Source organism: Indicator indicator, chromosome 37 (genome assembly GCF_027791375.1).
Source record: "Indicator indicator isolate 239-I01 chromosome 37, UM_Iind_1.1, whole genome shotgun sequence".
In the NCBI taxonomy this organism is placed as follows: domain Eukaryota; kingdom Metazoa; phylum Chordata; class Aves; order Piciformes; family Indicatoridae; genus Indicator; species Indicator indicator.
The window spans coordinates 1,964,371-2,034,007 of NC_072046.1; the positions used below are offsets into that span (position 1 = coordinate 1,964,371).

The window sequence follows — 69,637 nt, forward strand, 5'->3', positions numbered from 1 at the left end:
AGGATGGGGCAATCAGTCCCAGCAGGTGTCTGAAGCCTACACTGTGGTTTTCCTCTGGCTTTGCTGGCTCTGAGCTCGTGGCAGGAGTGCTGCTAATTTTCCTTGCTGTGTCATTATGGCTGAGGGGACCTTGGTTACGGATCCCTAGGAGAGCACCAAGGGGCAGGTGAGTGAGGCTGCTGTTCAGAAAAGCCAGGTGGGATTGCTCCATGAGTCAAAGCAATGCAGAGAGGAAAAACAAGCCTTGATAACCAGTCCAGGCTGGTTTGGTTTGCAGCCTCTCCCTGCTCCTCTCAGTGTCTAAGCCCAGCTCAAGGGGTGGGCTGAGAACTGGACAAGCAGCTGGTGGTGGCAGTCCAGACCTTGGAGCTTTTCTGACATCCCCTGCTCTGCTAAAATCATGGAATGGTTTGGGTTGGAAAAGACCTTGAGATCATCCAGTCCAACCATTCTCTAACTGCACCATGGCCCTCAGCACCACATCTCTGCCTCTTTCTGACACCTCCAGGGATGGGCATTCAACCCATCAACATTCAACCCATTCAGCACCTCCCAGGGCAGCCTGTTCCAGCCTTTGAGAAGCCTTTCAGTGAGGAAGTTTCTTCTAGTGTCCAACCTAAACCTCCCCTGGGGCAAGCTGAGGCCATTTCCCATTCATGCCCCAAGAGCACTGCCTGCACCTCTCGCTGCAGTGCCCTGAACACCTTGGGTGCCAGCACAGGGCTGTGCCAGTGCAGGGCTGTGCCAGTGCAGGGCTGTGCCAGTGCAGGGCTGTGCTGGCAGGGGGGAGGTGCTGAGCTGAGAAACGCTGCTGCAGCCTCCTGCTACAACTTGAGGCCATTTCCTCTCAACCTGTCCCTTCTTACTAGGGAGAAGAGACCTATCACCTATAAATGACACCCACCTCAGTCCCAAGTCCTTTCAGGGAGTTGTAGAGAGCCAGAAGGCCTCCCCACAGCCTCTTTTTCTCCAGACTAAACAACCCTAGCTCCCTCAGCTGCTCCTCACCAGCCCTGTGCCAGTGTTTGAGAACCCTTTCAGTGAAGAAGTTTCTTCTGGGGCCCAGCCTAAACCTCCCCTGGTGTAACCTGATGTCTGGAACCAGGTAAGATCCCAGCAGATGCCAGAATTGTTGCTTCTGCTGCAGCTTCTCTCTGGCAGAGGTTATGTCATAATTTTTTTTTTGAAAGAGTTTTCAGAAGGTCGACTCCAAAGATGCTCAGCCCCCAGGGGTACTGCTAGAAGTTACACCTGACAAGGGAGCATTGATTCTTTTAATTGATTTTATGATGAACACCAAGCACAGGTCAGCCCTTGGGGTGCTGCCTGAAACCATCACTGCCAGGAGCACTGCTGGCTGCCAGCAAAAAAAGGGAGGAATCCAGCACTGCTCTAGTTAACAAGTCCCTGGGGGGTTTTGGGGCTCTGCTTGGACTCCTGCAGACCCCAGACAAGTGCCTGGGGCTCTCTGGATGATAGAAAGGTTTTCACAAGCCCTATCAAAGCCCTTGATGACAATTTCTTCAAGCTGATGCCTGGTTTCTAATGTCAGGCTGTCTGCCCACCTTCCAGCCACCTGACATCTTGCTGTGCCTCTTCTCTACTGCATCAAAAAGCTTCTCAGAGCCTGGGATTTCCACCTTGGCAGACACTCATCCACCGTATGCATGTCACCTCTTTATCTTCTGTGACAACCAAATTGTCTAAATCACAATGCCTGGAACCAAGGCACTTCTCCTCACAACAACATTTCCAGCCCCATGGCTCTTCTGTGGCCCCAGGAGCTCTCACAGGGACAGCTGAGTGACAGCAGCTCCATGATGTGCTGGGTTTCATCTGCAGCTTCTTCCACAGCCCTGGTCTGATGGTGTGCCCTGACCAGCTCCTCACTGGGGTCTGGGAGCTTGGCCAGGCCAGGCAGAGCTGGGAAGAGTTGGGGCAGGTGGGCTTGGGGTGGGGGGTTGGAGATATTCTGGGCAGTTTGTAAGAGACTTGTCTGCTAATAAAGTAAAAGGCAGGCAAAGCCCAGTGGTTTGTGAGCTCTGAGCATCCCTTGATGTTTTGAGAGGGTGACAGCAGGAGAGACTGTGACATGGGAGCTGGTGCCAGGCCATCATTAGAGAATCATAGAATAGAATCATAGAATCAGTCAGGGCTGGAAGGGACCACAAGGCTCAGCCAGTCCCAACCCCCCTGCCATGGCCAGGGACACCTCACACTACAGCAGGCTGGCCAGAGCCTCATCCAGCCTGGCTGCAAACACCTCCAGGGATGGAGCCTCAACCACCTCCCTGCACAACCCATTCCAGGCTCTCACCACTCTCATGGGGAAGAACTTCTTCCTAATATCCAATCTGAATCTCCCCACTTCTAGTTTTGCTCCATTCTCCCCCAGTTCTATCACTCCCTGACACCCTAAAAAGTCCCTCCCCAGCTTTCTTGTAGCCTCCTTCAGATCCTGGAAAGCCACAAGAAGGTCCCCTTGGAGCCTTCTCTTCTCCAGGCTGAACAATCCCAACCCTCTCAGTCTGTCTCCATAGGAGAGGTGCTCCAGCCCTCTGCTCATCCTCGTGGTGCAGCACAGGCAGACATCTCAAATCTGACTCTTTTCTTCTTTGTGGAGCTCTCAATTAAACCTCTGCAGCTCGTGAGCACCTGTCAGTGCCATTGCTGGGGGCTGACAGGTGCCAGGCTGGTTGTACTCAGGGTATTTTTAGCTTCTAGACACCCAGAAGATGGCAAAACTGCCAGCTGAGATGGCTTCCAGTGGAACAGGGAGGAAAATTTCCCCAGGGATGTTTTTCTTCCTGGAGAAAAGAGGCAGAAAAGAAAAAAAAATCTTAATAATCCCCTGCACTTCTTGGAGGATTTGTTTGCTAGAAAACCTGCAAAGTTTAAAGCTGAAAGTTTGCACTGAAAATAGCATCCCCAAGCTGCAGTCACTTCTGGTGGAGCAGCAGGGTCCTGGGTTCTCTGGTGGGCTCTTGGTCCATTAACCAACTTGTCTGCAATGCCAGGAGTCAGTGTAGGAAACAAAACCCTCTGAGATCCTCCTTCTCTCGTCTGGGGTGGGGGGAGAGGAGCTGTACAGCAACACCACCCCCTCCCTAAGGGCTGGTCCAAGTCAGTGGCCTGCTGTAGCCCAACAAAGCAGCTGTTGCTTGCCAAGGGTGTGTAACACCTCCCCCAGCACTGGGAGGTTGTGTCTGAAGCTGCTGGAAGAGCAGAGTTGCTGTGTGGGACCGTGAGGCATTGTGGTGTAGCTTTGCAAAGATCCACACTCACACCCATCAGCTCCAGTTGCTTCTCAAGCTGTGGCTCACAGCTCTTGCCTCCAGAGAACCCCAGAATCCCAGCATGGTGAGGGCTGGAAGAGACCTCTGGAGATCATCCAGTCCAACCCCCCCTGCTAAAGCAGGACACTCTCAGCAGCTTGCCCAGGATCACAATGTGAAGGTGGATTTGGAATCTCTCCAGAGAAGGAGACTCCACAACCTCTCTGGGCAGCCTGCTGCAGGGCTCAGCACCCTCACACCAAAGAATTTTCTCCTCCTGTTCAGGTGGAACCTCCTGGGTTCCAGTTTGTGACTCTTGCCCCTTGGCCTGTCCCTGGGCACCACTGAGCAGAGTCTGGCCCCAGCCTCCTGCCCCCTGCAGGTCCTTTAGCTCTTGCTGAGCATTGCTCAGATCCCCTCTGGGGCTGCTCTTCTCCAAGCTCAGCAGCCCCAGAGCTCTCAGCTTTTGCTCCTCACAGAGCTGCTCCAAGTCCCTCAGCATCCTTGTACCTTCAACTGGGCTCTCTTCCAGTAGATTTCTGTTTCTCTGGAACTGGGGAGCCCAGAACTGGACCCAGTACTGCAGATGTGGCCTCCAGAGAGCAGAGCAGAGGGGAAAGGCAGTGTCTCTTGACCTGCTGGCCACACTTTTCTGCATACACCCTGGAGCTGAAGGCTTTTAGAAACTGGAGCAAAAAACTTTTGGTAAATTTTGTGTTGATTTATTTCTTTTTTTACTGCAGAACCAAGAGAGGCAGAGACAGGCAGCCTCTGATACTGGGGAAAGCCTCACCTTACCTCAAGGCATTTTCAGCACATTTTGGTGATCTCTTCCTGTAAATAATTGAGTCATCCTGAGTTCTGGAGTGGGGGGAAAGGTTGTCCACAGGCAGCCTGCTCATAGTGCTAAAAACCTGACTGCAGCCTGGCTGGCATTAGCAGTGGTGGGGAGGAGGGATGTGTATTCCCACTCTGCTGTTGCATAAAGCCCTGACTCCAGGAGAACACCAATTTGGTACCAGTGGAACAGGAGCAAAGTCTGCCCTAAAAGCTCTTCTGGAGGTGGGTGAGAGATAACAACAATGGGAATTACAAGGATGGATGGTTGAAAACTGTGTCTGCTCATTGCAAGCCTCTGAGTCACCTCAGAGAGGGATGTGAGGCCTTTGGCTTTCCTGTTGGTGGCAACTTCTGCCTTCAGGTCCAAGCTGTGGCATGAGGAACGAGTTGGGGAAGCCCAGATTGAACTTCATCCAGGCCAACAGTGGCAGAAGATTATTTTCTCCTGCAAATGTCTTCTAACCTGCATGAAATGAATTTGTTGGAGCTCAGTCCCCTTTTAAATAAGCTCTTGGGCAGTATGCAGAGAGCCACTGAAGCATTTAGCCTGGCACAGCACAGGGGGATGGCCAGGGAGGGCTGGAGGTACTCTGTGCCCTGCTGCATGCATGCTCAGACTTGTTACACAGTGCGTGGAAATGGTTCAGCAAACCATCAGGGAGAGGAAAATGTACCTCCAAATATCAAAGGAGAGAAACTGAGGGCTGGAGGACACCACTGAGCATCATCACAAACACAGAGGATTTGTTCTTGTGCTTACACATGCATGGAGATTCCCTAGTGGTGGTGGGGTTTGTGTTCCTGAATCCCCCCTTGCATGGTGGAGCTGGTGCCTGGGGCAAAGTCACAGGGGTTGGAAGGGACCTCCAAATATCTTCCAGTCCAACCCCCCTGCCAGAGCAGGGCCATAGAATCCAGCACAGGTCACACAGCAACACATCCAGATGAAAGTCTCCAGAGAAGGAGACTCCACAACCTCTCTGGGCAGCCTGCTCCAGGGCTCTGTGACCCTCACAGTGCAGAAGTTCCTCCTCCTGTTGAGGTGGAACCTCCTGTGCTGCAGTTTCCATCCATTGCCCCTTGGCCTATCCCAGGGTGCAGCTGAGCAGAGCCTGTCCCTGTCCCCTCCCTCCTGACCCCCAGCCCTCAGATATTGATAGACATTTATTAAATCCCCTCTCAGTCTTCTCTCCAGCTTAAACATCTCCAGAGCTCTCAGCCTCTCCTCATAGGGCCTCATGTTGAGGTGGAACCTCCTGTGCTGCAGTTTATATCCATTTGAGATCAAGTCCAACTGCTCACCCAGAGCTCACAATCCCTCCACTGCTGCTAAGCCACTGCCACTAAACCCCCAGCACCACATCCATGCCTCTGCTAAATACTTTCAGGGCTGGGGACTCCACCACCTCCCTCAGCAGCCTGTTCCAATGCCTGAGAAGCCCTCAATCATCTAGCTAGCTCTCTGTTGGACTCTCTCCAACAGATCTGTCTCATTCATGTTTAACACCCTTCAGTGTATTGCATTCTCACAACATAAAACCCAACTTTTATATTTCAAATACATAACCCCTTACTTACATCAATTAAACTTTTTTATTATATTATTATAATTTAAATTCATTAATCAATATCCAACTTTACAAACCCACCACAACATCAACATCAAATATCCAAAAAACATCTCTATAATCATATATTCATCTATATATATAACTAAATATAATCTCTAATTATAACATAATAATTATATTATAAATTCACACCAATTAATAAAACAAAAACAATCAAATAAACATCACCCCCAAATAATTCTTAAAAATCAAATACCAACACCACCACAAAAAAAAAACCCCCCCAAAAAAAAAAATATAAAAAAATATACAAATTTAAAATTTTTTATTTATTTTAATTTATTTTTTTTTACCCCCCCCCCCCCCCCCCCCCCCCAATATTTTTTTTTTTTTTTTTTTTTTTTTTTTTTTTTTTTTTCTTTTTTACCCCCCCTTTTTTTTTCCCCCCCCCCCCAATCCCCCCCCCCCCCCCCCCCCCCCCCCCCCCCCCCCCCCCCCTTGTTCACCCCTGCCCCCACTTGGGTGTGTGGGGCGTGTTTTTTGTTGCCTTGAAGCTCTCTGTGTGGTTTTCCTCAAGGGAAAGCAATGAACTGAAATGTTCTCATTAGCTGCACACCCCCTTGCTGCACACAGCTGCAGGGACCTCTGCCACCAAGCAGAAAGAGGAGAGGTCCCTGGAGTGGCTTTGATTCCCTGACCTTGGCAGTGTCCTTGTGCTGAGGAAGGCAGAGGTCATCCTTCATCTGCATCACAGAACTCCCCTTGGCCCGTGACAAATTCTGCCTTCAGGACTTACAGGTCTTGCTGTTCCCTGCTATGGGGCAGGACAGAGCTGAGTCAGCTTTGCACCACTGCCACCACCTGGGAAATATTGATTTATTGCCTGGTGGCTTTCCAGGAGCTTGGGGAGGAAAGCACAGGCAGACACACACTGAAATGAAAGGTGAGTGCAGCAGTTCCTTGTTGAAACTGCTGCTGAAGCAGCTCCAGACTCTGCTGCCAAGGCAGGGAAATAAACCAGAGCCTTATGGCATCAAGAGCCCAGTCCCCATCACCCCTCTGCTGTGAGCAGCTCTGGATCAGGGGAGGGTGTTCACATCCAGTGACTGCTGGAGGGAGAGTCAAGATTTTGCACCCATATGATTTCTGTGAACCTTTGCAGGTTTTTCTCTTGCTAAGTCAGAGGGAAAAAGTTCATTTTGAGTAGCCTCAGCAGCAGGGCTGCAGATACACTGGAGCAGAGGCAGTTCAGAGCTGTGGGTGCCAGTTTTGTTGGGGGGCAGGTGATGGAGGCACCCAGAATAGCTTCCCACCAATGGAAGCTTTTATTTTGAACCCCTGTTAATCCACTTGGCTTGTTAGAGAATTGTCACCAGTGCATGCTCTTGAAGTGAGGTCATCTCCACCAGCTCCTGATCCTGCAGCTCCTCTGCAGATGTGCATGGGAGCAGACAGAGAGCAGAAAGCATCTGGGAGGTGGTGCTGCAGCCCATCAGCAAAGTGCAGGCAGAGCTGGAGGGAGAAGCTGTAGTGTGAAACTAATGTGAGAGAAGCCCTGGAGAGCATGGAGGTTGTGCATGGCCCAAGATTGATAGAGCCAGAGTGGGAGAGGAGGCTGGAGAGGGACTTCTCTGTGCTGGCTGCTTTGGTCAACCTGCTGGTTTTCTGCCTTGGTTCCTGGTGTCACCCTGGGGCAGCTCCTGAAGTCAGCCACGCTGAGTGGCTGTGCAGAACTCAGGGATGTGGATGGTGCTGCCAAGCTCTCCTTGTCTGGAGCCTGCCCAGAGCATCTCAGGATTAAATCAAGTAGATCTTCTCACTTCATCCACAGCATCTCCTCACTCCCTTGGGGTTCCCTCTTAGCTCAAGCACAGCAGTCTGTCAGTCAAGAAGAGATCAGGCAGTCAAGAAGAGATGCTCTTTGCTGCCCATTAGCATGGTGTCTACCACCAGACATCTCACCCTAAACTCAGGTTTAGGCTGGCAGAGCAATACTGGGCATGATGCATGGACTGCCTGGGTCACCAATAGCCCAACCTCATGCACAGCTCCAGGGCTGGCTGGGGAGTGGCTTTCAGGCTGCTGCTTTCAGCCTCACAGCCAAACATCTCCTTTTCACACCTGGCTTCTGATTCAGGAGCCCCTCCCTGCTGCTTTGTTACCAAACCAAACCATTTCCATGTAAATTTGATCGATGTCAAAGGCAGGCTCCAGATCTTGCCATTTGTGGTCCTCACCATTTCCAGCAGGAGAAGAAAGATTGATCCTGTCTGTTTGAATTATGGCCCTGATGCCTGAAGGCCTATTAACACTGAGAGGGGAATGCTGCTGCCCTCTGTGAGTCTCTGCACTGCCATCAGAGATGCTCCTGCATCACCTTCCTCCAGCAAGCACAGCCTATGGCATCCCCTGCAGCCACAGGGCAGCTTGAGCTTCACCCTGGGATTGAACAGATGGAGCTCAGGTCCCCAAGTCACAGTCCTGCTCCTGCCCAGGGTAAGATGGGTCACAGCAGAGGTCCTTCTCACCACGTAACACATCCTCTGTGGCCAACAGCAAGCAGTAGGGACAGCCCAGAAGAACAGAGAGCTGTGCTCCTAGCCCCCAGCTATGTGTGAGCTAGGGACTTTGGGAGACAGAGATGGATTCTCTGTGTAAAAACTCTCTGAATGTCCCTTCCACAGGGTTACCTGCCCCCTTTACACTCCTGCAGATGTAGCTGAATCTCCATGCCATAAGATTCTGGGGACATCAGGCACCTTCCTGACCTCCCTGGCTTTCTGCTCCAGCTCCTGTGCATCACCCCTCTCTGAGGGGTTTTGGTGCTCTGTCACACTCACCCATACCTTTATGCAGGCCAAGAATTTCTAGAACACCAATTCCCAAAGGGATCTGGGGGTGGTACTCGAAGGAGGCCTCCAAGGAAGCTGGGGAGGGACTTTGGACAAGGGCTCATAGTGATAGGATGAGTGGCAATGGATTTGAGCTGCAAGAGGGGAGATTGGGACTGGAGATGAGGAAGAAATTCTTTAGAGTGAGGGTGGTGAGACCTTGGAACAGGTTGCCCAAGGAGACTGTGGAGATGTTCAAGGCCAGGTTGGATGTGGCCTTGAGCAACCTGGGCTGGTGGGAGGTGTCCCTGATCTTTAAGATCCCTTCTAACCCAAACCATCCCATGATTTCTGGATTCAAGGGCTGGCTTGAGTTGGAGATCTCAGAAATCTATCAGATGTAACCAGCTGTCACAGGCTCTGCAGAGTGTCCTGCCTGAAGGAAGGGCAGAAGCCAGCAAGTCCCAGCCTGATGCTAAAACACAATGCTGTTCCTGTGCAAACACCACAACCACCCACTGCAGCAGCAATTTTTCTCAGCTGCCAGCAAAGTCATCACAGATTCTGCTGCCAAACCCTTTACTGCCAGAGCAGCAAGGTAATTCCTCTCCCCCCTTCTCCCTAGAATCAAGGAACTGTCAAAGCTGGAAGAGACAGGATCACAGGATCACAGATCACAGGATCACAGATCACAGATCACAGGATCACAGATCACAGATCACAGGCTCACAGGATGTTAGGGGTTGGAAGGGACCTCCAAATATCATTGAGTCCAACCCCCCTGCCAGAGCAGGACCATAGAACCCAGCACAGGTCACACAGGAACACATCCAGATGGGACTTCAAAGCCTCCAGAGAAGGAGACTCCACAACCTCTCTGGGCAGCCTCTTCCAGGGTTTTGTCACCATCACAGTGACAAAGTTTCTCCTTCTGTTCCCATGGAACCACCTCTGCTCCAGCTTGCCCCCAGTTCCCTTGTGCTGTCCTTGGACATCCCTGAGCAGAGCCTGGCTCCAGCCCTGCACATCTTTATCCCCAGCAATGAGGGCAGCCCTCAGGCTCCTTGCTCCAAGCAGCCCCAGCTCCCTCAGCCTGGCCTCACAGGAGATGTTCCACTGCCTGCAGCAGCTTTGTGGCTCTGTGCTGGACTCTCTCAAGCAGTTCCCTGAGGTCCTTCTTGAACTGAAGGGCCCAAAACTGGACACAATATTCCAGATGTGGCCTCAGCAGGGCAGATCAGACGGGGAGGAGAACCTCTCTCACTTGTTGTAGGTGGAGATGCTCAGAAATAACCTTGACACCTTTGCTGGTGACAAGCATGTGGTGTGGCTCCAGCTGTGCTTCCCTGTTCCCCTTGGGACCACTCTGGGTTTCCTCAGAGGGCCACCAGTAGGGGCAAACCAGGCTGCTGCCTGAATGGGTGCTGCTGTGGGTGTGGAGGCTCTTAACACTGCCTTAGGCTGGAGGCATCCTCATTGCCCTCCCCAGCACTTGGGATGCTGAATTAATGTGATGCCTTTAATTTCGCAGGTGTCCCAGCACCATTCCCCCAGGAGCCTGCTGCAGAGCAGGAGTGACTTCATGGAGATTGTCTTTGCATATTAATGAACCTGGAGGAGCTGATTATTCTGCACACAGTTAATAGGTTACCCGTGGAGGCAGCAGGAGCTGGGTAAAAATCCTGGCTGGTAGGGAGCCCAGGGGGAATTTCCATCTGATGCCACCTCCAGCTCTCCACAACTCTCAGCTCCTTTTCCTGTGCTGCTTCTGTCATCCAGAACTGCCTCTTGGTTTCACTGCTGCCCCTTGTAAGCTGAGATCCCATCTCCAAGTCTCTCTCCTCAGCTGTTTACTCCTCTGACCAGCCAGGTGTTCCTGAGTGCTGTGCTGGGAGGCAAGATGCTCCTCACAGGAAATCTGCTGCGTGTTCACCTCCAGCTGGTTACTGCTTGTCCTGTCTCTGTGATGAAATTACAGTGCAGGGAAAACCTCCAGGGCCAGGGCTCTGCTTTACCTCTGCTCTTCTCTCCCCAGCACACAGAGACAGGAACTGCTGGAGCTGCCTGAGCTCACTGAGATGTGTCCCTCCCTCCAGTGCTTTGAAAAATGAGCAGGTCTCCCTCTCCTTTGGCAGGAGCCCAGCTGCTTGTGTTTAGCTGCTGTGGGTCAGCAGCCTGCCCAGCCTCTCATTTTTCACTTTGAGCCAGCCACCAGTTTTGTGGCTTTCAAAGGCAGCTGGTCCCCAGGTGTGAGGGTCCCAGCAGGCATCAGAGGCTCTGCCCAGGGGGTGAAAGTGTCATGGTGCTGCTGTTTTTCTGTCTCTCCATCTTCCTGGAGCTGTCACAACCAGGAGAGGCTGGCAGCATGGGCACTTCGACCCAGGTTGTGCAGCTTGCACCAGGAAGGTGTTTTCTCCTGTTTATGGGGTGGGCAGCAGGTGGAGGGAGGGGATTCTGCCCCTCTGCTCTGTTGAGCTCCCCCCTGCAGTGCTGGGGCCAGCTCTGGAGCCCTCAGCACAGCACAGACAGGGACCTGGTGGAGCAGGGCCAGAGGAGGGCACAGCAATGCTGGCAGGGCTGGAAGCCCTCTGCTGGGAGGCCAGGCTGAGAGAGTTGGGGTTGTGCAGCCTGGAGAAGAGAAGGCTCCAGGGAGACCTTCTGGTGACCTTGCAGTGCTTCAGGGACCCAGCAGAAAGCTGGGGACAGAGTTTTGAATGGGACCTTTTGTGACATGACAAGGGGGGATGGTTTGAAACTGAAAGAGGGAGATTGAGAGTGGAAAGAAGGGAGAAATATTTGACACTGAGGGTGGTGAGATTCTGCCCCAGGATGCCCAGAGAGGTGGGAGATGGAACCATTGCAGGTCAGGTTGGTTGGGGCTCTGAGCAACCTGCTCTAGTTGCAGATGTCCCTGATGAGTGCAGTGGGGTTGAACCTGATGAGCTTTGAAGGTCCCTTCCAACCCAAACCAGTCTGTGATTCTAGGGTTCTAGGATCCAGGGGTGAGGATGCTTAAATCTAATTCAAAGGGAAAGCTCCAGGGGTTAAACCCACTCTTGGGCAGTGAATGAGGTGAAGAGAGAAAGAGGATCCAGAGAGAGTCCAAGACTTCAAAGCATCCTCAGGAGCCATGAGGGGAGGCAGGTCCAGCTCAGCTGAAGGCAGAAGGCACTGGAGTCTCTGGATTTCTCCTTTCCCATTTCATTTTGCTTGGATTCTTTTTCACTGCTGCTGTGGAAAGCTGCCAAGTCAGAAAGCTTCCTCTGCTTGCTCATTGCTGCTAACCCAAAGGGGTGCCTGGCCAATATGTCCCATCCTGGGATCCCTGCTTGGGCTTGGGGAAGGTGAAACCATCTCAGAGCTTTCAATTAACCCTGAAGTTGACTGTGCTGGAGGAACTGGGATGGGGAGGGACTTGCTGGGGCATCCTCAGCTCTCATCCTGCCATAGCCATGAGCACACAACCTGCAGACAGGGGTGATGAATGTGTAACCCCCTCCCAGACTGCATCTGTTCCAGGGCTTGTTAAAAATATATCTTAACTGAGAACTATAAAACTGAGAAGAGTTCTGAGGGTTTAAAATTGTCCTTGGAAAGACTTTCATAATTTTGGTTCCAGGCCAAAACATCTTAGGGTTTCAGCAACTGAAAGCTGAAAGCTTTGCCAACAAAATAACGCTTGGGGTTTTGATCTTCCAGTGGGAAAGGAAAACAAGAAAGAAATTGATACTTTATTAAAGAAGAAAACAGTAATCAGTCCCCAAATGCTTCTCAAGAGAGAGAGAAAAAAATCTTTTTCACTGAGAGCATTTGATCAGCCCTAAGTAATTTTTTTTCCCTGTACTGCAGGAAAGAGAACACGGAGAGAGAGAGAAAAAATAAATAAAATCAAGAAAGAAACTCCATCAACTTGGCCAGGGCATCAAAGGAGAATATTTTCCACTCATATTGTACATGAATATTATTGAACTGCTGGAAAAAAAAAATCCTCCTCCTCTGGGTGAAGTGAGTGGTGTAGACGTGTTTTAAAGTGCATCTCTCTGGAAGGAGGAATGGCTGCTGAGCAGAGCGGGGAGAGCTCCACGCAGCAGCAGGTACTAGGGACAGATGCAGACAGCATCAGCCCAGGAGTCCAAAGCCCACGTTAATAAAAAGCTGATCCATAAATACAGATGACAGCTATTGATTTTCCTTTGCAAGCAGCCATGCCTTCCCCTGCCTAATGAAAAGCAGCTCCTTCTCTGGAGCGAGGTCGGCACCGCCGGCAGAGCCACAAAGCTTGAGCCGGGTGGGAAAATGAAGAATGTTCCACTGAGGGGAGGAGGAAAGGCTGCCCAGCTCTGTGCCCAGTGGAAAATGTCTGCTTGAGGCTGGAAATGGGAGTTCAGACAGGGGCTGGCACACAGCAGGCTGTTGTAGGGCTTCTGGTGGAATTTCTCAGGCTCCCCTAAAAATCCACCATGACTTTTTTTTCTCCTTCAAGCTCAAAGTGTTTCCCTCCCAGGATGGGTGGAAATTTGCTTCCAAAGTAAAATTGGTTTTGACAGCTGCTCTCATCCACTGAGGAATATCTAACCTCAGAAGAAAGGCAGTGCTGGGGAAAGGGGGAAAGAAATGCTTTGCTTGAATTTCCTCCCCTCTTCTAAATCCCAGCTCTGTTCTTCATTTGTGCAAGTGTGCAGCTCCAGAGCGTGGTGTGGGTGGCCAAGGTCAGCACGGAGCAGCACTGGCCTGCCCTCCTACAGCAAAACCTGGGAACCCAGCCTCTTCCTTGCTCATTTTAAGGACCTCAGGACACAAAGCACAGCAATGAACAACAAAAAAATTTGCTGACCCTCTGCACCTTTCAAAGAATCACAGAATGGTTTGGGTTGGGAAGGCCCTTAAGTTCATTCAGTCTAACCATTCTCTACCTCTACCAAGGCTGGTGCCAAGCCATATCCCTCAGTCCCACATCTCTCTGTCTTTTCAGGGACCTTGGTTACTGATCCCTAGGAGAGCACCAAGGGGCAGGTGAGTGAGGCTGCTGTTCAGAAAAGCCAGGTGGGATTGCTCCATGAGTCAAATCATTGCAGAGAGGAAAAACAAGCCTTGATAACCAGTCCAGGCTGGTTTGGTTTGCAGCCTCTCCCTGCTCCTCTCAGTGTCTAAGTCCAGCTCAAGGGGTGGGCTGAGAACTGGACAAGCAGCTGGTGGTGGCAGTCCAGACCTTGGAGCTTTTCTGACATCCCCTGCTCTGCTAAAATCATGGAATGGTTTGGGTTGGAAAAGACCTTGAGATCATCCAGTCCAACCATTCTCTAACTGCACCATGGCCCTCAGCACCACATCTCTGCCTCTTTCTGACACCTCCAGGGATGGGCATTCAACCCATCAACATTCAACCCATTCAGCACCTCCCAGGGCAGCCTGTTCCAGCCTTTGAGAAGCCTTTCAGTGAGGAAGTTTCTTCTAGTGTCCAACCTAAACCTCCCCTGGGGCAAGCTGAGGCCATTTCCCATTCGTGCCCCAAGAGCACTGCCTGCACCTCTCCCTGCAGTGCCCTGAACACCTTGGGTGCCAGCACAGGGCTGTGCCAGTGCAGGGCTGTGCCAGTGCAGGGCTGTGCTGGCAGGGGGGAGGTGCTGAGCTGAGAAACGCTGCTGCAGCCTCCTGCCACCCCATCAGGATTCCTCTCACGCTGTGCAGTCCCCCTCGGGGAAGGCGCCGGGAGCCCTGCCGGGGCTTTCTCCGCAGCTGCTTTGCAGCACGGCAGCCACCAGCAGCACCGAGCTGCTTGCTCCGGCTGGGTGATGGGAAGGCTGCAGGTGACAATGTGCCTGTGATGGAGGCTCCACCGCCCCTGTGTGTAATGGTGCTGCTGATCTTGCTCCTCCTGCTTGGGGTCTGCCGTGCTCCATCCCAACAGGGACGATGCTGCACCGGCAGCAGTGTGACCAGCAGGGTGAGGGAGGGGATTCTGGCCCTCTGCTCTGCTCTGGTGAGATCCCACCTGCAGTACTGTGTCCAGATCTGGGGCCCCCAGCACAAGAAGCACAGGGAACTGTTGCAGAGGGTCCAGAGGAAGCCATGAAGGTGAACAGAGGGCTGGAGAACCTCCCCTATGGGAGAAGTGGGGCTGTTCAGCCTGGAGAAGGGAAGGTTGCAGGGGAGAACTTAGAGCAGCCTTCCAGTACCTGAAGGGGGCTACAGGAAGGACTTCTGACAAGGTCCTGTGGTGATGAGATGAGGGGCAATGGCTTTGAGCTGGAAGAGGGGAGACCTATTCTCCAGACCCATCCCCACCTTTGTTGCCCTTTGAGCAGATCTGACCTCTAAGGAGATGAAGGTTTTTCCTTCCTAGAAGGAACAAGCAGGAGCTGGGGAAGGCCCTGACCTCACCCAGGGGCTGCTCAGGTGCTGCCAGGCTGGATTTTGCACCGTGTTCTCGTTCCTACTGTCTGGCTCTGCCTGCCCCATGCTTCACAGCCACTTGCTAATACCCATCCCTGGGGCTCCTCCAGCTCCCTGCCCCTGGTGCATGAAAACTGAGCTGGAAACTTCACACACCCCAACCAGAGCTCCTCTTCCCCAGGAGATCACAGCTTGGTGCTAAGCAGGATGGTCATGCAGGCTCCTTCTCCGTGGCTCTGTGTCCTTCTCCCCTTCACTGGAGGGTAATTGGGGCCTCTTGGCTTGCTGGTGTGATAACCTGGCAGCAAGAGCAGCTCTCTGCAGGGGCACAGCACAGGCAGCAGGGAGGGAGTGGGAAGCAGCTGGGTATTAGGGTGCCTGGCTCCAAAATCCAGCTTCAGGTGAATGGTTCATCCTGTTGTGGTTTTTGAATGGGTTTAAGTACTAGAAGGGGAAAAAAATGGCCTCAAGTTGCTCCAGGGAAGGTTTAGGTTGGACATTAGAAGAAAATCCATTACTGGAAGGGTTCTCAAAGACTGGCACAGGCTGCCCAGGGAGGTGGTTGAATCCCCACCCCTGGAGGTGTTTAAAAGAGACAGAGATGTGGTGCTGAGGGACGTGGTTCAGCACCAGCCTTGGTAAAGTTAGAGAATGGTTGGATTGGATGAGCTTGAAAGCCTCTTCCAACCTAAACCAACTCTGTGATTCTATAGCCCATTTCCTACCCTCTTGCTGGGCATATTGGTGTGTCCCTAGGGTGAAGCCCCTGCCTCTGATCATACCCCAGGTGTGAATCACTTCTGTGATTCAGGTGCTGGGCAAAGACAAGACCCTGATGGACACTGTCAGCACCTTCATCATGGCTGCTCTGGATATGTTGCTCTCCACCTGGTTCTGGTTTCTCTACCATAAAAGGGACAAGGAGCTGCTGGGGCAGGAGCAGAGGAGGACACAAAGATGATCAAAGGAGAACCTCCCCTGTTGGGACAGGCTGAGGGTGTTGGGACTGTTCACTCTGGAGAAGAGAAGGCTCCAGGGAGACTTTAGAGCAACCTTCCTGTACCAGAAAGAGGCCCACAAGAAAGCCAGGAAGGGACTTCTGCCAAGGGTTTGTAGTGATAGGATGAGAGGGAATGGATTGGAGCTTGGGAAGGGCAGATTTAGAGTGGAGATTAGGAAGAAATTCTTTCCAGTGTGGGTGGTGAGACACTGGAACAGGTTGCCCAGGGAGGCTGTGGATGCCCCTTCCCTGGGAGGGGTTCAAGGGCAGGTTGGATGAGGGCTTGAGCAACCTGGGCTGGTGGGGGGCTGGAACTGGCTGATCTTTAAGGTCCCTTCCAACCCAAACCATTCTAGGAATCTGAACCTACTGATGCTCTCAGGAGTGTGGGAACAGCTAAATACATCTCCCTGCCAAGGCAACAGGTTGAACTTGCCCCAGGAAGAATCAGATGAGGCATGAGGGAGCTGTTCCTGTGGAGGTTAGAGCAGATGTGTCCCCAGAGCCCTGCTCTCACACACTGCTGCTTGCCCTGGGGCTATGGCTCAGATGCCCAGAGAACCCCAGGGCTGCTGGAGGGATGCTTCAGGCATGGAATGAGTTTCTCCAAGACAGACAGCTCTGCTCTGAGCACTGTGTTGCTGTGGAGCAATTAGCTCCTGCTTCCATCCCTTAGCCCTGCCATTAATCTCCAATTAATGCAATTAGCAAGGCGGTGGTGGCTCCAGGGTGTAATTGGCACAGAAAGCAGCTGCAGCTCAGCTGCTGAGAGCCAACAGGCACTGCTTTGGGGGTTTCTCTGAGCTTGGTGAGCAGGGGGGGCTGGTGGTCACCTCTCCAAGCACAGGATGGGCACCCATGTGTGCTCTCTGCTTGCTTCAGTTGCAGGGCAAAGCAACTTCCCACCCTTTGTCCTTGCTTCAAAGCCCCAGAGCTGCTCAGGGGAGCTGATGAGAAGTGTTCCAGCTGCTTCCCAGAGATGCAGGACTGGGGGAAGTGGTTTCTGTCCTTTTAGGGCATCAGAGGACCAAATCTGACCTTGGCTGGATGCAGGTCCTCTCCCAAAGCCTTTTAAAGCCTGGGGCTGTGTGGATGTCAGAGGTGATCATCCATCTGGTTGCTGTGCCAGGGCTGTGAGGGTGGCCAGGGGGAGGAATCCCACATGCTACAATGGCCATGGAGGTGTTTGTTTGGCAGTTGGATCCAATCAGTGGCCTTTGAGGTCTTTTCCAACCAAAACTATTCTGAGTCTATGACTCTATCTGCCCACCCCATGCTGTCCCCTGGCACCCAGCTCATCCTGGCATGTCATCAGCCCATGGCAAGGCTTGGCCCTTGGTGGTCTGACAAAGCACCCTGCCTTCCTGCCCCACTGTGGCAAACAGAATTGGCCTTTCATGAAGTCAGGGAAGGAATCCTAGCATCAGCAAATCAAGGGTTGGAAGGCACCTCTGGAGATTGTCTAATCTAACCCTCTGCAAATGTGGGCTTCCTAGTCCAGGCTGCACAGGATGGTGTTCAGGTGGGTTTTGAATGACTTCAAAGAAGGAGACGCCACAAATTCTGTAGGCAGCCTGCTCCAGGGCTCCTGACATCCTCAAAGTAAAGAAGGTCCTCCTTCAGTTCAAGTGAAGTGTGATGGTTTGAAACTGTCTTTTTAATTTTTCCTTGCAAAGTTCAGAACAGAGAAAGTGAAAGAATGTAAATAAGTCACTATTGGGTGTAAGAAAGCAAAATAACAATTGTTCTAAACACTTCCATTGGATAGATAGAAATGTTTAAGAACTATTACCCAAAACAAAGTAGGCACTCTGCACATTCTGCGTTCGGCAGTGGGGGCAGTTGCTGGGCTGTCTGGCTGCTGTTTCTTCTTCTCTTCTGGCTGAAGATAACACACTGACCTTGGCAGCTAAGTTAACAACTTTCTGCTTAACTAACTCTGCTTCTCTGTCCAGGGGGGTCTGGGGGGGAAGCTCCTGGGAGAGGGAGGCCCCTTTGGGAGGGTCCCCTTGGGGGGAAGCAAAGGGAGATCGATTGTGCTTTTTCTGTTGATTGTATATATTTGTGAATGTTGTGAATTTTGTATATTTGTACATATTCATTGCATTTCATTGTAGATTTTAGACTCTGCTTGTAAATACAGCTTTTCATTTGTTTCCAGACTGAGCTAGCCTGGTTATTGTTGGTGGGGGGGGAATTTCAGCTCACACCGACACATGAAGCCTCCTGTGTTCCAGTTTGTACCCACTGCCCCCTGTCCTATCGCTGGGCACCACCGGGAAGAGCCCAGCCTCATCCTCATGACCTCCACCCTTTAGCTCTTGCTGAGCATTGCAGAGATCCCCTCTGGGGCTGCTCTTCTCCAGGCTCCACAGTCCCAGGGCTCTCAGCCTCTCCTCCTAAGAGAGAGAGGCAAAGGATTGTGTGGGATCAGGATGTGGCCTAATTGCCATGGTGCTGTTAGGTCAACAGTTGGACTCAATGATCCTAAAGGCCTTCTCCAACCAAACCAGTTCTGGAATCCTATGGTTGTAGAGGGTCCATCTCCATCCCATGCCACCAGAGGTGACACCTTCCTGACCACCAGTGGGAAATCTCTTGCTGAATAAAGCAGTAAGCCATCCCCCTCCTGCAGCTAGGGCTGCTGTGGCAAGGAGCTGAGCAGATGAAGCTGGGGCAAAGGGAAAGGCTGTGGCAAAGGGAAAGGCTGTGGCAAAGCCATCCAGAGGGAACTGGGCAGGCTGGAGAGGTGAGCACAAGCCAACCTCAGGAGGTTCAACAAGACCAAGGGCAGGGTGCTGCATCTGGGTCAAGGCAATTCCAGGCACAAATCCAGGCTGGGCAGGGACTGGCTGGAGAGCAGCCCTGAGGAGAGGGACTTGGGGGTGCTGGGGGATGAGAAGCTCAACAGGAGCTGTCAATGTGCACTTGCAGCCCAGAGAGCCAAGCAGAGCCTGGGCTGCATCAGGAGAAGTGTGGCCAGCAGGGCCAGGGAGGGGATTCTCCCCCTCTGCTCTGCTCTGCTGAGACCCCACCTGGAGTACTGCATCCAGGTCTGGAGCCTCTGTTCCAAGAGGGACATGGACATGCTGGAAGGTGTCCAGAGAAGGGCCACCAGGATGAGCAGAGGGCTGGAGCTGCTCTGCTCTGAGGACAGACTGAGAGAATTGGGGCTGTTCAGTCTGGAGAAGAGAAGACTGTGAGGTGACCTTCTTGTGGCCTTCCAGGATCTGAAGGGGGCTCCAAGAAAGCTGGGGAGGGACTTTTTAGGCTATCAGGGAGTGACAGGACTGGGGGGAATGGAATAAAGCTGGAAGTGGGGAGATTCAGACTGGATGTGAGGAAGAAGTTCTTCCCCATGAGAGTGGTGAGAGCCTGGAATGGGTTGTGCAGGGAGGTGGTTGAGGCCCCATCCCTGGAGGTGTTTGCAGCCAGGCTGGATGAGGCTCTGGCCAGCCTGCTGTAGTGTGAGGTGTCCCTGCCCATGGCAGGGGGGTTGGAACTGGCTGAGCCTTGTGGTCCCTTCCAACCCTGACTGGTTCTATGATTCCAAAGGGAAAGGCTGTGCCAAAGGGAAAGGCTGAGGCAAAGGTAAAGGCTATGACAAAGGGAAAGGCTGGGGCAAAGGGAAAGGCTATGGCAAAGGGAAAAGCTGTGCCAAGCCCTCACTCCAAGGAGGTTGTTTGGCTTTGGGCAAGCTGCTGACAATCCTGATTAACAAGCTCTGCATCTGTTCACACCACTGATAAGCCATGGGAGCTCTGGGCCATTTCAGCTCGATAATCAAGAGGGTTTTGAGAGAAGCAATTCTCTCCCCTTGCCACCCAGTTAATTCTCATTTAATTGCTACCCACTTTGCATAGATTTTTTGCCTGCATTGCCATGGCATTGGTTCCACGCTTCCTCCTCTCTCCAGTGGTGCTTGACTCATGGTTTGTTTTGCCAGGCTGGGATTTGTGATGCTTCAGGTTGTGTCAAGGGCTTCAAATCTCCCTGTGCTGTTTTGGTGGAACGTGCCTGAAATGAAGCTTTTGCAGGAGGAAATCTCTGGGGGCTGGGCTGAACTTTGTCCCCTGCTCCCACACAGTGTTTTGGGCCACTGGTGTTGGAAAAAGAAGTAGAAAAGAATGGATCCAGAGGAGGGCTCCAATGAGGGCTGGAACACCTCTCCTATAAAGACAGGCTGAGGGGATTGGGGATATTCAGCTTGGGGAAGAGAAGGCTTCAGGGAGACCTTATTGCAGCCTTCCAGTTCCTGAAGGAGCTATAGGAGAGTTGGGGAGAGACTGTTCAGAAGGGCCTGTGGTGATAGGATGTGGGGCAATGGTTTGAAACTGGAGCAGGGGAGATTTAGGTTGGACAGCAGGAGGAAGTTCTGCACAGTGAGGGTGGGGAGATACTGGGAGATACAGTGCAGACTCTGTCACTGGAGACATTCAAGATCAGGCTTGATGTGGCCCTGGGCAGCCTGCTCTGGTTGGAGGTGTCCCTGCTGACTGCAGGGGGGTTGGACAAGATGACCTCTGAGGGTCCCTTCCAACCCGATGCAATCTGTGAATGTGTTCAATTGTGGTCGCGGGCTGCTCCCCAGCAGGCTGGGCAGGCTGCAGGTGACATGCAGATGACAAGCAGTGGTGGCTCAGCTCATCTGCCTGTCCCTGTGTGCGAGCTCCCTCGGGTTCAGCTTGCAGCCCTGTTTATTGCTGGTAATTGGATGAATTTCCCTTGGCAGCAGCAGGGCACAAAGGCAGCAGCAGAATGATCCCTGTGCAGGAAGCTGCCTGGAACGAGCCGTTCCCCACCCAGCGAAGGCAGAAACACAAAAGGGCCATTTTGTCTGCTTAGTCAATCTGGGGGCCCTAAGCACATCTTAACCACATTAATGTGTTAAAATATGGCTCCCATTAGGCACCCAAATCGCCTCCATCACCAGCATCAGCATTTCTATTGCCATGGCTTTGGGGTAGTGATGCAGCACCGCTCAAACCTCCACAAGGATGCAATCATTCTAGCCTGCAACCCAGGGCTCTTCCTGAATATCTCATCTCATTTTCCTTCCACCCCAGCAGGCACAGTCGTGCTGCTTCTGCCTGGCTTGTGCTGAGGTCCTGCTCCTCTGTTTGCAGCCTGGTTCATTTCCACGTGCTTCTTCTCCTTGTTTGTGTTCCTCCGTTTCTCTGGCTCCCGCTGTTGGGAATGCTTCCCTCTTTGTCCTGCATTTCACATACCCACAGGCTTCTCCAGAGCCACCAGCTCCTTGGGAGTCTCCAGCCACCCTGCTGAAGTCGTGTTCCTGCCACAGGGACCTCACCCAGCCTCCAAGACCTCATCTGGCAACCCCAGAACTGCAATCACAGGACAGGAGATCCCCCTAATTGCAGCATGGCTGGATCTTCTGCCCCCCAAAGGCTGCTTCCATCCCCAGCACAGCTCTAGATACATCATGGCTGGATCTTCTGCCCCCCAAAGGCTGCTTCCATCCCCAGCACAGCTCTAGATGCAGCATGGCTGGATCTTCTGCTCCCCAAAGGCTGCTTCCATCCCCAGCAAGGCTCTAGATACATCATGGCTGGATCTTCTGACCCCCAAAGGCTGCTTCCATCCCCAGCACAGCTCTAGATGCAGCATGGCTGGATCTTCTGCTCCCCAAAGGCTGCTTCCATCCCCAGCACAGCTCTAGATACATCATGGCTGGATCTTCTGCTCCCCAAAGGCTGCTTCCATCCCCAGCACAGCTCTAGATGCAGCATGGCTGGATCTTCTGCCCCCCAAAGGCTGCTTCCATCCCCAGCACAGCTCTAGATACATCATGGCTGGATCTTCTGCCCCCCAAAGGCTGCTTCCATCCCCAGCACAGCTCTAGATACATCATGGCTGGATCTTCTGCCCCCCAAAGGCTGCTTCCATCCCCAGCACAGCTCTAGATACATCATGGCTGGATCTTCTGCTCCCCAAAGGCTGCTTCCATCCCCAGCACAGCTCTAGATACATCATGGCTGGATCTTCTGCTCCCCAAAGGCTGCTTCTATCCCCAGCACAGCTCTAGATACATCATGGCTGGATCTTCTGCCCCCCAAAGGCTGCTTCTATCCCCAGCAAGGCTCTAGATACATCATGGCTGGATCTTCTGCTCCCCAAAGGCTGCTTCCATCCCCAGCAGAGCTCTAGATACATCATGGCTGGATCTTCTGCTCCCCAAAGGCTGCTTCCATCCCCAGCACAGCTCTAGATGCAGCATGGCTGGATCTTCTGCTCCCCAAAGGCTGCTTCCATCCCCAGCACAGCTCTAGATACATCATGGCTGGATCTTCTGCCCCCCAAAGGCTGCTTCTATCCCCAGCAAGGCTCTAGATACATCATGGCTGGATCTTCTGCCCCCCAAAGGCTGCTTCTATCCCCAGCAAGGCTCTAGATGCATCATGGCTGGATCTTCTGCCCCCCAAAGGCTGCTTCCATCCCCAGCACAGCTCTAGATACATCATGGCTGGATCTTCTGCCCCCCAAAGGCTGCTTTCATCCCTAGTAAAGCTCTAGATACATCATGGCTGGATCTTCTGCCTCCCAAAGGCTGCTTCCATCCCCAACACAGCTCTAGATACATCATGGCTGGATCTTCTGCTCCCCAAAGGCTGCTTCCATCCCCAGCACAGCTCTAGATACATCATGGCTGGATCTTCTGCTCCCCAAAGGCTGCTTCCATCCCCAGCACAGCTCTAGATACATCATGGCTGGATCTTCTGCCCCCCAAAGGCTGCTTCCATCCCCAGCACAGCTCTAGATGCAGCATGGCTGGATCTTCTGCTCCCCAAAGGCTGCTTCTATCCCCAGCAAGGCTCTAGATACATCATGGCTGGATCTTCTGCTCCTCAAAGGCTGCTTTCATCCCCAGCAAGCTCAAGCCCTTCTGGAAGCAGAGAGATGCTAACAGTCTCTGGCAGTCACAGATAACCCTTTGGGACTGAGCCACGAGCCCTGACATCTTCTCATCAGAGCTCAGTCACACTCAGCAGACAATCCCTGAAGACTTTGTGCTGGCTGAGCTGTCACAGTTGTGTCACCAGCATCATGTGCTGGGAAGGGCAGGACAAGACCAATGGTTTGGGATTTGTCTCTACGCAGAAATGGGAAGGCAGCAAAGGAAGCAGTCAGGGAGTGTGAGAGGAGGTGAACCTCTGGATCTCAAGCACTTGTGGGGGGACTCCACTGGACATTGGTGCTTGTGAGCACAGGGAAGCTGTGACCCTTCTCCTGCTGCACCCAGGAAAGCCAGGAAGGGCAGCTCCATGTATCAGCAGCTGCCTGGAAATGGCTTCTGCTGTCAGAGCTGAAAGCAAAGAGGTGTCTGAGGGATGCTTGGTTGGGTCAGGATGGCATCACTGCCTGCTGGAGCTGTGTCCTCCAGGACAGAATCATCGAGTGTCAGGGGCTGGAAGGGACCTTGAAAGATCCTCTAGTCCACCCCCCCTGCCAGAGCAGGACCACCTAGGGCAGGTCACAGAGGAACACATCCAGGTGGGTTCTGAAAGTCTCCAGTGATGGAGACTCCACAACCTCGCTGGGCAGCCTGCTCCAGGGCTCCAGTGGTCAGAAGGTGTCTGCAGGCTGCTGAGGAGGGTCCTGAGGTTCTCATCACACTGATGTCTCCTGTAGCAGGTCTCAGACCTGTGTGTGTCTGAAGGATGCTCTGCAGCAGGGGTGTCTGGCAGGGTGATGCTCAGCAGGCAGAACCCAGCATCTCCCTGTGCAATGCAGTGCAGACCCATGCCTCAGTTTCCCCTTCTAGAGCAGGCTCAGCAGCAGATCTGAGCAGCCCAAGAGCAACAGCTTCCCATGGATATTGTTGCCTGACAGGGCAGGGCAGCTCTGCTGTGGTGCTTGCAGAGGTTCTGGTGGTGCTGCAATGGGGTCAGGCTGTTGGGGACTGCAAGGAGCCAAACTGTTTCCAAATGAGCCTGGAAAACCTGGACAGCCCCTGGTGCACATCCCCATGGGAGCATCTCTGAGGGCTCCATCTGGGAAGAGGGACTCAGATGTGAGTGACCACCATGGACAGATCCAGAGCCACGAGCATGAGTGACTTTTACTTGTGGGACTGCTCCCTCACTGCTCCTTGCCCATCTCCAGCACACTGTGTGTTGCCTACACCTCTGCTACCTTCAGCACAGCCTTTGGGGCTCCTCAAGGAGCTGCCAGAAAAACCTTTTCTCCATGTCTGAATAGGCAAAGCTCTCTGAGGGGATCTGTGGGAGCTTCACTTGTGCCTCTGATCTTCAGATTTCCTCCAAATAGGAAAAAAAAATAAAGCACAGCCCTTTGAATATTTCATGAGGGTGTCAGGAAGCTGTTGTCTCTTGCCACCACTGGCTTTTGAAAGCCATTGAGCTGTGACTGCAGTGACACATGGCAGGGGGTGGGGAGGAGAGGGGAGAAGGGGGAGAGCAGCTGGAGAGGACAGCAGGATCAACAGGGGGAAATGTTTGTTGAGGAGTTGGCCGCGTTGGAAGGACAACACATCCAGAGGCATGCTGAGGTGGATGATGCTGAAAGCCCCAGATGAGCCCAACAGGCTATGAACCACCATGAGGTCATCTCCCCAGCTCTCCCACCTCTTCCAGCATGGCTGCCAGCTGGGGAAGGTGCAGAGAGGGTGAAACATCCAGGAATGGCCATGAGCTGTGCACTACCAGACAGAAATGGGGTGTCTGAGCCAGGGTGGATGATAGCCCAGCTTGGGAAGGTAGAGAGGGTTAAACACCCTGGAATAGCCCAGAGCTGTGCACAACCAGACAGAAATGGGGTGTCTGAGCCAGGGTGGATGATAGTCCAGACTGGCTTTAAACCCAAGCTGTAAACCCTCCAGCTGATGCCATCATGCCCATGCTGGTGGAGCAGGAATTGGGAGGTCTTGGCTCTGGCAGTGGGGATGTTTGCCCAGGGAAGCCTGGCTGGAAGGTGGGATGGAAGCTCAGATCCTCCACAGAGGATCAGGATCATGAGCTGTCCTCTCCCTCCATTCAGGCTCTGGATGGGAGGTTTCTCCTTTGCAGCTCTTGGTTTGCTGGGGATGTAGCACAGGGCAGTCAGGACCACCAGGTGACAGGTGTGAGGCTGGGGAAGAGACTTCAGCTCTGGAGGCAACCTCTGTGGTGGGTTTCATGTGTTCATAAATAAAGAAGCTGAATTAAATCCCATCTCTGTGTGCTGGGGAGGGCTCCTGTGAGCCTGCCTCAGGATGTTCCATTAAATCCTATCCCTGAGGTCCCACTTTGCCTCTCCCAGCCCTGAGAGCTGCCAGGATGCATCAAAGATTAACTCAGGATTATCTCAAGAGGTTACAGCCTCTTCAAGAGCACAGGATTGGCAAGTGATTAATCATGGAATTGCTTGATAACTTTAAATACACTCTTGTAATCAGCAGGAACCTGTGATTCCTATCTATGGGCATGGTGCTGACCCAGTGACAGCTCTCCAAGGCTCTGTGTGATGAACAAATTGAGGCTGCAGCGGAAGAGCTTGACCAGAAAGATGTTTGTGTCTGAATTCCCCTCGTAAACATTGATGGATGAAATGAAATTCCAGTTGAATTGCCATCCCCAGCCCCTGCTGGGAAGCACCTTGTGGGTTTGCCCTCCCCTAGCTCAGCTTGGTGAGAGGCAGCGTCACGGAGAGCCTGCAGGAGTTTCTCCAGCCATGACGGGACCTGTGGGGAGACCTACAGGAGGTGCTCCTCACCCTTCTTAGATGAAATCACAGAATCCCAGCATGCTGAGGTTGGAAGGGACCTCTGGAGATCATCCAGGCCAACCCCCCTGATCAAGCACAGCACCCACAGCAGCTTGCCCGGGAGCACAATGGCCAACGGGGGATTGGAATCTCTGCAGAGAAGGAGACCCCACAACCTCTGGACAGCCTGCTCCAGGGCACCCTCACACCAAAGATATTTCTCCTCCTATTCAGATGGAACCTTCTAGGTTCCAGTTTGTGCTCCTTGTCCTGTGGCTGGGTGCCACTGAGAAGAGTCTGGCCCCATCCAACCTGACAGATAGTTGTAGTGAGGTGGGGGTTGGTAAATTCTGTCAAGTAACTAGCAACAGGACAAGAAGAAATGGCCTGAAATTGCACCAGGGGAGGGTTAGGTTGGAGATGAGGAACAATTTCTTTGCTGCAAGAGTGGGCAGGGATTGGAACAGGCTGCCCAGGGAGGTGGTGGAGTCCCCATGCCTGGAGGTGTTGAAGAAAAGTGTGGCCATGGCACTTGGGGCCATGGCTTAGTGGCCATGGAGGTGTTGGGTTGGACCTGATGATCTTAAAGGTCTCTTTCAACCAAAATATTTCCCCCTGCTCTTTAGAGGATTATAAGCACTGAGATGATGTTGGTACCTCCCTGGACAGCAGGTACCTCACCTCCATGCTCCCATGGGATGTGGGGAGGGGCTGTGCTGGGGTTGCCTTTTCCCAAAGATCAACTTGCCCCAAAAGTCCTTGTGAGAGGAATCAAAGTCACTTTAATCACCCAAGGCTGAGAATACACACACACACTGCTCCAGCCACGGGAAGCAAGGTCACAGCAGCTGGAGCACACCACCAAGAGGAGAAGGAAAAGGAAAACCAGTGATGTGAACATGGGTACTTCTGTTTGGGTTGCTTTCTTTGGTTTTTGCAAATCTCAGCTTCTTTTCCACCACCAATGACCAAATCCAACACGTAGTGCATCACCTTTTGGTAACACCACTTCTGTGGACCATGACTAAACCTCCCCTGGGGCATTTCCCCTTCTCCATAGCCACCAGGCCCTTGCTAGCTCCTGCCAAAGCACCTGGCAGGTCAGACTGACCCATGGGTGAAGGGGGGGCACATAGATCTGCTCCTTGCAGAGCATCAGCAGAAAGTGATGGTGAAGCTGGGAGCTGCCAGCTTGCCCATTGCATAACTCAGGGAGTCATCCTCTCACCCCAGCTTCTGGGCTGGTTGGTGAGGGATGAGCTTGGATGGGTGTGCAAGGACCAAAGACTGCCCTGTGTGCAGGGTATGGTCCTTCCTGTGGTCACTCAGCTGCTGCTGTTGCTGCTCCCAGTACATTATTGGAGGCAGTGAGGTGTTTCAAACTGAAAGGAGGTTGTAGAGAGGAGAGGGTTGGCCTCTTCTCCCAGGTAAGAAGTGATAGGATGAGAGGAAATGGTCTGAAGTTGCACCAGGGGAGGTTTAGGTTGGATATTAGAAAGGTTGTCAAGTCCTGGCCCAGGCTGCCCAGGGAAGTGGTGGAGTCCCCATCCCTAGAGGTGTGCAAAAGACATTGGGATGAGCTCATGGGCATGGTCTGACAATTGGGTATAGGGAGATGTTAGGTTAGGGTTGAACTTGGTGATCTTAAGGTCTTTTCCAACCAGGTGATTTCTGTGGTGTGTGGTTTTGGCTGCCCAGTGACATGCAGCCAGGAAACCTCAATGGGAGGAGGGAAGAATTTGCTTCAAACTATCAAACTTCTCAAATGTTTAAAGAAAGAACCTGGAAGGTTCTGTCTATGCCTCGCTTTGAAGAAGAAGAAAAAAAAAAAAAAAAGGGAAGATTTTGCTCCTTTCTGGTGGTGTACCCTGAGGAAATCACAGAGCACCCTGATTCCAAAGGTGCTGAGATCTCCCCAGGGCAGGAAATCCTCAGAGCTGTTCTTTCCAGTAGGGAAACTGAGGCACAGGATTGTGAAGGGACTCAGAGGATTTGTATCAGACCCTGTAGGGCCCCAGTGGTAAAAGCCCTGGGATGCAGAGACCAAACTTGAACCATAACCCCTCTGACCCCCTCCTCCTGCCTGAGCATCCGCAGACCTCATATGGGGCAAGGAAAATGTGACTCCAGGAGGCCAGAGCAAACCCCTCCACCTTGCATGGACCTCTCTGCTCAGCTGCTTTTGGTGACTACATGGAACAGGGCATCAGGGGTGGATCAGGGCCTTGGCAGCTGCATGGGAGATGATCTGAGGTCCCCAGCACGGGGAGGGAGGCTGCTGCTCCTCCAAGGCACTTAACCCCAGTGCAAGAATGATTTGGGCCCATGCCCTGTGAAGGAGCAAGGAGCAGCTTTGGCACTGAGCCTACCTGCATGGGTCAGAGCAGGGCAGGAGGAGGGCAGCAAAGCCACAACATGTCCCCATGCTAGCTGCCTCTGGGGAGCTCATCCATCGCTTCTCTGAGGTGCTCCCTCACCTTCCCACCCCCTTGAGCAGGGGCATGGGGTCAGCCTGAGGTCCAGGGGCTTTGCAAAGACCTGCAGGCCCTTCTGGGCTGGGGAGGACCCCAGAACTGAACTTGGTGCCTTCAGAGCAAGCTGCTCAGAGCTCCTGGGAACCATCACCATGCTCTGCCTGCTTCCCTCCCCTCTCCTACCCTGTTGCTCTGCCTCACATCCTCGGTGTGGAGATGAGAAATGACTTGGTCAGACCAAGCAGCAGTTACAGGATGTCCTGGGGACCTAACAAGGGACTGGGGAAGGGCTCAGATGACCCCAGTGGTACAAAAACACAGCCACAGAAAGTGACATCTGCAACCAGTCCAGGGCTCTCCATCCATTCCCTGTCAACCCAGAGGGTTTTGCCTCTCCTTGGGGGCTTTGAACCCCCCTCCCCCAGCAGCATCCCAGCACACACTCACTGGAATGCTGACCCAGCTTCCCAAGGGATTAGCCCCACAAACTGTCCTGCCAATGTCCTGGTGTCAGCTCCAAGCAGGCAGCGATGGGACGTGGGGCACCGTGCCCAGGAGGGAGGCAGGCAGGGATGATGCTGCAACCTCTCTGGGTTCCTCTGCTCCTTCTGCCACCCCAGCAGGTCACAGCTCCTCTGCTCCTTCTGCCACCCAGCAGGTCACAGCTCCTCTGCTCCTTCTGCCACCCCAGCAGGTCACAGCTCCTCTGCTCCTTCTGCCACCCCAGCAGGTCACAGCGCTGCCAGGGAGACGACAAAGCAGCATCTCGGCCGTCCTGTCCTGCAGGTCCAGCCCCAGCAACTGGGACAGGAGCTTCTGCAGGGCTTCCCATCGCTGCAGCGAGTTCCTGTGTCCTCCGCCAGGCTGGCGCTGCAGGCAGGCGCTGGCTGCTGTGCCGATCCACGGCAGGGGCCCACACGGTGGGGCCAGCAGCTCCCCCGTCCTGTAGAGCAGCTCAGACAGCTGTGGACTGCTTGATGCTATGGAAGCTGACGCGGGTGGGGGAGGTGGGGATGGACATGGCCCGGGCCACCCGGGCACGGATGGAATGTTTGTCCTGCCAGCGGTGCCAGCGCTTCCGCACGGCCGAGCGCACCTGGCGGGGGAGACACAGGAGGGGACCTGGAGTCACCGAGCAGCTGCCCGGAATTGCTCAGAGGCAACCGAAAATGCTAGCCGGGAGCCCCTGTTCCCCCCCACAGGACACCCGGCCCCGGTGGATGTGATGCTGGTGAAGTGCAGCCCTCGCAGCTGGGCAAGGAGAGGGAGCTGCTGCTGGAGAGGGAACAGCGAAGTGCTGTGAAGGTGATGAGGGGGCTGGAACTGCTCTCTGAGGAAGAAAGGCTGAGGGGCTTGGGGCTTTTTAGACTGGAGAGGAGAAGCCTGAGGGGGGGATCTTCTCGTTGCTTATCAGTGTGGGTGTCAGGAGGATGGGGCCAGGCTTTTTTCAGTGGTGCCCAAGGACGGGACACAAACTTGAACATCAGAAGTTCCGTCTAAACATGAGGAGGAACTGCTTTAATTTAAGGGTGACAGAGCCCTGGAGCAGGCTGCCCAGAGAGGTGGTGGAGTCTCCTACTGTGGAGAGATTCCAACCCCCCCTGGCCATTGTCACTCTGCTCTAGGTGACCCTGCTCTGACAGCAGGGGCTGGACTAGATGACCTACAGAGGTCCTTTCCAACCCCTATCATTCTGTGATCCTCTGAAGGGAAATGAACCTGGCCAGTGGTGCCTCTGAGTGCAAAATGGGAACAGGAGGGTGAAATAAACCCGAACAGGGGCTCTGCAGGAGAGCCAGCAGCTTGCACACTGCTTTGGATGCTGCAAGGGGCTGGGAGCAGTGTGAGTGGCAGTCTGGGAGGTTTTATGGCTTCTCTGGCTTATGCTAGTGACTTTTCTTCAGCATTAATCCCACCTTACAGCAGGCCAAGTGCTTAGTGTGGCAGGTCAATAGTGAGGAGATGCCTGCTCCTCAGCTGCAGTGGGGGAGGGCTCTGGGATAAGGGCACTGAATGCAGGTGGCTGAGGAGCTGCAGTTGGGTGCACACCAAAATCCCCAGCCAGCCCAGCTGGGATGGAGGTGAAGGACCATGAACTGCATGGTTTGGTGTGCTCCTGGGCCACCAGCTATTCTGGTCCAATTCCTTTTCCTCCTGCCTCAGGTCTATGTGATTTGGTAACTAAGCAGGCTTGTCTGGGGCCACCTTTCCTGAGCCACCAAAGGCTGAAGAGGCAGAGGAAGGAGCTGCCCAAATGGTCAGCCCCAGGATCCTTCTCTACTCTCACCTTCTCTGCTTCCACTGTCTGTGTTTGGGGTCAGAACACTGAGATGACCTTGTCTGTATGGGGATCACCCTGGGGAAGGATTTCCCAGGTGTGGGGGGACCCTTGGCTCTTCTGCTGCACCAAATCACACAAGTGCACCCCTAGAGCATCTGTCCCTGAGGAGGATTTTCCTCCTCCCAAGGAGACCTGCAGTAACCATTTCCACTTGTGGCTGCAGATGTGCCTGGAACAGGAGGTAAAGCACCAGCTTGGACCAACAAACACCTTCAGCTGGGGAATTGGGTGCCAGCACCCTCCAAGGCTGTGCAGGGACAGAGCCTTGGGCTTGTCTTGCAAGGAAAGATGCAGACTCCCCCCACCAAGCATTCCCAGCCCTTAGTGCTCACCTCACTGTTCAGGAAGCAGTAGAAGACAGAGACAAAGAAACCCTGGAAGGAGACAAGCAGCAGAATCACCACAGGGCTACAGCCAGCAGGCACCCCCGGGCTCAGGAGCTTTGGAGGATCTCCTGGGGGGTTGGGAATGTCTGGTTTTGGGAGGGAGCACAAGCAGGGTGAGGCATCAGCCAGGACAGGCTCCTCCACTTCCCTTGGTTGGAGGGGTCTGGAATGGTAGCTAGAGCTGAGGACCTTACCTGGAAGGACTCTAGGAAGGAGTTAAAGTAGATGAAGACGATCCTGGAGATCTCATCCTCCCCTGGGTTGACGAAGAACAGCATGTAGGTGATTCCCAGCAGGGGTAGCAGCACCAGTGTGGCCTTGACTGCTTTCCTGGGGAGAAAATAGGGACCTGAGCTGCTGCAGTGCAGCCCAGGGCATGAGGACTCCCCACATCCCACTCCCAGCACCATACCCTTGGGCACTGGAAGAGGCTGCCCAGGGAGGTGGTGGAGTCCTCATCTCTGGAGCTCTGTAAAAGATGTCTGGATGAGGAACATGGGCTGAGAGCTGTGTACAGGAGATCATTAGGCTGTGGCTGGACTTGATGATCTTGAGAGCTTTTCCAACCAGGCAATTCTCTGCTTCTCTGTCTGGAACTGGTCTGGGCAAACCAGTGACTGGGAAAGGATGGAGCAGGGCTGAGCTGTTTCCCAGTGTGGTTCTCAAGGGACTGGGCTGGTTTGAGCACTGGGCCCCTTCTGTGGTTTCCCCATCCAGAAAAGGGCAGTGGATAGGGGAAGGCTGACCTTGAGCTGGCAAGAAATGATTGCTTGGCTGATCTAAGGCTCAATTAAAAATGAATTAAGGAGAGTAAAATAATTCCCAGCCTTCAACATGGGTTTATGACAACCTTATCTCAGCTAATTAATTGGATATCTTTTCTTAACAAGATTAGAAGTGTGGTCTGTGAGAAGCAATAGTGCTGATACATGAGGAAGGATCAGGGACTCTCCTTCATGTGGGTTAGGGGACAAGAACAATGCCAAGTCAACTCTTTTTGCCTCAAAATCCTGTCAATGGAGAGATTCCAACACTAGCTGAGAGCAGGAGCAATCATCCCTGGCAGGGCTGGGCTGGGCAGGGCTGGGGCTTGGGACTGTGCTGGCCTGAAGGAGAGCCACAGGCACTGACACAAGCTGGCAGATGGCATGGAGGGGGCTGGAAATAACTGAGGTCCTGAGCATCTTCAGGCTGGCAAATGATGGGACACAGCCCAGGCACTGGTGTGGCTTTGCCAGGGGAGCAGCCATGGTGCTGGGGGAATCCATCAGCTTTGTCTCCCATGTAACAAGAGGGAATGGCCTCAAGTTGTGCCAGGGGAGGTTTAGGTTGGAGGTTAGAAACAATTTCTTCACTGAAAGGGTGGTCAGGCAGTGGAACAGGCTGTCCAGGGAGGTGGTGGAGTCCCCATGCCTGGAGGTGTTAAAAACCCCTGTGGCCATGGCACTTGGGGCCATGGTTTAGTGGCCATGGTGGTGTTGGGTTGATTCCTGGACTTGATGATCTTCCAAAGGTCTCTTCCAACTTTAATGTTTGTATGATTCTATGATTTTTACCAAAATCCATCTTCTAAGGTGGGCAGGAGCCCTCCAGGGCTGTCCCTTGCCTGGTTTAAGCAGAACTGCACAGTTTGCAACCTACCAAACTCTCCCAATTTCCCACAAAATGTTCCCGGGAAATGAAAAAGGTTTCTCTGTCCAAAAGTGAACCACCTTCTCTGCCAAAACCAGGAAGCTACTGGAAAAGCAAAAGTCTCTTAAGACTGCTGCCTGAAGCCAACCAACCTATTTCAGTAACCTTCAGCTTTGCTCCCTCCAGTATCACTCACTCCAGCTCACTGCTCTGTGATGAGGAATGCTGGCATCTCCCATCTGGATTTTTCCATTCTCAGTTGACAAATTCTCCCTCCCCCCACCCCCCAAACCTGCTTCTCCTGTCCCAGCACTCCAGGAGATTCCCTGATTCCTACCCAGAAAACGGTCCAGAGAAAAATCACAGAATTAATTTTGTTTGGAAAAGCTCTTTAGGATCGTTGAGTCCAACCCTCCTCTAACTCTAGCAAGGCTGGGGCTAAACCATGGCCCTCAGCACCACATCTCTGCCTCTTCTAGATACCATCAGGGATGGGGATTCAACCCTGGGCAGCCTGTTGCAGTGTTTGAGAAGCACTGATGAAGACCAAAGTGCCTTCTCCTGCTCCAGCTGCTTCAGAGAGCTGCTTCCTCTGTGCACCTCCTGAGCTGTCTGCAAAATATTCCTCAGCAGGGAAGGGTTAAATCAGAGAGCTGCTTCCTCTGTGCACCTCCTGAGCTGTCTGCAAAATATTCCTCAGCAGGGAAGGGTTAAATCTTCCTGCTTTGTGCTGCCTTCTCCTGGTGGCTTCCTGAGGAGGTGTTTGGGGTGGCATCAATTCATTACTCCTCCCTTGCCCTTCGCTTGGCTGCCAAGCAGCGATTTAATTCTCACCTCCGTGCCAGGATTTGCAGCTCCAAGGCAGGTGAGCTGATCAGGTCCCACCAAGCCAGGCTTTTGCAGAGACTCATTTCCCAGCAGCTCCCTTCAAAGGCAGATCCAGACATCCATCTTCCCCATTGCAAAGCTCTCACTGGCCAGGATTTCTCAGCTGCCCCACATGCAACAGGCACACATCTCCCAAAAGCGTTTGAGGGGCTCTTAGGTGTCTTTCCATGCTCTTATAACTTGATGCTTGGCTGGTGGGGTTGTTCCTATCCCCTCTACTGCAGTTTCTAGCCCTGCTTTCTGCTGTTCCCTCATGCTCTTACCTGTACTGGATTGTCTCTGAGGTGGTTGAAGCTCGGAGCTTCGTCATGAGGATTCGGACGATGTTGAACAGAAAGATGAAGTTGATCTGGAAGGAAGGAAGAGGGCAGCTGGTTGGTATCTGCTTGCCCAGCTCCCCTCCCATTTCCTCAGCAGAGGCAATGGGATGTGCCAGGGAAAATGGGCATGTTTCCTCTGGAACCTGGTCTGGACTTTTAAAGCACTTTGGCAATAAGATTTAGGAGGATGTTGAAGGGAGCAGGGCACAGCAGGAGGGTGTTGAAGGGAGCAGGGCACAGCAGGAGGGTGTTGAAGGGAGCAGGGCACAGCAGGAGGATGCTGAAGGGAGCAGGGCACAGCAGGAGGATGTTGAAGGGAGCAGGGCACAGCAGGAGGATGTTGAAGGGAGCAGGGCACAGCAGGAGGGTGTTGAAGGGAGCAGGGCACAGCAGGAGGATGCTGAAGGGAGCAGGGCACAGCAGGAGGATGTTGAAGGGAGCAGGGCACAGCAGGAGGATGTTGAAGGGAGCAGGGCACAGCAGGAGGATGCTGAAGGGAGCAGGGCACAGCAGGAGGATGCTGAAGGGAGCAGGGCACAGCAGGAGGATGCTGAAGGGAGCAGGGCACAGCAGGAGGATGCTGAAGGGAGCAGGGCACAGCAGGAGGATGCTGAAGGGAGCAGGGCACAGCAGGAGGGTGTTGAAGGGAGCAGGGCACAGCAGGAGGGTGTTGAAGGGAGCAGGGCACAGCAGGAGGATGCTGAAGGGAGCAGGGCACAGCAGGAGGATGCTGAAGGGAGCAGGGCACAGCAGGAGGGTGTTGAAGGGAGCAGGGCACAGCAGGAGGATGTTGAAGGGAGCAGGGCACAGCAGGAGGGTGTTGAAGGGAGCAGGGCACAGCAGGAGGATGCTGAAGGGAGCAGGGCACAGCAGGAGGATGCTGAAGGGAGCAGGGCACAGCAGGAGGGTGTTGAAGGGAGCAGGGCACAGCAGGAGGATGCTGAAGGGAGCAGGGCACAGCAGGAGGATGTTGAAGGGAGCAGGGCACAGCAGGAGGGTGTTGGAGCAGGGCACAGCAGGAGGATGTTGAGGAAGGACAGACATTAGAGAAAGGGCTGAAAGAGAAAAAGATGGAAGGGAAGGAGGAATACAAGGCAGCTGAAGGGATTTGGGGAGAGTGGCTGCCATCACAGCAAGGAACCACTTGGCTGCTCTCCCAGCTGCCAAACCACTAATGAGGGCAGGGGAAGGTGGCACTGGGGGCTGAGGGCAATTGACACAAATTGGAAGTGGCCTGGGTGCCTGATGGGCTGGGAAATGAGGAGCAGGCAGAGTTATTAGGGAGTGATTAGCTCTCCCTTGGCTTTGCTCAGCACTGGGCAGGGAGGGCTGAAGAGCTGTGGGACCCTGGCTCCAGCTTTCCACCTGCAAGCACAAATTGGACTCCCCCCAGACTGCCACCACTGCTCCTCTTGGTCCCTGCTCCATCCAGTTGTGCTCCATATGACCTCTGGTTCAAGCATCACTGCTCAGCCAAGAGCCAAGGCAGAGGGATGTGGATCATGGAATGGGGCTGAGGTCCTCAGACTTCCGTGAAGGCTTTTGCAAAGCACCCAGATGGTGCCAGGTCATGGATGGAGTGACTTACTGCTGATGCATCCCTACCAGAGCAAGGCCTCCAGGCTCCCTTCTAGCCCACCCCAAGCCCACAGGGTCTGGGTCTGCAAGCAGAAACATCTCCTTGGGGTTTAGGGGCCCAGATTTGCTTGAGGTGCAGCTTGGCTGCAGGGAGCTGGGCTGCAGGGTGAGCAGCATGGCTGCTGTGGGGCTGGTGCTGGAGGAGGGTCATGGCCTGTGGTGGGTTGAAACTTCCCCCCCAACATTCAATTGCCAGCCCAGCCCAGCTGGAAGGGAATGGAGCTGTATTTACAAGCAGGTCTCCACTCTGCAGTGAAATGCAATGAATGTGTACAAAATATGCAGTGCTTGCAATCAAGAAACAGCACAAGAACCCCTCCTGGCCAAAACCCAAGGGAGCTGCTAAGAGCTTCTCCACTCCCTCCAGCCCTCCCACACCCCCCTGGTCACAGAGGGACAAGTGAAAGAGCAGAGAGTGGTTAGAACTCAGCCAAAACAATGCAGCCAAGGTCAAGCAGAAGCCAGCACAGCACCAAGTTAGTATCTCCCAGAGCAAAGAAGCCAAAGGAGAGAAAGATTCTTCACCAGACTGATCCTTATGGCAGGTATCTGTCCAATGGGATTGTTTGGAACTCTTATGGTTTTCCTTCTTACACCCAGTGGTGACTTATTTACATTTCACTGCTTTCTGCCCAAGATCTGTGGAAAATTTTAAAGGCACAGCCTGAAACTAGCACATGGCCCTGTTCAGGAGCAGCCTTATCCCATGGGATAGGACCTGTGGTTAGCAAGCAAGAACAGCCTTATCCCATGGGATAGGACCCTGTGTAGCAGGCAAGAACAGCCTTATCCCATGGGATAGGACCCTGTGGTTAGCAAGCAGGAACAGCCTTATCCCATGGGATAGGACCCTGTGGTTAGCAAGCAAGAACAGTCTTATCCCATGGGACAGGACCTGTGGTTAGCAAGCAAGAACAGTCTTATCCCATGGGATAGGACCCTGTGGTTAGCAAGCAGGAACAGCCTTATCCCATGGGATAGGACCTGTGGTTAGTAAGCAGGAACAGCCTTATCCCATGGGATAGGACCCTGTGGTTAGCAAGCAAGAACAGCCTTATCCCATGGGATAGGACCCTGTGGTTAGCAAGCAGGAACAGCCTTATCCCATGGGATAGGACCTGTGGTTAGCAAGCAGGAACAGCCTTATCCCATGGGATGGGACCCTGTGGTTAGCAAGCAGGAACAGCCTTATCCCATGGGATAGGACCTGTGGTTAGCAAGCAAGAACAGCCTTATCCCATGGGATGGGACCCTGTGTAGCAGGCAAGAACAGCCTCATCCCATGGGATAGGACCCTATGGTTAGCAAGCAGGAACAGCCTCATCCCATGGGATAAGACCCTGTGTAGCAGGCAAGAACAGCCTTATCCCATGGGATAGGACCCTGTGGTTAGTAAGCAGGAACAGCCTCATCCCATGGGATAGGACCCTGTGTAGCAGGCAAGAACAGCCTCATCCCATGGGATAGGACCCTGTGGTTAGTAAGCAGGAACAGCCTCATCCCATGGGATAGGACCCTGTGTAGCAGGCCAGGTCACTTTGCTCTTACCAGAAGCACCAGGATCATGGGACCTTGGTAGATGTAGTCGGTGTAAACTCCTGCTCTCTTCCCAAACCAGCACCTGCAAGGCAAGCACAGGTGGTGTCAGGGACAGCTGGCACTGGGGACAAGCCTGCAGTGTCACTGACCTGGGTTTAGTGCTGTCCTTGCCCAGGCTCTGTCCCTGGGGTGAAAGCACCTACAGCTTGTACTGCTGGAGCCACGAGGGGATGGCTTTCCCAGGAACAGGGTTCATGGAGGGTCAGGAGGGGGCTTCTGGAGGTGTTCTTGGACCTCACATGGATGTGGGGTCTGGTTAGTGTAGGATGAGCAGGGAGGGCAATGATGTGGAGCCAGGTTTGGGTTGGTCCTGTCCCCAGCAAACCCAAGAGGAACTTGTGCTGGTGGATCCTGGGGACACCTGGTTGGGGTTGGTTAAAGTGGTGCTGTGTGGCACAGGGCTGCTGAAGTCAGGGGGCAAAAGGAGAACTGAAACCCAAGACAAGCTGCCAGCCACCTAAACTGGTGCCTTTGAACTCCCCAACACAGGTGATGAGCTCTCAGCTGCTTGCTAAGTCCTCCATTAGCAGGTCTCTGTGAAAGTGGCTCTGGTGGTGGTGGCAGTTCCTGTCTCTGCTGGCAGATCAAATCCCAAACACACTGCAGGAGCTCTGCCTTCATCTTGCCTTTTCTCTCTTAAAATCTCATTTGCCTTTTGAAGATTAAAATGCAGCAGCAAGAGGCTGCAGGCAGGGCTGGTGCAGCCAAGAGCCTAAAGCAGGCAGAGAAGAAGGGCTGGAAGAATCTGACCTCTCTGTCCTCCCACCCTGCCCAAGTATGCTGCCTGGTGCCAGCCTTTCCAGGCAGGATCTCTGCCCCTGGCACAACTGATCTCCAGGGAATTGGAATGGAAAGCTGGTGGAAGGGTCTGCAGAGCAGGGCTGGTGAGGAGCAGCTGAGGGACCTGGGGGTTGTTCAGTGTGGAGTAGAGGAGGCTGAGGGGAGACCTCTCTCCAGCTCCTTGAAAGGAGGTTGCAGCCTCCTAAACATCTCCTTCATTTCATTCCCAGCACAGAGGGATGGGGTTTGCACTGAGGTCCTGTGTCAGCAGGGAGCTACAGGAGGGTGGTGGTGGCTGGAAGGTGTTTTGGTCTGCACTCAGTGACCCTTGGGCCAGGAGCCCTCACCCTGCAGATCCTCCTGGATTTGTAACAGGGAAGCAAAGAGGCATGGCTTTCTTTTTGGCAGGGAATGAAAATGCACATCAAGAAGGGGGTGAGGTGGTGAACAAGACCTGGAGAAGAGGTCTGGTGAGGATCAGCTGAGAGAATTGGGATTGTTCAGCCTGGAGAAGAGGAGCCTGAGGGCAGACCTCATTGCTCTCTCCAGCTGCCTGAAAGTTTGGAGCCAAGTGGGGTTGGTCTCTTCTCCCTCAGATCAGGTGATAGAAGGAGAGGAAATGGCCTGAAATTGTGCCAGGGGAGGGTTAAGTTGGAGATGAGGAACAATTTCTTTGCTGCAAGAGTGGTCAGGGATTGGAAGAGGCTGCCCAGGGAGGTGGTGGAGTCCCCATGCCTGGAGGTGTTCAAGAAATGTGTAGCCATGGCACTTGGGGCCATGGTTTAGTGGCCCATGGGGGTGTTGGGTCAGTGGTTGAAGTCGACGACCTTGGAGGCCATTTCCAACCAGCCAATTCCAGGGGAGGAGCTGGGGGAAGGGAAGCAGCCAGGCTCACTTCTCATTGTCGTAGTACAGCTTCCCGATGGCCCAGGCCACGATGATGGGGAAGGGGATACCTGCAGAGGAACACACAGAGGAGCCTCAGGGCTGCAGCACTGCCACCACCCCCAGACCAGGGCTGCAACACTGCCACCACCCCCAGACCAGGGCTGCAACACTGCCACCACCCCCAGACCAGGGCTGCAACACTGCCACCACCCTCAGACCAGGGCTGCAACACTGCCATCACCCCCAGACCAGGACTGCAACACTGCCACCACCCCCAGACCAGGGCTGCAACACTGCCACCACCCCCAGACCAGGGCTGCAACACTGCCACCACCCCCAAACCAGGGCTGCAACACTGCCACCACCCCCAGACCAGGGCTGCAACACTGCCACCACCCCCAGACCAGGACTGCAACACTGCCATCACCCCCAAACCAGGACTGCAACACTGCCATCACCCCCAGACCAGGACTGCAACACTGCCATCACCCCCAGACCAGGGCTGCAACACTGCCACCACCCACAAACCAGGGCTGCAACACTGCCATCACCCCCAGACCAGGGCTGCAACACTGCCACCACCCACAAACCAGGACTGCAACACTGCCATCACCCCCAGACCAGGACTGCAACACTGCCATCACCCCCAGACCAGGGCTGCAACACTGCCACCACCCCCAGACCAGGACTGCAACACTGCCACCACCCACAAACCAGGGCTGCAACACTGCCATCACCCCCAGACCAGGGCTGCAACACTGCCACCACCCCCAAACCAGGGCTGCAACACTGCCACCACCCCCAGACCAGGGCTGCAACACTGCCATCACCCCCAGACCAGGGCTGCAACACTGCCACCACCCCCAAACCAGGGCTGCAACACTGCCATCACCCCCAAACCAGGGCTGCAACACTGCCATCACCCCCAGACCAGGGCTGCAACACTGCCACCACCCCCAAACCAGGGCTGCAACACTGCCATCACCCCCAGACCAGGGCTGCAACACTGCCACCACCCCCAAACCAGGGCTGCAACACTGCCATCACCCCCAGACCAGGGCTGCAACACTGCCACCACCCCCAGACCACGGCTGCAACACTGCCACCACCCCCAAACCAGGACTGCAACACTGCCACCACCCCCAGACCAGGGCTGCAACACTGCCACCACCCCCAAACCAGGGCTGCAACACTGCCACCACCCCCAGACCAGGGCTGCAACACTGCCACCACCCCCAGACCAGGGCTGCAACACTGCCACCACCCCCAGACCACGGCTGCAACACTGCCACCACCCCACAACCAGGGCTGCCTTCTGGCAGCCCTTTGGGTGCAAGCAGAGGTGGAGCAGGGGGGTGGAGATGGGCATCATCCATCACTACAGGGCAGGGCAGCTGGGGGGCGCGGGGGGCCACATCCTGCACTCACACCAGCCGATGCAGATGAACATCCACTTGCGCAGCTTGTCCGTGGAGTAGGTGAGCACGATGGCCGTGTGCAGGTAGCAGCCCTCCCCAAACATCCAGAAGAAGTTGGTGACGTGGAAGTAGTTGTAGGCAGCAGTCACCAAGCGACACCAGACCTGCCCAGGGGGTTAGAGGTGGGGTGGGTGGGAGGCTGAAGGGCAGAGCTCTGCATTACAGACGCACACAGCAGCGCGGAGCCCAGCGGAGCAGCCGAACCCCAGCAGGCTCAGCAGCAGGGCAAGGCTTCTCCTAAGCCTGGGTTGCCCTCCGACCACCAGGCAGCCCCTCAGGCTGCTTTTGTGGCCTCATCTTTGGGATCCTCAGGCTCCCCAAGGTCAGGGTTGGGCTCCGAGTGGCTGCCCAGCAGGGCTGCACCTACCACGTTGCTCTCGTGCACCTCCGGGTTCATGGTGAGCTGCACCACGAACCAGGTGGCGTTGCGGAGGATGAAGGCTGTGATCAGGTTCCAGTGGATGATGTTCCTCAGGCACCTGATGCTCCTAGAGAGGGGGAGGGAGACAAGGGACTGTCAGAGCATGGGGAGTCATCATCTCTGGAGGTATGCAAGAAATGTGTGGCTGTGGCACTTTGGGACACGGTTTAAGGGTGGTGTGGAGTTGATGGTTGGACCTGATGACCGTAGAGGACTTCTTCAACCCAAAGAATTCCATGACTGGCACTGGGGGACCCCAATGCCTCTCACCACTGAGGTGCAGTGGGAGCAGCATGGGGGCTGGCTACACGTGGGCTAGGGGACAAGGCTGTTAGTGAAGCTGAATGTCTGTCAGGAGCTCAAGCGAGTTACTGAGGCCTTTCTTTGGGTGAAGTGGGCAGGAGCAAGGCCAGGAGGTGGAAGGATGACCCTCAGCCTCCCTAACCAGGTGCTCTCAAACAGCAGCAGGAGGAAAATAACCCTGAGAGACGTTTGAAGATCCCTCCAGACTGGAGAGCAACGGCCTCACAGAATCACAGCATCAACCAAGTTGGAAGACACCTCCAAGATCATCAAGTCCAACCCTCAGGTGGGGAGGATATGGCAAAACAGAGGGGCTGGGTCCATGCCCAGACCAAGGTCCATGGACTGGCTGCCTCTGGGCTGGTGGCCCCAGCAGGGAGAGGGCAGCAAGTTGGATCAGCAGGGAGAGAGCAGCAGGTTGGGGCAGCAGGGAGGGGGCAGCAGGTTGGGTCAGCAGGGAGGGGGCAGCAGGTTGGGTCACTCACCGCAGGCGCATGAAGAGGACGAAGGCCACGAGCAGGGCCCCCAGTGAGACACAGTGCCCCAGGTAGTTGATGATGACAGCAATGTGGTAGTGCAGTTTGCTCTTCTTCTGGGGGGGGGCAGATGGAGAGGGTGTCAGCAGCAGCCTTGGGGACCACCACAAACCCACCTCCTCCTCTTCCCCCTCCTCCTCCTCCTCCTTCTCCCCCTCCTCCTCCTCTTCTTCCTCCTCCTTCTCCTCTTCCCCCTCCTCCTTCTCTTCCTCCTTTTCCTCCTTCTCCTCCTTCTCCTTCTCCTTTTCCTCCACCTCCTTCTCCTTTTCCTCCACCTCCTTCTCCACCTCACCCCTGAGAGATGCACCACAAACTTTGGGCCCCTTTGCAGAAAGCAATTGGAGCCCAGCTGCTGCAGGACAGTGGAGATGGGGCTGGGAAGGGACACAGCTGGTTGGACAGGGCTAAGGTGGACAGGAGAGGCACCAACCTGACCTTGCAACGAGCTGAGATGTTTCACATCCTGCTCATGTCACAGCAGCTCATGGTTGCTGCCCCTTGCTCACCCCTGCTCAGTGCTGGGTCATCCCCAGGCTGCTGTGCAGGGAGATCCTGCTGCAATTCATCCCAGCTCCCAGCGATCTGACACCTGAGGGCTCAGTTCATTCCCTTTGCTCCCGGGGCAGCGGAGAAGCTGGGCTGGATTTGGGCAGAGGGAGCAGGGGATCCCGGGCAGGTGTGAGTGGTAATTAAATTAATCGATCCTCCTGCTGTTAGGCACTCAGCCAACCTGCGAATGGGCAATTAGCTGAGTGAGGAAACCATTCCTGACAGGAGCAGCATCGCAAATACCAGAGGTGGTATCAGCTGCAAATGAGCAGCTTGTGTCCCGTCCCCTCTGCTCCGAGGGGTGCCTGACCTCCTCAGGGGCTTGCAGTCCTTGATCCCTATTTTTTTTTTATCCCTTTCAGCTTCCTAAACATCTCCTTCATTTCATTCCCAGCACAGAGGGATGGGGTTTGCATTGAGGTCCTGTGTCAGCAGGGAGCTACAGGAGGGTGGTGGTGGCTCGAAGGTGTTTTGGTCTGCACTCAGTGACCCTTGGGCCAGGAGCCCTCACCCTGCAGATCCTCCTGGATTTGTAACAGGGAAGCAAAGAGGCATGGCTTTCTTTTTGGCAGGGAATGAAAATGCACATCAAGAAGGGGGTGAGGTGGTGAACAAGACCTGGAGAAGAGGTCTGGTGAGGATCAGCTGAGAGAATTGGGATTGTTCAGCCTGGAGAAGAGGAGCCTGAGGGCAGACCTCATTGCTCTCTCCAGCTGCCTGAAAGTTTGGAGCCAAGTGGGGTTGGTCTCTTCTCCCTCAGATCAGGTGATAGAAGGAGAGGAAATGGCCTGAAATTGTGCCAGGGGAGGGTTAAGTTGGAGATGAGGAACAATTTCTTTGCTGCAAGAGTGGTCAGGGATTGGAAGAGGCTGCCCAGGGAGGTGGTGGAGTCCCCATGCCTGGAAGTGTCCAAGAAATGGCACTTGGGGCCATGGCTTAGTGGCCATGGAGGTGTTGGGTTGCTGGTAGGACTCAGTGGTTTTAGAGGACTTCTCCAACCCAAACAATTCTATGTTTCTCCATATGCTGCATGAAACCTTCCCTCTGGGCTGCTGCTGCACTTGCAGCCAACAGATCCCTTGGGCCCTGGATGCTGCTGTCCTTCAAGGGATAATGAGGGACAACCAAGGTCCTACCTCTTCACTGAGGATCTCCTGGCACTGGGAGTAGTTGACTCGTGCTGCCCAGCTCCCGTTGGCAAGGCACTCCCTGTAGCCATTATCTGAAAGAGAGGCAGCAGCCAGAGGGTGAACAGTGCCTGAGGATGGGCACCAAGAGGTGACCTGATGAGTGACTGCTGCAGGGCTCAGTGGCATCAACCCTTTTGCTTTGAAGCCAGCTCAGATGCTGCCTTGGTTGGAATGGCAGAACCAAAACCCTTGGGAATTTCTAACCCACTCAAGGGCTTTGGGTTTGCTACAGCTTTTCCTTTTCTGTCCAGAGAAGGGCAATGAAGCCGTGGGCAAAGAAGTGAAGGGTCTGGAGAGGAGTGGAGTGATTGAGGGCACTGGGGCCGTTGAGTCTTCAGAAGAGGAGGCTGAGGGGAGACCTCATTGCTCTTTACAACTCCCTGAAAGGAGGTTGGAGTGAGGTGGAGGTTAGTCTCTTTTCCCAAGTGTCAGGTGATAGAACAAGAGTAAGTGGCCTGAAATTGTACCAGGGGAGGTTCATGTCAGATATGAGGAAAGATTTCTTCACTGCAAGCTTTGGAACAGGCTGCCCAGGGAGTCCCCATCTCTGGAGGTATTCAAGAAATGTGTGGCCATGGCACTTTGGGACAAGGTTTAATGTCCATGGTGGTGCTGGGTTGATGGTTGAACCTGATGACCTTAGAGGACTTCTCCAACCCCAACAATTCCATGATTGGCAGTGGGGGACCCCAATGCCTCTCACCACTGCGATGCAGTGGGAGCAGCAGGAGTTCAACTCCTTTCTCCTCCTCTGCACCTTTGGCTCAAGTTATCACCCAGCATGAAGCTTTCACTTCTCTCCATGCCTTAGGAGACTTCTTCACCTCCCAGCAAAGCCAGCAAGCAGCAAGGCTAATTGCAATGGCCAAGACTGCCCAAGAGGAGTCTCCAGTTAACACTGGCACTGGGGTGATGCCAGCACTGGGATGATGCTGGGCCCATGGAGAGCCCCTGAGCCCCATCAGGGGATGGGATGGGACAGGGATGGGGACTGGGGATGGCTTCTGGGCAGACACCAGCGTGGGTAAATGCAGAGACTCCTGTGAGGCCCCACGTGGCAGGAGCTGTCTGCATGGAGTCTCCCACGGTGGCCAAAAGGTGTGGGATGGACAAATGGATGTTCCTTTCACCAAAAGCAGAGCTTGAGCGGTCAGAAGCTCAACCATGTGCTAGGAATGGCTTTGGGCACTTTGCAAATGTCTTTGCTTTGTCCCCTGCTCCCAGCACGTCGTCGGCAGTGACAACGCAGTCACCCGTGCCAGGAGCTGCAAGGCCCCCAGCTGGGAGCTGCTGACCTCTGTGCCACCCCCAGCAGCAGAGCTGGCTCCCTCCCCTTCCCCTGTCCCCAAGATGGGGACATCAGCCCTCTTCCCTTTCACAGGGACCAGGGGGACCTCCTTACAAAGCTGCTGCTTTGAAACCACCCCCAGAAACCTGGGACGTGACGCATCCCACAGAGCCCCCAGCGAGCTCTGCCCCCTGAGATGCCACCCACGCCCCCACAGCCCCTGGTGCACCACTGAACTCCCCCTGCCCTCATCCAGCACGTCCCCCCCAGTGCTGCTCCTCTTACTGGTGGTGTTGTACCGCACTCCATAGAAGTACTCGGGGCAGGGGCGAGCCACCAGCTGCCCCCCGGCGCTGCGGGGCCAGCAGGTGCCAATCAGGTCCACTGAGGCGTTGCACTGGGGACCTGCAGCCAGACAGGAAAGCAGAAGTCACCATGGGCCACCTCCAGGTTTGCCTGGAATGCTGGGGCTGAGTCCTGGCTGAGCTATCCTCTGAAGATAGATTGAGAGAGTTGGGGTTGTTCAGCCTGGAGAGGAGAAGGCTCCCAGGGGATCTTATTGTGGACTTGCAGGATCTGAAGGGGGCTACAAGAAAGCTGGGGAGGGACTTTTTAGACTGTCAGGGAGTGATGGGACTAGGGGGAATGGAGCAAAACTAGAAATGGGGAGATTCAGATTGGATGTTAGGAAGAAATTCTTCCCCATGAGGGTGGTGAGAGACTGGCACAGGTTGCCCAGGGAGGTGGTGGAAGCCTCATCCCTGGAGGTTTTTGCAGCCAGGCTGGATGTGGCTGTGAGCAACCTGCTGTGGTGTGAGGTGTCCCTGCCCATGGCAGGGGGGTTGGAACTGGCTGAGCCTTGAGGTCCCTTCCAACCCTGACAATTGTATGATTCTATAATTCTCTGAGGGGTTGCTGTAAGCACAGCTGTGAGCAGAGCCTCATGGCAGACACAAAGCAGGGTCATGTGAAGACTTCCCAAGGGCTGGTTGATCCATCTTGGCCATGGCTATTGCCTTGTTCCTCTCTGAGTCCCTGGGATAAGCCTAGTTCTGGCTCAAGCTTGTTTTTCTGACCCTGCTTCCCAAGTCAGCCTGAGGTTCCCTGGCTCTGGTCTTCCAGCCCTGCTCCTTTCTTCAGCCATGAGTTTGAGATCCAACCCCACAACACCCAGGAACAAGCCAGATATTCTCTTTCCCAATGGTGCCAGCAGCCTGATGCTGGTGGGATGCTCCTCAGAGCCCCTCCAATCCTCTCACACCTCTTGGCTGCAAGATCTCCTTCCCAGCCTTTGCCGCTGGTCTCTTCCAGCCTTTCCTGGGAAGAAATCTCCCAAGTCTGCTGCTGCTATTTCAGATTTCAGGCAGGACTGGTGTGTGCTTTTCCCAGCTACACAAGTGTGCTAACGTAGGCATTAGGTAGGCCAGATTGCAGGCTTTTTTTTTTTTTTTCTGTGTAATTTGTGTATATTTAGAACAACTTGTGCTGAGCTAAATACGTCCTAGCTGCAGCCCAGAGCGAGCTAGGAGGCACCGGGGCTGCGATATCCATATCAAAGGATCCTCGATGGGCAGCTGATGGGGGGAGAAGCAGACCCTGGGAGGGGGTGGAGTTCAGTGCAAAGCATTCCTGAGCTGTTTGTGCTGCTGGCTCAGAGACAGACATTGGCGTTTCCCAAGGCACAGCTCCCCGAGGCACAGCTCTCGGGGTGGGAGGACACCCAGGCTCAGTGGTTGTGGTTTGGATGTGTCTCACGGAATCAGCGAATCCCAGCATGGAGGGGGTCGGAAGGGACAGCTGGAGATCGTCTAGCCTAGCCCCGCTGCTCAAGCAGGGTACCCACAGCAGCTTGCCCAGGATCACAATGGCCAGGGGGGGGTTTGGAATCTCTCCAGACAAGGAGATTCCACAAGCTCTCTGGGCAAATGAAATCTCCTGGGCTGCAGTTTGTGCCCAGTGCCCCTTGGCCTGTCCCTGGGCACCACTGAGCAGAGTCTGGCCCCAGCCTCTTGCCCCTCAGCCTTCAGCTCTTGCTGAGCATTGCTCAGCTCCCCTCTGGGGCTGCTCTTCTGCAGGCTCTCAGCCCCAGGGCTCTCAGCCTTTACTCCTCACAGGTGTGTTCCAGGCACCACAGCAGCTTTGTAGCTTCTGTTGGACTCTCTCCAGCAGTTCCCTGTCTGTCTTGAACTGGACAGCCCAGAACTGGACACAATACTCCAGGTGTGGCCTCCCTAGAACAGAATAGAGGGGGAGGAGAACCTCCCTTGATCTGCTGGCCACACTCTGCTCAATACACCCCAGGAGACCATTGACCTTCTTGGCCATGAAGGCACATTGCTGGCTCATGGTGAACTTGCTGCCCACCAGCACTCCCCAGAGCTGCTTCCCAGCAGGTCCCCCCTCACCTGTCCTGCTGCAGGAGGTTGTTCCTCCCCAGGGGCAGCACTTTCCCTAAGCTTCCTGTGGACAGAGCTGGCTACAGAGTGACCTGTCAGAAACCACTGAATACTGATCTTGATCTGCTGAAGGTTTTCACTGGGCAAGTGTTGTTTTCATTGATTACCTGAAAAACTGTCTCCTTGCTTTCTTGGGATAAGAGACTTTTCTTGGTGAGGGACTTTTGAGGGTGTCAGGTAGTGATAGGAGTAGGGGGAATGGAGCAAAACTAGAAATGGGGAGATTCAGATTGGATGTCAGGAAGAAATTCTTCCCCATGAGGGTGGTGAGAGACTGGCACAGGTTGCCCAGGGAGGTGGTGGAAGCCTCATCCCTGGAGGTTTTTGCAGCCAGGCTGGAGGTGGCTGTGAGCAACCTGCTGTGGTGTGAGGTGTCCCTGCCCATGGCAGGGGGGTTGGAACTGGCTGAGCCTTGAGGTCCCTTCCAACCTTGACAATTGTATGATTCTGTGATGTTCTCAGAGGGCATTTTCAGTGCAAAGCAGAGGAGACTCTTCTCCAAATGTATCTGCAAGAGACACAAACAACTTCCAAGTGTGCTTGCCAGGGAAGCACAAGAGCCTGGTGAGCCTCACCCTCTGCCTTGCATAGCTGGTGGTGAGAAATTAATTTTCACAATGACCTTTGCTTTCAGCTTTGCTAGTGTGGATGGTTGCTGAGGCAACCTTGCTGTGAAGTTAACTGTTTTAAGCCTGCATTTCTCAGGCAACAAGGAGCGTGGCACCACGTGCAGTGCCTGTGCCCCTCTGCAGCCATCAGCATCTGCTGAGCTCCTAAGTTGTTTTGCCTCCAGATTTGACAGAGGCATGGAAGGTCACCAGAAATGAAGGCCCTGTTTAAAATTTGATGCTGACATTCATCCAGTTGGACAAAAGAGAACTGACAAAAGAGAACTGACAAAAGACAACTGGCAAAAGACAACTGATAATGGCTTCAGCCTAGCACAAAGTTAAACTGCAAGTTCTCTCCCTGTTAGCCACCCAGGTGAGAAGGTGCTTCAATATCTGGAATAGGAAAAGCTTCATTTGGAGAAAGGCAAATGAAAAATGGGGCTTGCACAGTGCTGGTGTCCAAAGCAGCTCAGGTAGTCATCAAAACCCCTCCCTGTGACTGATGGGGCTGAGCACAAACTCCATCTTCTCCATCCCCTCATGCTTCAGGTTCCCTCCTGCTTCCCAGGGGCTGTGCTGGGGCACAGCTGCAGACTGCTCAGGAGCACTTAGTAACTACAAGTGAGCAGAGCCAGAGGTCAGCAGCAGTGGTCCTGTCCCTCAGTCACACAAATCTCACAGAGCTGTTTCACTTGGAAAAGACCTCTAAGATCAAGTCCAAGCACTGACCTGACACCACCATACCCCCTAGACCATGCTCCCATGGGCCATGTCTAGATGGTTTTTGCACACCTTCAGGGATGGTGACTCTGCCACCTCCCTGGGCAGCCTACAGCAGTGCCTCTGATAACCAAACCCAAGGCAGGTTCCTGGAAATGATGAGGTCAGATAAAGGTGGCACCAGGTTTGATGACCATGGTAGTGTTGGGTTGGTGGTTGGACTGGATGATCTTAGAGGACTTTTCCAACCACAACAATTCTATGAAACAATTCCCTGTTGACAAGGAGTCCCATGGAGAAGAGAAGGGGTGATGGGGACAAGTTCCTGCTGGGGACATTCCCATTGGACTTCAGAAGGAAATGTGTCCCCATGAGCACAGTCAGACACTGGAATCATCTCCTAAGGAAAGCAGTGGAGTCCCCTACAGTGGACAGTTTGAAGACTCATCTTGCCAGGGTGCTGGGCCAGCTCATTTCAGCTTAGAAAGCTTGGACCAGATGATCCTTAGCATCCCTTCCCACCTGGCATTCTCTGATTCTGTGTGATTCTGTTATGCCTCTGCTCAAGTCTGGATTCCACATCTCCACATTTGCTTTAATGCTGGTGGCTCTCCCATTACAGCACTCTGGACACCCCCCAGATGACAAACTGGCTGGCTGGGTCTTGCAGTCCCACCCTGGCAGGGGTGAAAGTGGAGCAGCACCACCAGGTGCTCTGCCCCCTCCTCGCCCCATGGCTCAGCCCTGTGCTGTGAGGTGATACTTGGGCTTGGTGCCTGCAGCTGGGTGAGCTGAGGTCAGGCTCAGCCAGGCTGTAGGAGCTCTGGAGCCTTCACCCAGCACACAGCAGGCTTCTCCAGCACTGCTGCAGGCAGAGTGTTGAGGTCTGTCCCACCAGCTGTTAACCTCGTGGGTGGCTCTAATGTTTCTCTCAGGCTCACGCTGGGAACTGCTTGATGAAGAGAAGCTGCAGCAAGCAGATGTTGCTTTTTTCTGCTCTCACCAGCATGTAGGGAAAGGAAAAAAATAATCTCCTGCTGGGAAACAGTTAAGTAAAACAGTGAAGGCAACCAGTGCTGGGAGGGCTTCAGTGACCAGTGTGCCCAGCATGACCGTCTGCTGCAGCTGCTCCCCAGTGGCAGCAGCTCCCAGCACTTGGAGCACTGCTTAGTATGGAAATGAGATGGATCAGTGCTAAGAGCTCCTCTCTCTGCTTTGAGGCCCATCCCTCTTTGCAGGGGGATTGTTCTCTCAGGTTCTGCAGATGCCTGTTCCATCTTTTCCATCACCACTGGCTGCACAGGCAGCTTTGGGCTCTGCAGTTTTACAGCAAGAGCAAGGTTGATGGGTTTCCTACCTGCACCCAGCCTCCTGATTTCAGTCATGGAATCATTACAGGATCACTGAATGCCAGGTCCCCCCCAGGGAAGGGACCCTAAGGATCATCTGGTCCAAGCTTTCTAAGTCATAGCAATAGCTAAAATGAGCTGGCCCAGCACCCTGGCAAGCTGAGTCTTCAAGCTCTCCACTGTAGGGGACTCCACTGCTTTCCTTAGGAGGTGATTCCAGTGTCTGACTGTGCTCATGAGGAAACCATGACCTCCAGTGGAGGCCAGGGACAAGTGGAGTGCCTCAGGGATCAGTCCTGGGACCAGTCTTGTTCAATATCTTTGTGGGTGCCATGGACAGAGGCATTGAGTGCACCCTCAGCAGGTTTGCTGATGACACCAAGCTGTGTGGTGCAGCAGACAGCTGGGGAAGGGATCCATCCAGGGACCTGGACAGCTGAGGAGGGATCCATCCAGAGGACATGGACAGCTGAGGGAGGATCCATCCAGGGACTGGACAGGCTGCAGAGGTGAGCACAAGCCAACCTCAGGAGGTTCAACAAGACCAAGTGCAAGGTCCTGCAGCTGGGTCGAGGCAATCCCAAGCACAAATCCAGGCTGGGCAGGGACTGGCTGGAAAGCAGCCCTGAGGAGAGGGACTTGGGGGTGCTGGGGGAGGAGAAGCTCACCAGGAGCTGTCAGTGTGCACTTGCAGCCCAGAGAGCCAAGCAGAGCCTGGGCTGCATCAGGAGAAGTGTGGCCAGCAGGGCAAGGGAGGGGATTCTCCCCCTCTGCTCTGCTCTGCTGAGACCCCACCTGGAGTACTGCATCCAGTTCTGGAGCCTCTGTTCCAAGAGGGACATGGACATGCTGGAAGGTGTCCAGAGAAGGGCCACCAGGATGAGCAGAGGGCTGGAGCTGCTCTGCTCTGAGGACAGACTGAGAGAGTTGGGGCTGTTCAGTCTGGAGAGGAGAAGGCTCTGAGGTGACCTTCTTGTGGCCTTCCAGTATCTGCAGGGGGCTACAAGAAAGCTGGGGAGAGACTTTTTAGGCTATCAGGTAGTGACAGGACTGGGGGGAATGGAACAAAGCTGGAAGTGGGGAGATTCAGGCTGGATGTGAGGAAGAAGTTCTTCCCCATGAGAGTGGTGAGAGCCTGGAATGGGTTGTGCAGGGAGGTGGTTGAGGCTCCATCCCTGGAGGTGTTTGCAGCCAGGCTGGATGAGGCTCTGGCCAGCCTGATCTAGTGTGAGGTGTCCCTGGCCATGGCAGGGGGGTTGGAACTGGCTGAGCCTTGTGGTCCCTTCCAACCCTGACTGATTCTAGGATTCTGTGATTCTATAAACACTTCCTTCTGGAGTCCAATGGGAATATCCCCACCAGGAACTTGTCCCCATCACCCCTTGTCTTCTCCATGGGACTCCTTGTCAACATGGAATTGTTTCACAGAATTGTTGTGGTTGGAAAAGTCCTCTAAGATCATCCAGTCCAACCACCAACCCAACACCACCATGGACACTAAACCATGTCCCAAAGTGCCATGGCCACACCTCCAAATCTAATCAAAACAGACTCCCTGCACCCAGAAGGATCTAACTTACACCTCCTTACCCCAAAGGAAAGGCCTTTGAGGGAATGCTCTTATTTCAAGCTGCTGCTGTGCCAAGGTGGGGTAGATCCCAGCTGCTGTGGTGGATCTCAGATGTCAAATGCTTGAGCCACACCTTGAGACACTGAGGGAAATGGCACTGGGGGACAATTTATGTTACCAAGGGGTTGAAATTGGGGTGGTGGAGCTGCTTGCCTTCTGTCTGAGGCACAGCTGAGTCCCCATCATGGCTTGAAGGAGCTGTGGTTGTCTCAAACACTTAGATCCTTGCTCACCCCCTACCTCCAGCACTGCTTTCAGGGGCTCTGGGTGTTTCTAATCATCTTGGTAAGAGTCCAGTCCTTAAAAAAGTCCCCAGCAATCCTCCCAAGCATTCAAGCTCCATCATCCACGGTGTAAAATAATTACACAGGCTAATTAAGTGTTATGAGAGCAAAGTGCCTTTGTAATGAATTTTCAGCTCGTTGCTATTCACCATCACTGACTGTCCCCTTGGGTCTTTGCTTCTGTTCTGGAGAAGAATAAATAGGAGGCATCAAGCCTAGCTTCTGCCATTGGCATTTGATGCATCTGCTCAATGTTGTCACTTCAGGCAGAGCCATGCACAGCTTCTGTGGTGCATGGGCACTTGGTGAGGATTTCAGGCAGTGGGTTGGCTTTGGGGCATATCTTGCCCTCCTGTTATGAACCATAGGATGGTTGGACTTGGTTACGACCCAGGGTAGGAGTTGTGTTGTTCTCAAGGGCAGCAGCAAGTGGTGGATTCCCTGGTGTGGGCTGGGCTTTGCTGGTGGGGAGAGCAAAGACACACAATAATCCCTTCTTGGCAGAGTCCTCCCAGCAAAGGCTTCTAGTTTGGCTACATCTGAACACAGAAGCTGGCAATGATTCTCCTGCTTGCAGTCCAAAGCACAGTGTAACTGTGGTAGCTGCTGCTCATGCTGAGATGTGCCAGGACACTGTTTCCTACCAGAATCACAGACTGCTAGGGGTTGGAAGGGACCTCCAGAAAGCATCTAGTCCAACCCCCCTGCTAAAGCAGGTTTGATGAGAGTCCCACAGGAATACACCCATCTGGGTTTTGAGAGTGTCCTGAGAAGGAGACTCCACACAACCTCTCTGGGCAGCCTGCTCCAGGCCTCCAGCAGCCTCACAGTAAAAACATTTTTGCTCATCTTCAAGTGAGACCTCCTGGGTTCCACCTTGTGCCCATTGCCCTTTCTCCTGTCCCTGGGCACGACTGGCAAGTCTGGCTCCATCCTCTTGCCCCCCAACTCTTGCTGAGCATTGCTCAGCTCCCCTCTGGGGCTGCTCTTCTCCAGGCTCTCAGCCCCAGGGCTCTCAGACTTTGCACCTCACAGAGCTGCTTCAGCCCCCTCAGCATCTTTGCAGCCTCCGCTGGACTCTTTCCTGTAGCTCCCTGTCTCTCCTGAACTGTAGAGACCAGAGCTGGACCCAGGACTCCAGGAGTGGCCTCTCTAGTGCAGAGCAGAGGGGCAGGAGAACCTCCCTTGACTTCCTGGCCTCTAACCTAAACTTCCCCTGGCACAACTTGAGACAATTTCCTCTTGTTCTATCATCTGATCCTAGGGAGAAGAGAGCAACCCCAGTCTCACTCCAAGCTCCTTTCAGGCAGTTACAGAGAGCAATGAGGTCTCCTCCCAGCCTCCTCTTCTCCAGACTAAACAACCCCAAATCCTTGCTGCACCAGGAAGCATTTCCTTCCTGGGAAGGAATCATCTGTGCTCCCCTCTCTGTCCTGAGCACACCCAGGGCACTGAGGATAACAAGTGATTGTGACACCAGTTTAACAGCTCAGAGGGGTGAATGGTGCAGCCAGGACCAGCTGAGGCTATTAGCATGTTGGGTGCAAACCCCTCGGGCTGATCTGAGCTTGACTGCTCTGAACAGCAAAACAACCCCGGGGGTGCTTCCAACTTGCTCCTCTGATTGCTTCCTGCTGGGCTGCTTTGGAAAAGCCTCATCTATGCCTTAAGGAGAGACTTTCCCATCTGCTCAGATCCCCCCTGCCTTCCCCAGGGAGGTGCCACGATGGGAGGAGATGCTGCAGCTGCAGGGGGATGCTCTGCCCTGCTGGGTGAGGTGACCTTGTCCCTCTGGGATGAGCTTTGTGGTGAGGCTGAGGCGAGAAGCAGCTGCTCACAGCCCCCCCGGGGAGCTGGAGCCATCAGGAAAACAAATTCCTGCTCTGAGGCAAGCTGCAGACTGGGAGCCATTGGGACAGGAACTCATCCACCCAGGACAAGTGATGCTGAGCCTCTCTACAAAGAGGGTCTGGGAATTTCTTGGTTCCCAAAGGTTTTGGGGGTGCAGTGACCTCACTTTTCTAAGGCAGCATACTGACTACAGGCACAGCCTGGTGTGGTTCCTGCCTGGAGCAGGGCTCCAAAGGCTACAAAGATGATTAGGGAACATCTCTCTTAAGAGGAAAGACTGAGAGAATTTGGGCTTTTTAGCCTGGAGAAGAGCAGCCTGAGGGGGGATCTGGTCAATGCTGATCAATACTTAAAGGTTGGGTGTCAGGGGCATGGAACCAGGGACAGGACAAAGGGTAAGAGGCAGAAACTTGAACACAGGGAGTTCCATCCAAACATGAGGAGGGACTTCTTTCCTTCAGGGGTGGTGGAGCACTGGAACAAGCTGCCCAGAGAGGTGGTGGAGTCTCCATCTCTGGAGATATTCAAAACCTGCCTGGATGTGACCTTCTCTTGGTGGTTCTGCCCTGGCAGGAGGTTTGAACTCGATGACCTCCAGAGGGCCCTTCCAAGCCCTGCTGTTCTGTGATTGTGTGACACTGAGTGGTGCTGAGGAAAGCAGCCTTCCTGATGGAGGGGCCAGCTCTGCAAAGGTGCTCCTGTGTCCCAGCACTGGCCAGAGCCAGAGGCTCCCCGTGGAGTATTTTTGATGCACACCAGCAATACCAGCTGGGATCATCACAGCTGGGCAGGAGCCTGAGTGTCAAGGGACACAGCCCTGTGCTGGGGGCAGTGTGCTTAGAGGAAAAGGAGTGAAAAAGCTGCTGATAAGGGCAGGATGAGGGAGCTCTGTGGGGCTCAGCTGCTCTGCTTCCAGGGATGAGGTTTTGCTGGGGGACCCTGGGGAGCATCACCCTGGGTCTGTCTCCACCACACTGCTGTGAACAGAGACCTCTTCCAGCCTCAGAGAGCTCTTGGCACCCTGCTGCTGTCACAGTCCAGGCAGGAGCCCTCATTAAAACCTGTGAGATTAAATAATGAAGGGCTGGTGACTGGAGGGAGGAGGAGAGCCCACGCTGGGCTGCTTTTCAGAGGGGGGATGCTGAGGTATGAAGCAGGGCTCCTCTGTGCCTCCCAGTGGTGCCCTGCAGAGCTGGAGGGCCGCTGGGCTCCTGCTCACCAGCATGTGCCATTTCCCAAGGGTTGTGTAGACATTAACAAATTAAGTCTCACAGCCTCACTGCAGTCCTCATTAGTGTCATCCTAACAACTCCCCATGCTAAACAGCCTCCAAACAAAGGCTCCAGCTTTGTAAATAGCCCTCCCTAGGAAGCACTGCCTGACTCAGGCAAGGCTTAAATGCCCCCCCAAGGATGAGGGCTGGCTCTGAGCTCCACTTTACCAGCAGACATAAGACAATTAGTTTCATCTCTATTTCTTGTTCTAAGCTCCCACCTCAGGCTGGAAAACAGCTTTCACATGAGCCATCCCCATCCCACATTAATGGGTTTCTCTGGGATGACAGCTTGGATGTGTGGAGGAGCTGGAGACTGTGCAAGTCTGAAGCCTGCCATGTTGTGCCCCCCTGTCCCAGGGTGATGGGCATCAAGGTGCACTGAATCCTCTTTGGGTTCACACTAATAAATCCCTGCACTAACAAATCCCTGAACAAAGCCCAGTCCCTGTAGAGAGCAGCTCCCACTGCTTGAGGAGTGCTGGTGGGCAGCAAGTTCTGCATGGAACAACAAAGTGCCCTGGTGGCCAAGAGAGCCAATGGGATCCTGGGGGGCAGCAAGAAAGGTGTCCAGCAGGGCTAGGGAAGTTCTTCTGTCTCTCTACTCTGCCCTGCTGAGACCACAGCTGCAATCCTGTGTCCAGTTTGGGGCTCCCCAGTTCAGGAGAGACAGAGACCTGCTGGAGAGAGTCCAAGGGAGAGCCACAAGGATGGTTTGGGGACTTGAGCATCTCCCTGTGAAGAGAGACTGAGAGCCCTGGGGGTGATTAGTCTGGAGAGGAGAAGGCTGAGAGGGATCTGATCAATGTCTATCAATAGCTGAGGGGTGGGTGTCAAGGGGAGGGTCCCAGGCTCTTTTGGGTGGTTCACAGTGATAAGCCAAGGAGCAATGAGTTCAAACTTGAACAGAGAAGATTTCAGCTCAACATGAGGAGAAACTTCTCTACAGTGAGGGTGACAGAGCCCTGGAGCAGGCTGCCCAGGGGAGTTGTGGAGTCTCCTTCTCTGGAGACTTTCCAATCCCACCTGGATGCATTCCTGTGCAGACTCCCCTAAGTGATGCTGCCCTGGCAGGGGGTTGGACCTGATGATCTCTGGAGGTCCCTTTCCACCTCTGATATACTGTGAGGCTGTGAGGGTGAGAGTCACTGCATGGCACACCCAGCAGCAAAGCCATGGCAGAGATTCTCCCCTGTCTCTGCCCTTCCCTCTGGGCTCTGGAGGCTCCAGCACTGGGTGACAAAGGCCATGAGCTGGGCACAGGAATGCTCTGGGATCTGCCTGCTGCCCTGGGGCGTGTCACCAGCCGGTCCATGCATCATGAGAGGGCTTGGCTGGTGCTTCTGTGGCTCAGAGCTGGACATGTTGCACCAGGAGAGGTGAGTAAGAGGCAAGCAAGTGCCATTTATCACAGCCTGACGTGGCCAAGGACAACCACCTTGCTGAGCAGAGTGCTGAAACCTTCAGGAAGCAAAGCACATGAGTGATGTCCAAGTTTCTTGTTTGCACCATGCCCTGGCCAGAAACACATCAGCATTTCCATTTCCACTGGCAGCTTTGCTCTCCTTTGGCTCTCTGCCTCCATCCCATGGGCTGGGGATGCTCTGGGGATGCTCCCTGCAGGGCTGTGGTGGCCTGGGCTCAGCCAGGCACTGAATCAGCCTCTGCCAAGCTGTGAGTTTTTAAGAAGGAGGTTTTAATGCTGCTGTTAATGGGAGCTGGGTGGTGGCAGCCTTGCCTTAGAGCCTGACCTCCACCACCATCCCTCACCCTGAGGGAGGGAGCTGCTCCAGCAGCAGGGACTGGGGCAAGCTGGGCAGTTGCTGGGTGCCTGCTCTGGTTTTCATTCACTTGGAGGAAAGCAAACTGCAGCATCCCTGAGCTGGGAAGAACTTTTCTGCTTGTCCCTGTGAGCTCCTCTCCCTCAGCCACGTTTCCTCCCCCAAAACCTCTCACTGAAGCAGACCTGCCACAGCTGAGGTGCCATCCAAGTCATGTCTTGAATGTAGCTGAAAGCCACTTCTGGCACAAACACAGCTTGGGCCTGACCCAGTTGGATGCAAACTCATCTCCTGGTGTTGTGTAGGAGTGAGCTGCCCATGACCCTGCTGGCCTCGCCAAGCTCAGCTGAGCCAGCCCTGGCCATGGCCACATCCCCAGAAGCTCCTCATGGCTGGTGACATCCCAAGGTTCCCATGGCACAGCTCCAGGAGCTCTGGGGGATGGAGGAGCTGAGCACATGATGGCCACACTGCACTGGTGAGGTGGTTCCCCGAGAAACTCACAACCTCCACAACCCCCTGGCAGGGAGTTGGCAGATGGGGGTGGACATAGGTCTTGGTGTCCCTGAGCATGGTAGAGAACAAGCAGTGTGGGAGCAGGGGCTGGGCTGATGTCTCTCTGTCCACTCTCCCCTCAAGTCCATTCCAAGAGAGGTTCATTTTTCTCTTTTACTTGCTCCAACCCTGCAAAGAGGCTGCTGGAGCAGCCAGCAAGGGGCTGCAGTGCAGGCTCAGCCCATCCCATCTCCCACCAGAAGAGACCCAGGCAGCTGCAGATCAGCACAGAGACCAACCCTAACACCCTCTTCTAGCCACCCCTGACCTAAGGTCCCCTGGGGATGGTGAGGGTGTGCTGGGGACACAGGACACTCACCTGTGTGGTTGGTGGCAGCTGGCAAGCTCTCACAGTACTGCTCCTGGATGGAGGCTGCAACTTGCCTGTCCCAAAGGAGAAACACCTGCATGGGGAGAGAGCAGAGCACAGGCAGGGTTAGGATGTGCAAGGTGCTGCTTCCCCAGCCCCCAGCCCCTCCATGGCCATGGCAGCAGGTGGATCAGACCTGAGCTTGTCCATGTCTTGGCGGATGCCCCCCTCCAAAGGGGCACAATGGACAGGTGCCCATCTGCAGGATGGGTTCCCCAAGCCCAGAGGAGCTTGGCTGGTGCAGCCTGGGGCTGTGGGCCTGATGCTTTCTGCTCTTTCATGGAATCAGAACTGTCTTTGTTAGAAGAGACCTTCTCAAGTCCATCCTAACACCACCATGGCCCCAAGTGCCATGGCCACAGGTTTCTTCAACACCTCCAGAAATGGGGACTCCACCTCCTCCCTGGGCAGCCTCTTCCAATCCCTGACCACCCTTGCAGTACAGAAATTGTTCCTCATCTCCAACCTAAACCTCCCCTGACACAATTTCAGGCCATTTCCTCTCTTCCATGGGAGATGGTTTAGTGGTCATGAGGTCTTGGGTGACAGGTTGGACTTTGATGATCCTTGAGGTCTTTTCCAACCTTATTGATTCTGTGATTCTGTGATTAAGAGCCCAAGCCCCACCTGGCTCCAACCTCCTTTCAGGGAGTGGTAGACAGCAATGAGGTCTCCCCTCAGCCTCCTCTTCTCCAGTCTCTTTCCCACCTACCAATCCCCTCCTGCCCCAAACACCCACCCTCAGCAAATCACCCTTCAGCCCTCCACATCCCTTGCCATGCCTTGCAGCTTCTGCTAGTTAGCAATGTAATCAACACTTTGAGTTTCAGCATCTTTGCATCCTGAGAGCAGAGGGGGGAGACATGATCAGCCTGACACCATGCTCAGATTTTCAATCCCTTATTAGCAGTCAGTGGAAGATGTAAATGCACATCCTTGAGGAGATCACTTCCACAGCCAGCCAGGTCTGGCTACAGCTCTTGATTCAGGAGAAAGGTTTGTCTGCAAACACTGACATCCCCACTGCTTTGGGGAGTGTTGCCCAGGAGCTACCTGGTGATAAAATGAAGCAGTGTGTGCCCAGCTGGCCAAGAAGGCCACCAGCCCCCTGCTTTGGATCAGCAATGGTGTGGCCAGCAGGACCAGGGCAGGGATCCTTCCCCTGTGCTGGGCACTGGTGAGGTTGCACCTTGAAGCCAAGGTTCAGTTTTGGGTGCCTCACTCCAAGGATGACACTGAGGGGCTGGAGCAGGTCCAGAGAAGGGCAAGAAAGCTGCTGAAGGGTCTGGAGAACAGAGCTGGGGAAGGAAGAGCAGCTGAGGGAATTGGGGTTGCTCAGTGTGGAGAAGAGGAGGCTGAGGGGAGACCTTCTGGCTCTCTATAACTCCATGAAAGAAGGTTGGAGTGAGGTGGGGCTTGGTCTCTTCTCCCAGAGAACAACTGGGAAATGGCCTCAAGTTGCCCCAGGGGAGGTTTAGGTTGGACATGAGGAACAATTTCTTCACCCAAAGGTTGTCAATGCCTGCCCAGGACAGTGGTGGAGTCCCCATCCCTGGAGGGGTTTCAGAGCTGTGTAGATGTGGTGCTGAGGGACATGGTTTGGTGGTGACCTGGCCAAGAGCTGGACTTAATGATCTGAAATAAAACAGTTCTGTGATTCTATGATGATTCTATGATGATTCTATGATTCTATCCCATCCCTTCTCCAGAGCAGCTCCCAGGTAGCTCCAGAGCTCTGCTGCAGTGAAAACCATCCACCCCATCAGCATGGGGAGCTGCTTTGGGAAACCTGCTGCTGAATTACTGTGCCTTGGCAGGACTCTGGGGAAGCTAAAACTGAGGAAGGCAACTGCAGGTGAAAGGTAGGTGGGGGACAGTGCTGGCAGAGCCAGGGCTCCCCAGGGAGGGTGATGGGGGAAGAAGAGGAGCTGCTGTTGTGTAAAACACAGAGATTTCTACAGAGCAGCTGCCTGCTTTCTCCTCCAGCTCAGAGATGGATGACACAGTGACATGGGCTCAGGGGAGGAAGGTCAGATGGGTGAGATTGGACCCCACTTCTCTCACCCCAAGCATGCCCACCAAGGACTGAGCAAAGCCCTTGGAGGAGTGCTCACTGCTGACTGACCCAACAGCAGAGCCATGCCCCGGGGCACAATCACACACAGACCCCTTGGGAGCTCCAACCAGAACCTGGAGGCAGGGAAGGCTTCAGCCTCCTCTACCTCCAGGCCACGTCCCAGCTCCCCATGGTGGTGGGCTCAGATAGCATCCTGCACTGAGCCAACACAGTGAACAACAACCTGCACCTTCTCTGCCAGCCAGGCTGCTCCCCAGTGCCTGACAACACCAAGCTGTGTGGTGTGGTTAACACTCTGGAGGGAAGGGATCCATCCAGAGGGATGTGGACAGGCTGGAGAGGTTGGCCCAAGCCAGCCTCGTGAAGTCCAACAAAAACAAGTGCAAGGTCCTGCACATGGGTTGGGGCAATTCCAAGCACAAACTCAGGCTGGGTGGAGAATGGATGAAGAGCAGTGGTGAGGAGAGGAGCCTGGGGGTGCTGACTGCTGAGAAGCTCAACATGAGCCAGCAGTGTGGGTTTCCAGCCCAGAAACCACCATGTCCTGGGCTGCCTCCAAAGCAGCATGGCCAACAGTCTGGGGGAGGGGATTATCAAACCAGGGAGGTGGTTGAATTCCCATCCCTGGAGGTGTTTAGGAGAGGTGGTGCTGAGGGACATGGGTTAGCAGCAGGCAGAGTCAGAGAATGGTTGGACTTGATGATCTTAAAGCTCTTTTCCAGCCCAAAGGATCCTATCCTATGGCTTCTATCTCCCTTCCCCAGTGCCAGTTGCCTTCAAAGCCTCTCTGGGTAAGAAGACTCTTCTCCTCTTGCCCTTTAGCCAAGCAGGCACTGGCTGCTCCCCTCCAGCACTCCCCTGAGCCTCCCCAGAGCATCAGCAGGATTTATTCAGACACAGAGACGAGCTCAGCACCCGACTTGCTCTTTTCCAAACACCTATTTACTGCCTTGGGAAGCTGCTTTTGCCAGCAAGAGCAATGTCAGGCAGACAGACAAACGGAGCTGAGAATAGCTCCCTTGTTATGACTGCTCCAGATGGCACAGGGGAGCTGGCAGCAAAACCATGCCCCAAGTGTGGGTGCTGCATGGGGGTCCTGTTGTGCTGGTCCTGCAGGAACCAGGCACCTCCTGGGATTTTTTTTTTTGTTTTTGTTTTTGTTTTTTTTTTTTTTGCTGAAAGCTGAGACCACACAAACTCCAGAGGTGGGGTGAGGAAGGGCAGAGAGCTCAGCTCCCCTCTGTGCTGATGCCCACGGCTGGTGCCCACCAGACTTGGTGACTCTGGAACAAAAAGGGCTCTCCAAAAGGGGCCAGGATGGTTTCCTACCTGACCAGGCTCTCAAGTGTTAATTGGCTCTGCCTCTCTCATGCCAGCCTGCTCCAAGCTGGCAGTGCCCCTTCTCCTTCCAGACACAGGGAGAGGTCTTGGCACTGAGCAGCACCACAGACCAAGCTACAGCGAGAGGGGAGGCTGTGGAGGGATGGATGGATGGATGGAGTGCAGTCTCTGGCTTTGTAAATGAGCTGAAAGAGCTACAGGAGGCAAAAGGAAAGGGGAAAAGGGTTCCCCAAACCACAACAAGCTCTGACAACTATTTTATGAGGCTGTGAGTCTTGTCCCACTGCCACGTGGCCAATGCTCTTGACAGAGGCACAGGCTTTGTCCCACTGCCATCAGCCCCAGCTCCAGAGACTTGGGAAGGTGGCAGCTGCCAAAACCATCACCATCCTGAGCTGGTACCCTGGCAGCAGTTGGGCTCTCCTCTCTTTCTGCCCTTTGCAGGTTGCTTCATCCCCTCTCCAGTCTTTGCAAAGAGAGAGGAGGTCAAAGCTCTGTCCTTGAAGAGCTTCTCCTGCCAGAGCATCTCTGCCATAAGATGCCACATGGTGCCCAGCAGGTCCCAGCCCTGCCAGCCTGGAGCCAAGAATGCCTCAACAGCCCTGAAACGGTTGTGGGTCCTGCTGGGGCCAGAGAGGGGCTGTGTCCCTCTGCCCTCCTGGCCCTGCTTTGACACAGGCTACAGCAAATCATGCTCTGCAGTGAAGAGCCCCTCAGTGACCTCTCCCAGCCTGCCAAAACCCTGGAGAGCTTCAGCTGAGCCTTCAGCTGCAGGGCTAAGGACAGCAATCTGCTTCTCCCGAGGCAGCCACATTGCACAGGGCTCCTGGGCAGCCTGGGGACCTGCTCCCATGGGCTCCATGGTTCTGCTGGCAGCTGTGTGGGCCCCATGAGTCCCCACAATGGCAGCAGCTTCTCTTTCAACAGCTCTCATCACCTCAGCCCCTTCCCAGGCTCTGCTAATGTCTTTGTTCCACACACAGGGAGGCATCACAGCAGACACTGATGGTACTGGGTCAAACTTGGACCTCATGGAGCAGCAGTCTCCTTCCTGCCACCCCAAAGTCTTCAGTAGTGGCATCAGCTGCCCCTCACCAGTCCTCACTGCATGGCTCAGACACCACAACCTGACTGCTCCATCACATGGCAAATGCCAGCTGCAGCCTCTGTCCCACCACCCACCCAATCCAGGCTGTCCCAGAAGGGAAACTGAGGCAGCACTTGCCTAAGGTAACCAGTTCTCAGGCTGCTCTTCTCCAGGCTCAACAGCCCCAGGGCTCCCAGCCTTTCCTCCTCACACAGATGCTCTATCCAGGTCCCTCAGCATCTTTGTGGTCTCTGCTGGACTCTCTCCAATAGTTCCCTGTCTCTCTTGAACTGGGGAGCCCAGAACTGGACACAATACCTCAGATGCATCCTCACTAGGGCAGAGTACAGGGGTAGGAGAACCTCCCTTGACCTGCTGTCCTGGTGTAATGTCCTGGGGGCTTCCTAAGGCTCTCCCTGTCCTGGTGCAATGCCCTGGGGGCTTTCTAAGGCTCTCCCTGTCCTGGTGCAATGCCCTGGGGGCTTCCTAAGGCTCTCCCTGTCCTGGTGTAATGTCCTGGGGGCTTCCTAAGGCTCTCCCTGTCCTGGTGTAATGTCCTGGGGGCTTCCTAAGGCTCTCCCTGTCCTGGTGTAATGTCCTGGGGGCTTCCTAAGGCTCTCCCTGTCCTGGTGCAAAGCCTTGGGGGCTTCCTAAGGCTCTCCCTGTCCTGGTGCAATGCCCTGGGGGCTTCCTAAGGCTCTCCCTGTCCTGGTGTAATGTCTGGGGCTTCCTAAGGCTCTCCCTGTCCTGGTGTAATGTCCTGGGGCTTCCTAAGGCTCTCCCTGTCCTGGTGCAAAGCCTTGGGGCATTCTAAGGCTCTCCCTGTCCTGGTGCAATGCCTGGGGCTTCTAAGGCTCCCTGTCCTGGTGCAATGCCTTGGGGGCTTTCTAAGGCTCTCCCTGTCCTGGTGCAATGCCTTGGGGGCTTTCTAAGGCTCTCCCTGTCCTGGTGCAATGCCTTGGGGGCTTCCTAAGGCTCTCCCTGTCCTGGTGCAATGCCCTGGGGGCTTCTAAGACTCTCCCTGTCCCCTGGGCCAGGAGATGCAGCCCAGTGGGCTGAGATTGTGGCAGCTCTTTATCATGAGGAGGCTGAGGGCCTGGCTGCTGGTGTGGCTGTGAGCAGCCAAATCACTCCTGGTGTCAGCCTCTGTGACCTGCCACTGACCCAGCAGCAAAATTCAATTAATAGCAATTAGGAATTAATGTCCCCCTGCAGTGCTTTCCCTCTCCAGAGCACTCCACAGATATTAATTAATACATTCACATCAACTCCTGCTCTCTGCTACCCAGAGGCAAGCATGGCTTCCACCCTTGACATCTTCCTGCTTCAGACAAGATGGGAGCTGGGAGGCAGGCAGGGCTGGCAGCTCTGAGCAGTGAGCTTGATGGCTCCTGGCCTAATTAGCAATCTGAGCTGGGGCCTGGGTTTCCCAGTGCCAAGGGGGCAGTGACTGGGGAGAGGAGAGATTAGCAGGATGAAGCAGCATGAGCCATGGCTCTGCACAGAGCTGGAGAGCAGGACTGGTGGTTGGTGAGGACCAGCCCCTGGAAGAGGGGTTTAGCATCAGCCACCCTGGGGTTGTCCTTGCTCTAGGGACCTTTCTCAGCCATCATTTCTGCTCCCTGGCTTGGCTGGGCTTGCTGCCCACTCTGATACCTGGACTCACTCTGCTATGCTCTGGTGAGACCTCAGCTGGAGTACTGTGTCCAGCTATGGGACACCCAACCCAAACATCTGGACACAGTACTCCAGCTGAGGTCTCACCAGAGCATGGTAGAGCACATGGAACACATGGGCCTGCTGAAGCAGGTCCAGAGGAGGCCACAAAGGTGAGCAGAGGTCTGCAGCACTTCCCCTGTGGGGACAGGCTGAGAGGGCTGAGGGTGTTCAACCTGGAGAAGAGAAGGCTCCAGGGAGACCTTAGAGCAGCATTTCAATACCTGAAGGGGACCTACAGGAAGGCTGGGGAGGGCCTGGTCAGAAGGGGCTGTGGTGATAGGACAAGGGGCAATGGTTTGAAGCTGGAGCAGGGGAGGTTTAGGTTGGAGATCAGGAGGAAGTTGTGCACAATGCAGGTGGTGCAACCCTGGAACAGGTTGCTCAGAGATGTGGGTGAGGTCCTGTGCCTGCACACATTCAAGATTAGACTTGATGCAGTCCTGGACAGCCTGATCTAGCTGGAGGTGTCCCTGCTGGCTGCAGAGGAGTTGGACAAGATGACCTTTGAGGGTCCCTTCCAACCTGGTGAAGTCTGTGGGTCTGAGAAGACACATCTGAGACAGCAGGGCAGGGGACAGGCTGAGCGCAGGCTCTGCCCTGGACCTTCCCTGAGGTTCCTCAGGGTGTTAGGCTGGGACAAAGCCTGCTTTTGGCTCTGAGCCTGCAGCAAAAGGTGCCAGACTTTGGGTGTTAAACACAATGAGTGTTAGCAGAGCTGGATGCCAGCTCTGGATGGCAGAGGAACATCAGCGGCGCGGGAAGGGAGGGTGCAGAGCTGCACATCTTGCCCCGGGCTGGAGCTGGCCTGACTGAAAGAGCTCTCCCCTCAGGTGTGCTTGGAGGTAGCCAGGGGGTCTCCAGCCCCTCTTTCCCACCCTTCCCTGTCATAGAATCATGGAGTGGTAGGGGTTGGAAGGGACCTCTGGAGATCGCTGAGTCCAACTGTCCTGCCAAAGCAGGGTCAGCTCAGGCAGGTGGCACAGACACACATCTGGGCAGCTCTTGAAGTCTGCAGGGAAGGAGACTCCACTGTCCCCCTGCCTTCACTCCTCTGTTGGCAATCTCTTGTCTCCTCTGACTTCCAGGCACTGTCTTGTGCAGCTGGTGAGCTTCTTCCCACCTCCAACTTGAGGGCTTTCACTTGGATATGCCCCATCCCCAGGTCAAGCCATGAATGAAACCCCTGAGCAGCATCTGGCACATGAAGGACACCCTCTACAACCCTCTGAGATGAAGGTGACAGGACTCAGGCCCTGCCACTGGCCTGCTCTGCTGTCCCCTGAGCTCAAGGTTTCTCCCAGACCTCTGCTTCTCTGCCAAGTTCCCCCTTGCTCCCTCATTGCTTTTGTGCAGAGCCACACCAGAAGCCCTGCTGGCATCAAGGCATCAAAGCACAGTGCAGGCAGCAGAACCATGCTCAAAGCAAGGACCACAGGGGGATTGTCTGTAGCTGATGGCACTCAGGGGGAAGAGCAGGCACTGAGAACATCTTCATCTGGCATTAAACTCTGTGAATTAATGGATTGAGCTGTATTAGAGGGCCAGGCCCTGCAGTGTGCAGACAAGAGGCTTTGGTGTGAGTGCTTCTGCTGTTGGGAGTCTCTCTGTGAGCATGCTGGGTGCAGATCCTAACAAAAGAATATCAATCAGGGCTAAATGAATGCCCTGGAAAACCTGATTTATGAGCAATTAAAGGTTTTCCTGGATTAAGCTCTGGTTTCACTTGCTTGCCATAAATAATTCTGGCTTCGTTTATCCATCAAAGGCAGCAGGGACCTGGGGGAGACAGGTTAAAAAAGAAAACAAACCCAAACCAAGCCAAAACAAAAAAATCCATGTGGATATTGGAAGCTAGAGGCACATCCAAGCTGGGGAAGGGGACACTGTGTGGCTCAGAGGGTCTGGATTTGGGGGCATTTGGATTCGGCAGGGCAAAGGTTGCTGAAGCAGAGTTGGAGTGCTGGACACCAGCACAGGAGAGGGCTGCTCTCTGAGGTGGTTGTATTCAATTCTCCTGTGGATTGTGCATGTAGGACCTGTGTGCATTCCCGGATATTCCCATTTGGGGGTTGGAGATCTGCTTTCTCCAGCTGCCTCCCAGGATTCACATCTCAGCTGCCCCAAGCACACTCCTTGACCCATCCCCTCTGTGGGGTCATACACAGCCTGGGGCTGAGCACCCCCCACTGACTCCAGTTATAAATTTTGCCTCTCTTTATCAGCATTCACAGCTTGGGAAAGCTTGGCCACCCCGAAGCTGCATCTGCCATCACCTTCCCAGGGTGAACTGTGCAGGATTTCAGGGTGGCAGAAGAGTTATGATCTGCAAAAGGCCAACACCCTTTACCCTCTGCCGTCTGACTGGAGGGGATTGCTTGTTCTGGTGGTGGTGGTGGGGGGGGAGTGACTCACAGATGAAGCAGGACACTCTGCAGAGGAGGAGGGGTCTCCATGAGCTCAAAATACAGTTAGGGGTAAAAAGGAAACCCAACAGATGGCCTCATGGTGTGTTACACCATCTTCAGGAAGAGTGACAGACGTCAAGCACTGGACAGCAGCTCCTTGGTCCCTGCTAAGGAGGTGTCCTTTCCCTTGGCTCCCAGTGCTGAGCTTCAAGATAGAAGATTTCACAGATGCAACCTCTCTAAGCCCTGCAGGCTTGGACCTCAGCTTGCAACAAAGTTCTGGGCCAGCCCTGTGCAGGATTTCTGGTGGGCAGAGCTGTGTTCCAGGGCAGGGCTGAGCAGGGCTCTGCTCTCTCACTGCTATATATTCATCCTATGGTGGCAGAGCAGCTATTCTGGGCACAGGCTGTGCCATTTCCATTCACTTCTCCACTTGGAGATGTGAAACCACGAGGATGATTTCATACACACTGAATCAACCCCAGCTTTTAAGGAAAAAAAAAAATAAAAGAGGGCTGGGAGAGATCCCCAGGGTCAGCATATCCTGCTCCTGCAGCTCTGTGTCTGTTACACAAGGATCTGAGCAGCAGTGGGGCTGAGGGATGGATTTGGGGTTTATTGCTGCTAGAGATTGAGGGTGAGGGGAAACTACCTCGCTCCCCAGCAGTTGATGCTGGGTGGTTGGTTTAATTTTTTGTTTTCATCAGATGCTTTTGCAAAACAGTTTTTTCAGCCCCAGAAATGTCATCAGGTCCTGACAAAGCTGCTGGTGAACTGTTTAAATTTTTTTTCCCCCCTCCACGTGTTTTGTTTGTTTAAATCATAGAATCGTTGCAGTTGGAAAAGATCAACCTGTGGCCATTAAAACATGACCCAAAGTGCCAAGTCCACACCTCCAGGGATGGTGACTCCACCACCTCCCTGGGCAGCCTATTCTAATGCCCCAAATGACTTGCAGGGTGCCCCAGAGCACCCTGCAGCAAGTTTGGCTGCCTGTGCCCATGTCTATCTGTCTCCCCCTCCCCTCAAGGGATGCCTGCCCAGCAAGGCAAGGTGGAGAAATCCATTCTAAACCAGAGCTGCTAGCCAGGTGCATGTGGAACACCTTAGCTGTGCCAGCTCAGGGAGCTGCAGGCTGTAAAATTTGCCCAAGCAGCAGAGATTGATCTCTGCTGAGCTGTGTTGGAGCTGGACTGCTGCAAGTCCCTGCACCTGCAGGCTGGACACTGCTGAGAGCTGCCTGGCTGCAGGGATGTGCTCACTTAAGGCTGGATTTTTTATGGTTCTTTAGCTCATGCTGTCCCCAGGAGAGGGTTGGGATTGTGCTGGTAAAGGATCTGAATTTGGAATGCATGTGCTTAAAAGAAAAAGGCTGCAGAGGGATGTTCTGTAGCTTGGGTGTTTCTTTATGGAGCTGCCTGGGAGAGACTTCTCTTTGCTTGGGCTGATTTTCAAGCCCCCCTCCTGGTCCCAGCCCCAGCCCAGGGTTGGTTTTGCTCTCAAACTCTAGAAGCTTTTTAAGGATTTGGCCTCCTCATCTTTTCAAGGAATCCTTGAGGAACACTTAGGGATGGCTAGGGAAGCCCCTGACCCTGTGGAGATTTCGCAGAGGATGGGAGCTGTGTCTCAGCACCTTTGGCTTTTCATTCCTGACCACTTTTTGCTCACACAGGAGCTGTCAGGCTCTCTTGACTTGTCCCCCTCTCACACCCTGCCCCTATTGTGCCAAGCCTGCAGCTTTGCTGGCAATGTCCCCACGTACTGACCATGGAGGACTCGAGCTGGGGAGGAGGGGAAGAGATCCTCCTCTGCCTCACCACCATCATTTCTTACATCAGAACCAAACCAAACCTGACCTGGGAAATACAACCCCAAGAGAGCTGCTATCAAACAGCAGGAGGGGTGTGCAGCTCTAAGGAGGAAGCAGCTTTTCAGGGCAACACCAAGTTGCTCTCTGGATGCATACCAGCTCTCCTCATGGCTTAGGTGAGAACTTTCCTGTCCCAAAGGTGCAGCTAACCACTCCCCCCTGCTCTGCAATGCACAGGAAGGAACCAGCCTGTGGGGCATGAACCACAATGGTGCCAGTGGGGAGGGCTTGACCCTCTTCTGCTTTCTCTGCTGTTTTAACTCTGCAGGCACAGAGACAGCATTTTGCAGAGAGCCAGGCAAATTCTTTTTTTCCTTTTAACCCCTCTTTGGCATAGAGGTTTAATGAAAAAAAAAAAAAAAAAAAAAAAAAAGGTCATTTTACATAACTGCCTACACAGGTTTGGGCCAATAATGTTTGAGATTTGAGTGGAGACTTTTTGTTTTGGTGGGGGGTGTCCTCCTCATTTCTCCAGGGTTTGGGATTTTAAAGATGTTTTGGGTTGGGAATGTTTCCCTCCTTGATGAGTCCTCAGGGAGGAGGACCACTGCTTCTGACAAAGCATTTGCATTTTGTGCAGAGCTGCAAATTTAGCCCTGCCACAGCCAGCAGGGTAGAGAGGGAAGTCTGCTTTGCAGGGGTTGGGGGGGAAGGAGAGGTTTCGTTAGAAAATCAGTTAAAGGGGTTACAATTTGGCACTGCATTCCTGTTGTCCCCATCCATCACACCCCTTCCCAGCAGCCTAAGGCAAACTGGTTTCACTGGGAGGTGCGGTGCGGGCTGAGCTGGGCTGCTCTCGGCAGGATCTGGCTGCAGGTCCCCCCCCCTCCACGCCGCCACCTTTAATGATCCTTTCACTGACTTCAGCCCCCTCCCCTCTAGTTCTTTGGGCATCCTGAGTCTTTGCCAAGTCCCTGTGCCTCTGCTGGAGGAATTCTCCGGAGGGCCCTTTGTGTACTGGGTTCTCCTTCTACTTTTCCCTTCCTTCCAAGAAATGGAAAAGTGACTGCAGGGAGGGCAAGCGGGACAGGAGGCAGGGGGCAGGGTGACGATAGGAGGTAGGGAGAAGAGGGCCGAAAAGCATCTTACCTGCAGGAGGAGGAGGAGGAGGGCAGAACGTGGGCTGAGCACCATCCTTAACTCCCACTGTGCCCAGCTCTCCGGGGCATGGCTGGCACCGGTCCCGCTCCTGCTGGGCTCCTGCTGCCGTCGCGGGTAAAATCCTCTGGGCTTGGTGACAGGAGCGTGTCCGGGTCCCGCAGGGGTGCGCAGGGCTGGGCAGGTACCTTCTGCCTTTCCTTCGCTCAGCGACCTGCTCCTGCCTTTTATAACCTCCCTCCGAGCTGATTCTCTGGCTTCCCCCCTTCAGCTCGCCCGGCGATGGGCTGCAGCCCTCCCCACCAGCCTCCCACTCCCCCCTGCTCTCCCTCCTCCTCTCCCTCCTCCCCTTTTCCTTCCTCCACCTCCTTAGTGCCTTCCAACTCTATTTTTTCCCCCTCTTTCTCTTCATCGTCTTTAGCAGCAGAAACTTACCCTGGCCCAGGAGCCCCCCACCCCCAGCCCAGGCTCTCCCCTCTCTGCTCCCCTACCTGTCCCATTTTGCAGCCCCTGCTCCTGTGTCTTCATGCACAGGGCTGGGGGCTGCAATGTACTGAGGGTCCCTGGCTCTGGGGGGAGGGGGATGCTCCCCATCATGCCACTGTCCTTTACAACCTCTTAAGGTGAACATGGAGGGAGGTGAGAGCCTCTTTCTCCTTCTCATAGGGGTGGAAGAGGCTTCAGCCCTTCCTTGTGAGGGAGATGCTCCTGAGACAAGGAGGGGGCCTGGGGCAGGTGGATGTAGCAGCCTCCCCTCCCCCCTCCTGCTTCCAGCAGTGGGGCTGTGTTGGGGACACTTAATCATAATGGGAGAGA

General features: G+C 54.3%; 1 protein-coding gene across 1 annotated transcript; it reads right to left on the minus strand.

Moving 5' to 3' along the window:
- Positions 1–29,062: 29,062 nt before the first annotated feature.
- CRHR1 (corticotropin releasing hormone receptor 1) lies at positions 29,063–57,264 on the minus strand. Its single transcript, XM_054396493.1, has 12 exons — positions 57,174–57,264; positions 44,630–44,749; positions 43,003–43,088; positions 41,267–41,373; positions 40,425–40,545; positions 40,008–40,161; positions 38,587–38,647; positions 36,861–36,933; positions 33,618–33,703; positions 31,029–31,164; positions 30,781–30,822; positions 29,063–29,203 (listed from the first exon to the last, which is right to left on the minus strand). The coding sequence occupies exons 1-12, from the start codon at positions 57,262–57,264 to the stop codon at positions 29,063–29,065; spliced, it is 1,218 nt and encodes a 405-aa protein (XP_054252468.1).
- Between the last annotated feature and the right edge of the window lie 12,373 nt (positions 57,265–69,637).

Excerpts from the sequence above, each read along its gene's own strand:
- CRHR1 (XM_054396493.1), bottom strand. The coding sequence starts at position 57,264 with ATGCAGGTGTTTCTCCTTTGGGACAGGCAAGTTGCAGCCTCCATCCAG. Across the intron at positions 44,750-57,173 it reads AGCTGCCACCAACCACACAG|GTCCCCAGTGCAACGCCTCA; the intron begins GTGAGTGTCCTG and ends GTCTGGCTGCAG. Across the intron at positions 29,204-30,780 it reads ACTGCTTCCTGAACAGTGAG|GTGCGCTCGGCCGTGCGGAA; the intron begins GTGAGCACTAAG and ends CTCCCCCGCCAG.